The sequence below is a fragment of the Engystomops pustulosus genome, chromosome 4 (assembly GCF_040894005.1).
Source record: "Engystomops pustulosus chromosome 4, aEngPut4.maternal, whole genome shotgun sequence".
Lineage (NCBI taxonomy): Eukaryota > Metazoa > Chordata > Amphibia > Anura > Leptodactylidae > Engystomops > Engystomops pustulosus.
Window position 1 is genome coordinate 220,207,657 of NC_092414.1, and position 60,948 is coordinate 220,268,604.

A 60,948-nucleotide genomic window follows, 5' to 3' on the forward strand; every position below is an offset into this window, starting at 1 on the left:
GTGAAACCTGAGTCCATTTAGGGTATGTCGCCATGCCACTCTCTAGCCTGCCACTGCTGCCGCTGCCTCTGCATGCAGTCCCCTATAGTGTCAGGGTCAATTATTGGATGTTTTAGATGCTATCTAGCCTCATTCGGTCACTCTGTCATGGCCATGCTGTTGCCCATAATTTTGGCATAATGGTGCGATTAAGCAGCCTCAGAGGCATCCATGCATGCTGCCCCTGCTGTTTCCTGTCCATTTCCGTGGTGTTTCTATCCTTTTCTGAGGTTCCCAGGTGTTTGGCAAAGCTTCCCTGTGCAGAGCCTTGGTCCCCTTGAAAAATGCTCGAGTCTCCCATTGACTTCAATGGGGTTCGTTATTCGAGACGAGCACTCGAGCATCGGGAAAAGTTTGTCTCGAATAACGAGTACCCGAGCATTTTAGTGCTTGCTCATCTCTAGTTATAATCCCAACCAGACCAATATTCTACCAGCTCCCAAAGGTAAACAAAAATCCCACCAATCCCTCTGGTAGACCAATGATTTCCAGTATATAATCTTTAACTTGCAATTGTTCTCACTATGTAGACATATTACTAGGCAAGTATGTACTGAACTTGAACTCCTACCTTTATGACTTTATCAGTGCGTTACAACTAAGATAACATGGGAACCATCTTACATCTTGGGTTACACTGGATGTTACCTCACTGAACTCCAACATATTCCATACTAAAAGAATTGAAGCCACAAAATGCTTCCTTGTCAAAGACCCCTTGGTTCCACCACAGCAGGTCTGCTTTATAATTGAAGCTATAAATTTCATTTTGAAACATTACTATTTTATGTTTCAAAACACCATATATAGACAGACAAAAAGAACAGCAATGGGGACAAGATTTGCCCCATGTTTTGCTGATTTATATGTGGGAAATTTGAAAAAAGAATTTGTATGCAATCAACCAAAGTAGAAAGAACACATCATTCTCTATGAAAGATTTGTAGACGGCCTGCTGATTATTCGTGACTACACTAATTTCCTACTTATAGGTTTTGTCACCTTTCTGAATTTAAATGACTGGGGCCTGAAACTTCTGGACACATAATTTCCTTATGAACTGTAGTTTTTGGATCCACACAAGTTTTTGAATAACACAATCTCTACAAAAACGCTCTTCAAAACAGTAGATGGCAATAGCTATAGCCAATACAATCGTGCCCATCCACGGATGTGGAAAGCCAACATTCCCTTTAGGAGAATAAGGAATTAAGAAGAATAATGAACAATTGTTCCAACACCATAGATTTTTTCCAGCCAAAGCTGCACTCTGAAGGACAGGTTCCAAGAGGTCCATGAAGAATTATTGAAGCAGCCATGATAAGATATAAAGCTATGATACAAAAAGAATAACATCAAGTAGAGACAATCAAAAAGATGGAAAGAACCATTCTATCCTTATTTCCACCTTCAATACTAACCATAAACTCTTGGACACCAACATTGGCCAATCTTATAATGAGTGACTCAATTATTATGAAGCACTTTCCCAAATGTCTAAAAATCATATATAGGAGGTCACCCGCTGTGAAAGATAGGTTGTCTCCCAGCAAATAATGGCAACAAAATTCACAACCTAATTCCAGAACTTATAGGAATTCAAAGGAATTGGGAACCGCTGAAGTGTCTTCTCCTGGATCTGGGAGAAGGAGGTCCAAGCAGAAGGGAAGCAAAAAAGAGGACAAGCGTGCCCGATTCAAGCGTATCTTCGGTACTGTGGGATTTAAATAAATATATATATATTAGGCTCACCTTATTGTGAACATCGGATGGCTTTTTTTATTATTGTAGAAGATGGTCTTTGTATGCTGCAAGCTGTCAGCTCCCCAACCAGGGCAGAGTCAGATCCCGCTGCTTCTGCTCTGGGATATATAGGGTACACAGCACGAAGAGATTGGTTGCGACGCGTTTCGATCTCGTACTGAGATCTTCATCAGGCATATAAAACATATATAATCTTACATTGAAAAAAACACAATTATATATGTAAAAAAAGGAAATGACATCAAATGATTGACAGATGTAAACGGATCTATGAAGACTGATTGACAGGAAGATTCTACCAATCAATTTTCTCTATTTCCTTTGTTTCTTTTTTGTGAGAATATAAAACTTTTTTAGAGATTAAAAACTTCATATTAAATATATAAAACATTTATGTAATTTGTAATCTAAAAGGATTCAACTTAATTTATATGGGGTGCTATTTTATTCCCATCATTGTTGTTATTTGTGTCCTTGTTGTACTTTTCAAGGGTCGACTCTCTTATATGACATTTTTTCTCTTTTTTGATTTTTCTAACATCTCCTCCTTCCCAAAATCACTTACCGGAAAGCCAGATCCTTGAAGAATATCCTAGCTCCAAACAAGATAAAAAAGACCCAAACTATAAGAAAACAATCGGTATTGAATCCACCAGGAAAAACATCAGGGTCATTTAAATGCTTCAAAAAGAAATGTTTCTGCTGTAACATAATAGAACTTAAAAAATATTCCTTCAAATCTTTTAGCACCGGTGAAACATTCAACTGCAAACATCGCATTTCATGCGATTCCTCACTTTTGATATATCTGATAACATGCAGTTGTGGTCTGCAATACGTGGGACGCACAATACAGTCCCTGCGCATGTGGGTCAATGACCCCTGTTAAATGCGCCGCAACTTGGAAATCGTCGGGAAACCCAATGAAAATGAGGTCCGCAGACCCTTAGTAATTGAGCCCCTGTATCTATTCCGTGTACTTACAGTTTTATATATATACAGTTATAACAGTGTCAGCTTACTAGAGGTTAATTTAGTTGTGTGGGGAATTGCTCTGGTAGTTGACAGGTAGCAGTGCAGGAAGCAGTGACACACGCAGGTTTAAAAGTCCAACTTAAGTGTTTATTCACACTTGCAAAACAGAACACAAATTCAGCCTTGGCTTAGGCACATGCAAAAACATTATAAAAGTAATTCCTGCCCGGCTAGGCGCTGTCTAACACATTTTGAGGACCCTAGCTATCCGGGTACCAGGCTGCCTGGCACACGCTCTTGGCCAGCAGCAAGACAGGAGACCCTCAGTTACCTTTTGCTGTGAGAATGCAATCTCGCTTTCAGCTCTCCAGGTAGGGCCTCCCCTACTGCTTCTGGCCTGCAGACTAAATCAGACCCTAACGAGGCCTGTGACCTGCACCTGTGGGCTATACAAAAGCCCAGGATCGAAGCCCGGGTGGAGTAGGAGTCCCACTACCAGCCTACCCCTACTCCATAATAAGCAGGCCCAGTACGGACATTACAAATGTGTCTGTGTTAGCTAGGCCAACACAGACAAAACAGACTATTCCTGCTTATCATGTCTGCATTAACCCTTGGGTTACTGCAGACAAACCCAGGGCTTTTACCACCAGCATTTCATCTGCCTGTAGGACAGATAGCGGTTTTCCCACACAACACCTCTCACTTTCTCACATACCCTCCCCCTCAGTTCAGACCCACCGGGGCGAACTCCTGACATTAAGCAATGCGTTCGGGACAAGGCATCCGCATTGCCCTGTAGCTTCCCGGCTCTGTGCTCCACCATGAAACTGAAATTTTGGAGGGACAAGAACCACCTAGTGACCCTGGCATTCTTCTCCTTAGTTCTACTCATCCACGTGAGAGGAGAGTGGTCAGTTATGAGACGGAACTGTCGTCCCAGCAAGTAGTACCGTAGGGACTCTAATGCCCACTTTATCGCCAGACATTCCTTCTCTACGATACTGTAATTTTTCTCTGCTGGCGTGAGCTTCCTGCTCAGGTAGGTAATGGGATGTTCTTCTCCATTCACCTCCTGAGACAGGACAGCTCCCAGTCCTACATCTGACGCATCCGTCTGCACAATAAACTCTCTCTTGAAGTTTGGCGCAATGAGGACGGGAGATCCACACAACGCAGACTTCAAGGCCTGAAAAGCACCTTCTGCTTGTTCATTCCACCGCACCATGACAGGCCTTTTACCCTTCAGCAGGTCTGTCAGGGGAGCGGACATGGTGGCAAAGTTTGGTATAAACCGTCTGTAGTACCCTACAATGCCCAGGAATGCCCTGACTTGCTTTGTGCTCACTGGTTGAGGCCAACCCTGTATAGCGTCAATCTTGTTGACCTGAGGTTTAATTATACCTCGACCGATCACATACCCCAAATAGTGTGTCTCCTCCATTCCCAGCGCACACTTCTTGGGGTTTGCAGTCAGGCCCGCTGCCCTTAGAGAGTTCACTACGGCCTGTACCTTGGCCAAGTGACTCGCCCAGTCTTGGCTGTAGATGATAATGTCATCTAGATAGGCGGAGGCGTATCTCCTATGTGGCTTTAACACTATGTCCATTAACCGTTGAAAGGTAGCGGGGGCCCCATGAAGCCCAAACGGTAATACAACATAGTGAAAAAGGCCCTCAGGGGTGATAAAGGCTGTCTTTTCTTTAGCCCTATCTGTCAGGGGTACCTGCCAATATCCTTTAGTTAGATCCAGGGTGGTGAAGTACCGAGCACCCCCTAGTCTCTCAATAAGCTCGTCCACCCGGGGCATGGGATAGGCATCAAACTTAGACACCTCATTCAATTTTCTAAAATCGTTGCAAAATCGCAACGTCCCATCCGGTTTGGGAATTAGAACAATTGGACTGGCCCACTCACTTTTGGACTCCTCAATAACCCCTAGCTTCAGCATCTTCTGAACTTCTTCTGATATGGCTTGTCTACGAGCTTCGGGGACTCGGTACGGCCTTAATCTTACCTTTACCCCTGGCTCAGTGACAATGTCATGTTTAATTACAGATGTGTAGCCTGGCAACTCTGAGAACACATCTGTATTTCTTGCTACAAACTCTCGAGCCTCTCGCTGTTGCTCTTTGGTAAGGGTATCGGCTATTCGCAGTTCTGCCTCCGGCACAGGCTTATCTGCGGCTGGTGAGGGTATCGTAGGAGGTGGACTCGCCAGAACCATCTCTGTGTGCAGACTCTCTCTGTCTTTCCAGGCCTTCAACAGATTTACATGATAAGTCTGCTCGGGTTTTCTCCGTCCGGGCTGACGTATCCTGTAGTTCACCTCTCCTATTTTCTCTATAACCTCATACGGTCCTTGCCATTTAGCGAGAAACTTACTTTCTACAGTGGGGACTAGCACCAACACACGATCACCGGGACTAAAACTCCTTACTTTTGCTGACCTGTTATAAACCCGGCTTTGAGTTCTTTGTGCCTCCTCCATATGCTCTTTGACAACAGGCATGAAGGCTGCCACCCTGTCCTGCATATCTGCGATATGGTCTATTACACTTTTGTGGGGGGTGTGCTCTTGTTCCCATGTCTCCTTGGCTATGTCCAGGAGACCCCTGGGATGTCTGCCATACACTAACTCAAACGGTGAGAACCCAGTAGAGGCTTGTGGGACCTCTCGGATGGCGAACATTAAATATGGCAACAGTACATCCCAGTCCTTCCCATCCTTGTTTACCACCTTTTTTAGCATACTCTTTAAAGTTTTGTTGAACCGTTCTACCAATCCATCCGTCTGAGGATGGTACACAGAGGTGCGTAACTGTTTAATATTAAAGAGCCGACATAGCTCCTTGGTGACTTTTGACATAAAAGGAGTCCCCTGATCTGTGAGGATCTCCTTGGGAAGTCCCACCCGGCAGAACATGGCAAACAACTCTTTAGCAATTAGTTTCGCAGAGGTGTGCCGCAGGGGGATGGCCTCAGGATATCGGGTAGCATAGTCCATGACTACCAGGATATGCTGATGCCCTCGAGCAGATTTAACTAAAGGACCGACCAAATCCATGGCGACCCTTTCAAAGGGTACCTCAATAATGGGCAGAGGTACCAACGGACTTCGAAAGTGTACCATGGGAGCATGCAATTGACAATCAGGGCAAGTTTCACAATACCTTTTTACCCTATCATACACTCCTGGCCAGTAAAAACGCTGAAAGATGCGCTCCAGAGTTTTTGTGGTACCTAGGTGCCCTCCCATCACATGCTTATGTGCAAGGTCTAACACCATCTGACGATATGGCTGAGGAAACATTAACTGCTCCCGGGTTTCACCGTGGACCTTATCAATGCGGTACAATAACTCCTGATTTACCACCACACGAGGGAACAATTTATCAGCACCTGGGTGCTGAGGTACGCTATTAGTTTCTACCACATTTTCTCTGGCGCGGACCAGAGTGGGGTCCTGGAGTTGGGCAGTACCAAAGTTGTCACGGGTTACCTCCAAATCAGACAACTGCGGTCCTGTCACTACCTCCTCAGTTTCGCCTGCCATAACATCTAGGGGAAACATTACACTTGTATCTTCTGTGGCGGTCACCCCTACGGCAGGAACTCCAGAGTCTGGGTCATCAGGCTCGGCTTCAGAGATCTGACCAGACAACACAGGAGAACAACCCCCCAACTCTTGGTTTCCCCGCCATAGAGTCCAGAACATGGGGAAGTCCCGTCCCAAGATAAGGTCATGGGGCAAGTTCTTGACAACTGCGGCCTCATGTAGTGTCTCTCCACAAGAGTTCTGGAAGTTAATAACTGTGGTGGGGTAGTCCTTTTCGTCCCCATGGATACACAGGACTCCAATTGTGCGCCCTGTGACCGCCTTGGGGTCTGTGAGGGACCCATTAATCAAGGTCACCCGACTGCCTGAGTCCAGCAGGGCCAACGCTGGATGCCCTGCCACTGTCACCCGGCACAGGTGGCGCTAATCAGCAGAGTTGGCGCTAGTAGCTGTGTAGACAGGGGCAGCATAGAGAGAAACCCTTCTGGCGGAACTGCAGTCCATGGGCTCTGAGGAATTGGGGCAATGGGCTGCAATATGACCTGGCTCATGGCAGGTCCAACAGGTGGGAGCCTCCCCCCTCCTCCTCCCCTGGGGTACTTCCCAGACATTGGGCGTTGTCCTGCGCCAAGTATTTGTGGGTGACACGACCTTCCGTGCCTTAGGGCCCGCCTGGGTATAAGGGGCTTTCTTTGTTAGGGCCTGGGTGGCACAAAACCTCTCCACCAACCCCACCAGTGCCTCGGCATCAGACGGGTCCCCGTGTCCCACCCATTGTTGGATCTCACCCGGCAAGGCCCTCAGGAAACGGTCCAAAACAACCTTCTCGACCATCTGGGCTGGGGTTGATGTCTCCGGCTGAAGCCACTTGCGGACCAAGTGAACAAGTTGGTGCATCTGCCCCCTCGGTGGTAGCGCCTCCTGGTATCTCCAGCTATTCACTCTTTGAGCGCGTAGATGCTGATCCACTCCTAGTCGGGCCAAGATCTCTGCCTTTACCTTGGTGTAGTCCTGGGCATCCTCCGCTCTCAGGTCGTAGTATGCCTGCTGGGGATCAGCGACAAGGAAGGGGGCCAACACCTCTGCCCAGTGTTGCTGTGGCAACCTCTCTCGGGTGGCCACCCTCTCAAAGCCTGTCAGATAGGCCTCCACATCATCCTCGGCGGTCATCTTGGTCATAGCTTTGCGGACCTCTTTCCTGGCGTCCTTCACCGTCATTGCTGGGACAGTCCTTTGCTGAGCAGCGGTCAGGGCTGTTATCTGCTGGAGCAGCAATCTGTTTGTCTCTTGCTGCTGCACGTTGGACTGGACAAGCTGCTTGATTAACTCCTCCATGGCCGTGGCATGCAGCTTCAGTGCTGTCCAGGACATGCACTAGTGTATACTTCACTGCACTATGCCCGCTCCAATCCACCATAGGTGGGGAATTGCTCTGGTAGTTGACAGGTAGCAGTGCAGGAAGCAGTGACACACGCAGGTTTAAAAGTCCAACTTAAGTGTTTATTCACACTTGCAAAACAGAACACAAATTCAGCCTTGGCTTAGGCACATGCAAAAACATTATAAAAGTAATTCCTGCCCGACTAGGCGCTGTCTAATACATTTTGAGGACCCTAGCTATCCGGGTACCAGGCTGCCTGGCACACGCTCTTGGCCAGCAGCAAGACAGGAGACCCTCAGTTACCTTTTGCTGTGAGAATGCAATCTCGCTTTCAGCTCTCCAGGTAGGGCCTCCCCTACTGCTTCTGGCCTGCAGACTAAATCAGACCCTAACGAGGCCTGTGACCTGCACCTGTGGGCTATACAAAAGCCCAGGATCGAAGCCCGGGTGGAGTAGGAGTCCCACTACCAGCCTACCCCTACTCCATAATAAGCAGGCCCAGTACGGACATTACAAATGTGTCTGTGTTAGCTAGGCCAACACAGACAAAACAAACTATTCCTGCTTATCATGTCTGCATTAACCCTTGGGTTACTGCAGACAAACCCAGGGCTTTTACCACCAGCATTTCATCTGCCTGTAGGACAGATAGCGGTTTTCCCACACAACACCTCTCACTTTCTCACAGTTGCCAGATGGCACAATTAAAGGTCCACTTTTGCAGAGGTCTGCAGTAACATGTCTGCTCGGTCCAGCGGTAAGCCACACCCCCACCTCCATTTCTGAAGACCATTAGAGGGCCTGCAGACTCTCTAAACTGGTTCACTTACTTTACTTTTTAATTTATGAGGTTGATGTCCTAGAACCATTCCCTTTCTTCTGAATGCTCCCTTTCCACCCCCTCCCCCAACACTTCTTCCTATCCAGCTGCTGATTGCGCAAAAGTCATATTAAAAATATATAACCTCACTAATCAGCCCAGTAGCCACTGCCCTCTATGGTAATGGGGAAAGGCAACGCCGGGCCATCTAGTAATGGGTGACACCGAGGAAGCCACAGTCAGATATTATTAGGCTGGGTAAACCCATCGGTAAACCCATCGGCTAATGCTGCCTTACTGGAATGTGAATGGAGAAGATGAAAAAGGGACATTTATTACTCTTGCCATAAATATAGAAAATGCTCATTTGACAGAAGAAAAAACATAACAGTAATGGCACCATCATAGGCCTCCACTTACGGGCACCACAATACCCAATTTTTACTACTGAACTTTGCAACCAGCACCTTACATGTTTGTCTTTATGTCCTCCCATCCCACATACTTTTAGAGGGAACCTGTCAGCCACATCTAGCCCCGCTAAACAAAGGCCCTACTTCATTTTCTGTAGTGAGTTGCTCTGCATGATGAGATTGAAATGAGTCAGTGGCTCCTGTAAATTTTAAAATGGCCCCGCCCCCCCTCCACTATAGGAAATGTGTTAGAGCCTTTGGTTTGGAGGGTTACATTTTTTTTTCATTATCTGGGAATTGTGTGATCTTAGGAACTGGTTAAGAGTTATCTTTAGATTCCTCTCTGGGCTGGACCTCAGGAGACCTAGGAGACACAAACACGGCCTCCCCATAGAGGTGATCACACAGGATATATATATATATATATGTACGGGGAGTCCTACTCAAGCTGTTCTGTCAGTAACTGATGTCACCGCATCCTACAGAAACGATGTAACCTGCTGAAGCCTCTCTCATACAGGTAATGATTTTCCTCTTCTACTCTAAGGACTGAATTAGAAATATCTGGTCTAAGTTCATTTTCAATATTTGAGACATAAATTGTACAGAAAGTAAATCTACCATGAACATCTATACAGATAAACCAGGTCAGACTTCTATCGACAGGAAGTAATCATAGACACTTTCTAAAGCAGGAAAACAAGCAAAGATCTCGAAAACAGTGAGGAAGGATATTGGAAAACTGTATAATTTTTCCTTATACAAACCATATCAATTATTTTCTGAAAGTGGACAACCCCTTTAATCATTGATCCAGGAACCTTGACTGCTGTAATATTCCTATACTTGTTATCCGTGCTCTCTTTTCTTCTAAAATTCATACTGCTGCTGGGATTACTGGAAGGCGGGGGAGACTGAGAGGTGCTTCTGCTTCAGTGTAGCAGCTTATGAAGTAAGAGCATAGGGGGCTTCCGTAACTCACCCATAGCCCTGCCATCTCATTAGCATAACTTTAAAATGTTGATTTTAAAAGGATGGAGGCCATCGATAACAAACATAGGAAGATTATAACAGTCTCGGTGCCTGGATCTAAGAGTAAGTATCATGTGTGACTTTAATGATAGATTCCTATCTGATGTAGGTTTTTTCATATGGCATCATCAGAATCCATGACCGCAATAAGCTGCTGTAGCCACCGCTCTGACATGGCGCTATCATATTCAAGATAACGACAACTGTCAATTAAATCAACGGACAAAGTCAAGTTAAGGTTGAAGTGACAAAAAGGTTTTCTTGATTTTTTTCTTGCAGATTTTGAGCCAAGTCCAGGGATGGATGGAGCAGGAGGAAGACTAAGTCCTTCCATTATATATCAGATTTCTCTGAATCCATTAAAAAATCAACAAAACTTTGGCCTCTGACTTTCTGGTGATCATTAACTATACCTATATGTAAATAATAAAATATCAGACGTGTATATAAGGTCATTAATCAAACAAAATGTTATAATCATTCCATGTCATCTAAGAAATCATCCGTTGTATAATTGTATACAGAAGTGCACGATGTCCACCCAAAATGTACTACGTGAGAATGTAGAAGGAGCCAAGTCTGTGTTGTATGGTTTTTGGTGATTGAGAACACAAATTTTTTCACATTTATTTGTTTTTTCTTTTATCCTGTATAAATGCAGGTTGATAATCAGACGGTTATCATGGAATTCATTCTCCTGGGTTTTCAGGGAAGCTCCCAAGTAAGAATTTTACTCTTCGTTCTGCTTTGTGTTGTGTTCTGGATCACAATATGTGGGAACCTCCTGATCATCGTCCTGGTGTCCATTAGCAGGAACCTTCACACTCCCATGTACTTCTTCATCTCACAACTGTCCATCAGCGACATCTTACTGACCTCAGATATTGCCCCAAACCTGCTGCACCTCCTACTGAACAATGGAGGGGCCATTACTTTTATCGGGTGTATGGCCCAGTTTTATTTTTTCTGTTTTTCAGAATTATTTGAGTGTCTTCTCCTCACAGTGATGTCCTATGACAGATATGTGGCCATCTGTAACCCCCTCCGGTACACCTCCATCATGACCAGTGCATTGTGTGTGAGATTGGCCTCCAGCTCCTGGTGGCTCAGTTTTTGCGCTTCATACCTTGATACATTAGCAGCATCAAGGCTGAAGTTCTGTGGGTCGAATATCATTGACCATGTGTTTTGTGATCTTGTTCCATTACAAGAACTCTCCTGTTCTGATACTTTTCCAATGAAACTACAAATTTATTTACTGAGTATTCCATTTGTAATCATCCCCAGCATCATAATTACTATTTTCTATGTAAAGATTGTCCGGGCCATCTTAAGAATCCCAGCTAATATCAGTAGACAGAAAGCCTTCTCCACCTGTGGATCCCACCTCACTGTGGTCTTCATATTCTACTGGACAATGTTCAGTGTCTATGCTCTTCCAAAAATAGGCAAAACATCAGATGTTAATAAGATCACATCTCTGCTCTATACTGTGTTCACTCCATTGGTCAATCCCATTATATACAGTTTTAGAAACAAAGATATTAACAAAGCCGTACTGGACACAATCCATAGATATCTCTGTTCTCTTTGCCTTTAAATTATATTCTTTTGCTCAAAGATTAAAAGAGTGGGTCCGGCATGGAGAAGGACGCGGCACAAAGCAGCAATACCACCAGACTTTTTTTTTTACCAGATCCTTTCCCGAGCCGTCACTTACCTTTGGGCTGTTGTGGGGAAACCCAGGAACAATGTAGGACCGGCTATATTATTGGAAATCTTTTGGCCCGCCCGCTCCCACCTTCCCCTGACTCTTCAGCGGGGTCTTCTTCTGCAATTAGCTTCAACAACATGTTTCAAAGCTTGCAGGTTATGTAATCTGGCTCACCAGCAGTCAGCCCAGGCTCATATGCCTCATCACACCTTGGCCACATTACAGGATGCCAAATCCACTACGATGTGGACACCATGCTCTTCTTTAAAGCCCGTATCAGAGGACATGTTAAAAGAACTTTTAGATTATTTGCGTTCTTCCCTATAGCACGATGTACAATCAGATCTGCAAAGTTTTAGGGGTGAATTTGAAGCTCAGCACACGTGGAGGTGACAGAGGTCACAGAAGCTCAAAAGGTTGTCATTTCTTCTCCTGGAAAATTACAGCAGCAGATTAAAAAATGGGGGCCCTAAGCAGAAAGGAAGAATTCCTTCAATACTAAGCCTGGCCATCGCCACATGTGGTAAAAGCAAGGGAAACGTTACAGCACGCATGACCCCACATTCATCAGGGACGTCATCCTACTGTATTCTGGGCCTTATACAATGTAGATGAGCAGCACAATTATTGATGAGGGTTAGGTATTGGTGCGTTACTAGTCTCTTTATGTGCCCAGTAAATACAATCTTTACCCCCTGTACAATCTATTATGAGATTGACTCTTTAGACCTATTCTGTTTTTTCTGTTTTGTTTGTTGTTATTATGTTTTCTCTGTTTTTTCAGGACCTGCAATTCCTTTAATAGGTCGCCCTATAGACACAATGTTCATCTTCTAACTATGGTCTTACAGGTCACCTCAATTGATGTAAAAGGACTGAATAGCCCTACAAGATATTATGTGTGGAAAGTCCAACAAGCAGATCTAAACATTGGTTACCATTAGATACCATCAAGCATTGGCTACAGATAGAAAATGAAGCCTTCATGGATTGTCCCATAACATCTCATATTTTGGCTTTAGTCCTGTAATGCCTCTTAAAACTACCCTCTAAATACCGTTTCCATTGGCCTTCATTTATGGCAATGATTCTCAATCCAAAACCCTTTGTTCACACTAAATCTTTGGGATTTACGCTGTGAATGGCTGCCGCAATTCATAACAGACCTGGACATTGCAGAAAGGTGCTAGTTAAGAATAAACATTCTCTGGCATCGGTAGCAAAGATTATCTTAAAGCATTTTTAGAACTGCAAAATTCATTTAGGATAAATAAACATAAATTCTACAAATACTTGAGGATCAGGCACTTTGTCTCTTCTATTCCCAAGACCACTAAAATAACTAAACCTGTGTTTGAACTACAATTCTTCAAGGTAAGAGTAGGAAAGGGATGTCCAAGATGTACAGTATAGAACAATCAAGAAAAGTTAAATAAGGACAGCAACTTGTGCCTGAAACACTAAGAGGAGGATCTAGACTTATCCATTGATTCCCATCAAAATGTGCATTACACTGAGGAACAAGGTAAAAGTTGCTCTATAGATGTTATGAAAGGCCAAGCAGATTATCTCTAATTTACCCTTTTGTCTCCAACAAATGCTAGAGGTGACAGGAGGTTATGGAGACAATAAAGCATATATTCTGGGAAAGCCAAAAGTTGAGAAGATTCTAGATACAACTAGAAAAAGCTTTACAAACTATCTTACCTGTCCAGTATTATCTATCCCCTGCACTAGCATGAGCCTGGGCCTTGGTTTGAGACAAGGGAAAGAACCATTATATTTTGTATATCACCATCACCTCAATTACACTCTTCCACTCACTTTACTGAACTCACTCATAGGAGACATATAAGAAGAGTTGGGCCAGAAAATGTGCTTGTCTCCCACTACTTTCCAGAATCCATGCTGAATATACCCCCACCCCTGATACAGCACCCTTCATTTCCCTACCAGACACCATAACTCTAGTTATTATTATTAATGACAATACTTTTTTTCATCAGGGCCCCCAAAAGGCCCAAAAAAGAAAAAAATTAGAAGTTGACATAGAAGAGGAAAATAAAAAAATTGAAAGTAAAAAAAACTAATATCACTCAAAAGTAATAGTAATCCAAAAGCCAAAGAGATAATAAAACTGAGTTAAAAATATTTAACTTTTCCGCTTATGTCTTACAAAAGCACAACATTTCCCTGCTAAACAAAGGATTATCTTTGATTATGCCATCAAGTAGAGACACTCAAAAAGATGGAAAGAACCATTCTATCTTTATTTTTACCTTCAATACTAACCATAAACTCTTGGACACCATCTTGAGAGAACATTGGCCAATCTTCATGAGTGACTCGTTTCTTATGAACCACTTTCCCAAATGTCTAAAAATCATATATAGGAGGTCACGCAATGTGAAAAGTAGGTTGTCTCTAGAGATGAGCGAGCACTAAAATGCTCGGGTACTCGTTATTCGAGACGAACTTTTCCCGATGCTCGAGTGCTCGTTTCGAGTAACGAGCCCCATTGAAGTCAATGGGAGACTCGAGCATTTTTCAAGGGGACCAAGGCTCTGCACAGGGAAGCTTGGCCAAACACCTGGGAACCTCAGAAAAGGATGGAAACACCACGGAAATGGACAGGAAACAGCAGGGGCAGCATGCATGGATGCCTCTGAGGCTGCTTAATCGCACCATTATGCCAAAATTATGGGCAACAGCATGGCCATGACAGAGTGACCGAATGAGGCTAGATAGCATCTAAAACATCCAATAATTGACCCTGACACTATAGGGGACGGCATGCAGAGGCAGAGGCAGCGGCAGCGGCAGCAGCGGCAGGCTAGAGAGTGTCATGGCAACATACCCTAAATGGACTCAGGCTTCAAACCAATGGGTGGCAGAGAGGAACCAAAGGAGGTGAGCAAGAAGCGCTCAAATAATATCGGTACATGATAAAAGTTTGCCAGTATATTTTGTGGATTACACAGCAGGGTGGCGACAAAGTTAACATGGAAGCCATGAAAACAATCCAAAATTCTGCCTGACACAGCTCGTTTGATAAGGGGACCATGTATGGAGGCAGTGAACTAGTAGTAGATTAAAGGTGCTGCAGTTAAAACTATGTTAGTTGGATCTTGGCATGGAGCTGGCGCTCCGCTGCCAGGCGAGCTTTCGCCAATCCAAGCCCCTGTCTCTAGGCTACTCCCCAAACAGCACTTCTAAGAACCTTTTGTATAAGATCAAGTGTAGTAGCCTTCTTATAAGTTTGGGATATGGCGGGTGAGGGGAATGTAAACATCTGCGCAAGAAGCGCTGAAATAATATCCGTAAATGAAAAAAGTTTTCCAGTATATTTTGTGGCTTACACAGCACGGTGGCGACAAAGTTAACAAGTTTGATGTGGAATGCCCTGTAATAGCTCTTGGGCGGTGTGCCTTTTATCACCTAGGCTCAGCAGTTTGAGCACCGCCTGCTGTCGCTTAGCGACGGCACTGCTGCTGTGCCTAGAGCTACCGACTGATGGCGCCATGCCCACGGATGGTAATTCGGAGGAGGAGGAGGTGGAGGAGGGGTGGGAGGAGGAGGAGGCATAGTAGGCCTGAAACACCTGGACCGAGGTAGGTCCCGCAATCCTCGGCGTCGGCAGTATATGACCAGCCGCAGGGTCAGACTCGGTCCCAGCCTCCACCAAGTTAACCCAATGTGCCGTCAGCGATATATAGTGGCCCTGCCCGGCAGCACTCGTCCACGTGTCCGTGGTCAGGTGGACCTTGTCAGAAACGGCGTTGGTCAGGGCACGGATGATGTTGTCTGACACGTGCTGGTGCAGGGCTGGGACGGCACATCGGGAAAAGTAGTGGCGGCTGGGGACCGAATACCGAGAAGCGGCCGCCGCCATGAGGCTGCGAAAGGCCTCGGTCTCTACTAGCCTATAGGGCAGCATCTCTAGGCTTAGCAATCTGGAGATGTGCACATTAAGGGCTTGGGCGTGCGGGTGGGTTGCACTATATTTGCGTTTCCGCTCCAGCGTCTGGGGTATGGAGAGCTGAACGCTGGTGGATGCTGTGGAGGATCGTGGAGGCGACGATGGGGTTTTTGTGGCAGGGTCCTGGGCAGGGGGCTGACTATCAGCTGACACAGGGGAAGGAGCAGTGGTGTGCACGGCCGGAGGTGAACGCGCTTGTTGCCACTGAGTGGGGTGTTTAGCATTCATATGCCTGCGCATACTGGTGGTAGTTAAGCTATTAGTGGTGGAACCCCTGCTGATCCTGGTTTGGCAAATGTGGCACACCACAGTCCGTCGGTCATCCGGTGTTTCCTTAAAGAACCTCCAGACTTCTGAAAATCTAGCCCTCGCCGCAGGAGCCCTCGCCACGGGAGCTTCACTAGTTGACACATTTGGCGCTGATGCACCAGCTCTGGCCCTGCCTCTCCGTCTGGCCCCACCACTGCCTCTTCCAACCTGTTCTGGTCGAGGACTCTCCTCCGTCTCAGAAGCACTGTGTTCACCCGGCCTCTCAACCCAGCTTGGGTCTGTCACCTCATCATCCTCCGATCCCTCAGTCTGCTCCCCCCTCGGACTTCCTGCCCTGACAACAACTTCACCACTGTCTGACAACCGTGTCTCCTCATCGTCGGACACCTCTTTACACACTTCTTCCACTACGTCAAGAAGGTCATCATCACCCACAGACTGCGACTGGTGGAAAACCTGGGCATCGGAAAATTGCTCAGCAGCAACCGGACAAGTGGTTTGTGACTGTGGGAAGGGTCCAGAAAACAGTTCCTCAGAGTATGCTGGTTCAAATGCCAAATTTTCCTGGGAGGGGGCAGACTGGGGGGGAGGAGGCTGAGGTGCAGGAGCTGGAGGAGTGCCGATTTCGGTGACATGGGTGGACTGCGTGGAAGACTGACTGGTGGACAAATTGCTCGAAGCATTGTCGGCAATCCACGACATCACCTGTTCGCACTGTTCTGGCCTCAACAGTGCTCTACCACGAGTCCCAGTAACTTCAGACATGAACCTAGGGAGTGTAGCTCTGCGGCGTTCCCCTGCTCCCTCATCAGCAGGTGGTGTCTCACCCCGCCCAAGACCACGGCCTCTGACCCCTGCAGTAGTTGGACGCCCACGTCTCCGCCCTCGTCCTCTACCCCTAGCCCTCGGGTTAAACATTTTGAAAATGAAAGTTATAACTTTAATTTTTTTTTAACTTTTTTTTGTGTTTTTTTGTGTTTTTTAGTTTTTAAAACTAAACGATGCTATCCTATTGCTATGGCTATTTTCTAGCCAAGTATGAAAGCACACTGCTATGCCAGATGAGATGACACTGAGTTATTAAAAAAATAAACGTAAAATAAAAAAGGAAATGGCAGACTGTGCCTAATTGAAATCCAACCCCGGGCCCTAATAAATTTTCCCACTTCGGTCTTTGCGATGGATATGTGCGTCACTAAGCGCAAAACACAGTGGTCGCAAGTCTCACTCCAAATTGCTCACAATTTGCTAGTAGATGCACTGCAGCAACTTCAGCCACCAGCAGATCAACCAGAAATCAAATATATATAACGCTACTGTAGGCGTAAGTAAGCCGTTTGGATTCTCCTATGGCTATTTTCTAGCCAAGTATTAAAGCACACTACTATGCCAGATGAGATGACGCTGAGTTATTAAAAAAATAAACGTAAAATAAAAAGTAAATGGCAGACTGTGCCTAATTGAAATCAAACCCCTAATAAATTTTCCCACTTTGGTGTTTGAGGTGGATATGTGCGTCACTAAGCGCAAAACACAGCGGTCGCAAGTCTCACTACAAATTCCTCACAATATGGTACTAGCTGCACTACTAGTGCCAGCAAGCCCAGCCACAAGCAAATAAAAAAAAAAAGTATAACGTTATTGTAGCCCTAAGAAGGGCTGTTGGGTTGTTGTAGAATCACTCCTGCCTAACAGTAAGCTAATAGAACACCCTAACGCTTTCCCTGACCAGCAGCAGCTCTCTCCCTAGCGGCATCCAGACAGAGAATGATCCGAGCAGCGCGGGCAGCGGCTAGTCTATCCCAGGGTCACCTGATCTGGCCAGCCAACCACTGCTATCGACGTGTAAGGGTACCACGTCATGCTGGGTGGAGTGCAGAGTCTCCTGGCTTGTGATTGGCTCTGTTTCTGGCCGCCAAAAAGCAAAACGGCGGGAGCTGCTATTTTCTCGAGCGGGCGAAATACTCGTCCGAGCAACGAGCAGTTACTAGTACGCTAATGCTCGATCGAGCATCAAGCTCGGACGAGTATGTTCGCTCATCTCTAGTTGTCTCCCAGCAAATATAAATTCACAACTTAATTCCAAAACTTATAGGAATTCAAAGGAGTTGGGAACTGCTGAAGTGTCTTCTCCTGGATCTGGGAGAAGGAGGTCCAAGCAGAAGGGAAGCAAAAAAGAGGACAAGCGCGCCCGAATCAAGCGTATCTTCGGTACTGTGGGATTTAAATAAATATATATATATATATTAGGCTCACCTTATTGTGAACATCGGATGGCTTTTTTTATTATTGTAGAAGATGGTCTTTGTATGCTGCAAGCTGTCAGCTCCCCAACCAGGGCAGAGTCAGATCCCGCTGCTTCTGCTCTGGGATATATAGGGTACACAGCACGAACGGATTTACGAAGGCTGATTAACAGGAAGATTCAATTGACTAGTCCTTATTTGTTTCTCTATTTCCTTCGTTTCTTTTTTGTGAGAGTATAAAACTTTTTTTAGAGTTTAAAAAATTCATATTAAATATATAAAACATTTATTTAATTTGTAATCCAAAAGGATTCTACTTAATTTATATGGGGTGCTATTATAATGATTTTAGAAAAAAAAGTCTGTATCGTATCGGGACGTGCTGGTCCATACGCGATTGGCCGACACTACAGGATGCCGATAAATGTATGTAAAAACACATTTTTTTAGGTAAAGAAGTTTGTTCTAAGTGGATTCTATAATCTCATTTAAACCATCTGGATATAAACTTCTTAGACGATAAATCCGGAATGATTCCCTTTTGTTAAGAGTTTCATTTGATCATCCTCTTATAGATTTTTTAGAGCTGTTTCATTGGTTTTGGTGCGTTTTTATCTAAATTCTTGGGCCACTAGAGAGTGTAATATCTCTAAGTGGTGACCCCTATGATTGATTTGGTTGAAGGTGGACTCCTTCACTTTTTGATGGACAAAAAAGACCGGGACCTCTATAGTGGTAGTATTCTGATTGTTTAGTAAGAAAAAAGTTACCTGGACAAATTTCTCACAAAGTTGTTGAAATCTAAAAACAATTCGAAATTGTCTGTCGTTTACTCTGGGCAAAAGTAAAGCCCCTTAGAGAGCAGTGAGATTTTGTCTTCAGTTTAATTTCTTTTGGACAAATTGAACCTTTTTACTGTGGATTTTCTTTTGTTTTGTGTTTTATCCCCATCGTTATTTGTGTCCTTGTTGTACTTTTCAAGGGTCGACTCTCTTATATGACATTTTTTCTCTTTTTCGATTTTTCTAACACCTCCTCCTTCCCAAAGGAAAGCCAGATCCTTGAAAAATATCCTAGCTCAGAGCAAGATAAAAAAGACCCAAACTATAAGTAAAGAAACGGTATTGAATCCACCAGGAAAAAAATCAGGTCATTTAAATGCTTCAAAAAGAAATGTTTATGCTGCAACATAACAGAACATAAAAAATATTCCTTCAAATCTTTTAACACCGGCGATTCCTTGTTTGTGATATGTTAGATAACATGCAGTTGTGGTCTGCAATACGTGGAACGCACAATACAGTCTCATAGAATAATTAAACTACTAATAACAGATTAACATACTCACCATAATTCAAACAAAAAAGATCCATACATTAGGTCCAAAACGGGACGAATCAGGTAGCGTCTAGTCGCTTAGAGACCGCAGCTGATGATAGGGATCGGAACGCACGCAAAATCACCCTTCGTACTGTAGCTTTACAGTATGTTATAGTGAGAAGATTGTGTGCTCAGAAAGTGCAGGGGTGAGGGGGAGGATGAGAGGTGCTGCTGCAGTGTAACAGTTTGTGAAGCCAGAACACAGAGAGCTTCTGCAAAGTGCCCAGAGCCCTTCAGTCTCATTAACATAATGTTAATAGTTGATTTTACAGGAAGTGTCTTGGATAACAATTCTAAGAAGATTTCCACAGTCAGGGTATCTGGATCTGGTGCCTCTGGTCAATTGATTTTGATTTAAACCTATCCAGTGAAGGTTTTTACATAATTTTAGCAAAGATAAAAAAAATGTTATCTGTTTTGTAAATGTTTTCAGCGAGTGTCTTTTTCTTGTCCTTTGGTTAAGGGAGAAGTGTAATATGTTACCGATTCTTATATCACCCCTGAAGCTCTCCGTACCTGTACACATTACTCATCTGGGATTTATCCAATAGTTGCTTCTGTTGCACATTATTTTATCAGTGTTTGATTATTGGACACATGTGTTATGCAAAATACAACATCTTCCAGCTGAATTTTTCATTTTTTCCTTTTCCATATTAGGCTGGTCCGGTACTTTGGATGACTTGTCGTATACTGGAAAACTGGGGAACTCTATAGGGGTCATGTTGGAGTTTATTTGATTTTAATTTTATAAATCTGTTACTTTTTCGATATCATTTTTTGAAGTTACAAATTAGTTGCAAATGTTTAACCAACCCTCTCTAATCTTTATCCTACACCAGTTTTTGGGCAAGAAAATTGTGACTTAAAAAAGGTTTAAACAAAACATATCCAAAGGGTTATACAGAAAGGTACATCATATACAGTATACAGTATACAGTGAACTATATCCAATAGAGCACAGAGTGTACTATGTGTATAACAGAAATTCAGGGGTTTCTGTCCAATACAAGTATATTTAGTATATAGGTTTTTAACCCCTTACCAACATGTGAATTAGTATTACGTCACATGCCAACTGCGGGTGTATGGAGAGTCTCACAGGCTGAGCCCTCTCCATTCCAGGTGGGTGTTTGCTGCACATTGCAGCAAACACCCAACCGTAACACCAGTAATCTGTGCTGGTGAAATATATATATATATTTTTTATATATTTTTTTCAAAAGCCCATACTGTGCTAAAAATGGTAGCATTGGAAACATCATTAAAAGTTGCAAAAAATGACACCACCCTCAGCTCCTTACAACAAAGTATGAAAAATTTATTAGCTGCAGAAGATGGCAAAATGAAGAATTTATTTTGTACGGGAGGTTTTAATTTTTGAAAACATATATGAAAACATTATAAAACCATTATTAATTTGGAATCACCCTGAAATTGCATCCGACCCAAAGAATAAATTAGACATTTCATTTGGGCTGCACAGCAAAAGGTGTAAAATTTTATAACAGAAGAATTTGGCGTAAATGTGTTTTTTCACCATTTTCACTGCACTTTCCCCTTTTCCAGTAAATGGTATGGAATATTCAATACCATCACTATAAAGTGCAATTTGTTACGCAGAAAAGAAGCCTCATACGGCTCTGTACATGGAAAAATAAAAAAGTTGTAGACATTTGAAGGTGAGGAGTAAAAAATGGAAACACAAAAAGTAAAAAATGGCCGTGGCGGGAAGGGTTTAAAGGTGTAAGTGTCTGTTGTTTCTCTTGTGAAGGCAAATAGTGATGCCATGTATTGTACAAAATATTCCAGGCAACATTTAAGGTCCAGAAGCCATAGATCATCACGATATATGATGGTAAGTCTTCAATATGTGCACAATTATATGCACAGAAGTTACAAATCAGTGGCACGTGCTGTTAAAGGAAACCGACTATGAGGATCCTACTATGAGAAGTAAATGTGATGGTAGATGGCTCCTGCCACTGCCCTAATCTGTAATTTAATAATCCTGGAACCTAACTTGTTAAAAACTTAATTTTAGTAATATGTAAATTAACTGCTGAGGCTCCTGGGCCGTGAAGTAATCTTAGCTCCCAGAGCCCGACCAAGCTAAAATAAAGTTTTTAACAAGTTAGGTTAGGTTCCAGGATAATTAAATTACAGATTATGGTAGAGGCAGGGGGAATCTTCCGTCAGATCTAGCTATGATGGCAGATTCCTTCTGAGAGGTTTCATTTAAGTAGTGACTGTTAGTATGTTTTACCTCCTCTTGGTACTCCATTGTCCCGGAGTTATTTGCCACTCAGCGTGGTCCACGCCCCAGTAGCCTCTTCACGCTCCAGTAGCCTCTTCAATCCTCCTACCCAGATATTTTCAGCGTGCTGCTACTTGTAGCATGCGCAGTAGCCCCGGCTCTGGTGCCAAGATTGCGCAGCTGCTGGCCTGTGTTCTGCGCATGCACAGAATTCCGGCTTCGCAGACGAGTGTGCGCAGGTCCTTGTAGATGCGTGCTGAATATGTCTGGGTAGGAGAATCAAAGAGGCTACTGGGGCGTGGAGTTCTGTGTAGGCTCAGCTCAGGCTACTCCATGCCTCTTTAGAAAATTTGCTTACTACCCTGATTAAAGATTAGAAAAGATTGAGGGGAGTAAAGCATTAGCCCTAAAAAGAGCTATCCTTACATAAGTTAGATGCACCTACCACCGGATATACCTTAATAGGTAGATCCGTAGTGGAAGGTTTCCTTTAAGCCATGAGGACTTGGAGGACACCTGGTCACCAGCTTCAGTGCCAGCATTCACCTTATGCTTCCCGCAATAAAAACTTCCTGCTTATCTGATGGAGAAGGCAACGGTCCATGCAGGTATAGCAGAGCTTCAGGTGCTAAGGACATGACCTTGGTTAACCAAAAGCCTAATTAGCACATGGATTAAAATAGAAATTTCTCAGAAATGGTGTGATGGGCCAAAAAAATAAAGATATTGTGGAAATCAATGAGAATTTCTCGACAACACTCTGCCCACGGGTTATACAACCAGTGGAGGGTGGAAGACGACCTTTATAAAGTTATTGCTTTTTGAATATGAGGGCAAAAGAAAAATGCGCTTGGACATTTCTGTTTTACTATGAGATTTGTGGTCACTTTTATAAAAATAAAAAACAATAAGTGCCGGTGTCTCTCCTTTACTAATCACACATTTAAAGCCATTTCTATACTTCATATAGAAAATAAAATAAATAATGTATTTTCTGTTTTTTAGGTTTCATTTAGTGAATTCTCGAGAGAAGCCGTGATCTGAGGAGCCTGGAGGACTCTACTGGGAGCATCATATTCCCCCAACATCTTCACCTTCCATGTTGGCGCAGTAGTTGTGTGTCGTAACAGTGTATAAATGTGAGGTCTGATCATTGTAATTTACAGGATGATCGCTGCCGCTTCTGTCCGTCAGGAATATCTGCTATTTTTGAGAAAAGAAAGAGGCCTAAAGATCTAGAGGAGAGAACTGAGAGGAGAGAATCCAACATCAGGATACAAAGCTGCTGTAGAGGATAGACCATAAAAATAGGACAAAAACTGTATAAAGAATACACAATAGGCAACAAATCCCTGATAGACCCTCCCCCCCCCCGCTCCAGGGGCGATTGTGTAATTTCATGAAGATCTGGCTCCATAATGTCTGTTACAGATATTTTCAAAGGGACAAAATTGCTTATATCCAGAAGCAGATGAAACTTTGCTTCTAGTTTATCAGGACCCAGAATCCGTCATGGGGTCTTGTTTAGAGATGAGCGAGCACTAAAATGCTCGGGTACTCGTTATTCGAGACAAACTTTTCCCGATGATCGAGTGCTCGTTTCGAGTAACGAGCCCCATTGAAGTCAATGGGAGACTCGAGCATTTTTCAAGGGGACCAAGGCTCTGCACAGGGAAGCTTGGCCAAACACCTGGGAACCTCAGAAAAGGATGGAAACACCACGGAAATGGACAGGAAACAGCAGGGGCAGCATGCATGGATGCCTCTGAGGCTGCTTAATCGCACCATTATGCCAAAATTATGGGCAACAGCATGGCCATGACAGAGTGACCGAATGAGGCTAGATAGCATCTAAAACATCCAATAATTGACCCTGACACTATAGGGGACGGCATGCAGAGGCAGCGGCAGCAGCGGCAGGCTAGAGAGTGTCATGGCAACATACCCTAAATGGACTCAGGCTTCAAACCAATGGGTGGCAGAGAGGAACCAAAGGAGGTGAGCAAGAAGCGCTCAAATAATATCGGTACATGATAAAAGTTTGCCAGTATATTTTGTGGATTACACAGCAGGGTGGCGACAAAGTTAACATGGAAGCCATGAAAACAATCCAAAATTCTGCCTGACACAGCTCGTTTGATAAGGGGACCATGTATGGAGGCAGTGAACTAGTAGTAGATTAAAGGTGCTGCAGTTAAAACTATGTTAGTTGGATCTTGGCATGGAGCTGGCGCTCCGCTGCCAGGCGAGCTTTCGCCAATCCAAGCCCCTGTCTCTAGGCTACTCCCCAAACAGCACTTCTAAGAACCTTTTGTATAAGATCAAGTGTAGTAGCGTTCTTATAAGTTTGGGATATGGCGGGTGAGGGGAATGTAAACATCTGCGCAAGAAGCGCTGAAATAATATCCGTAAATGAAAAAAGTTTTCCAGTATATTTTGTGGCTTACACAGCACGGTGGCGACAAAGTTAACAAGTTTGATGTGGAATGCCCTGTAATAGCTCTTGGGCGGTGTGCCTTTTATCACCTAGGCTCAGCAGTTTGAGCACCGCCTGCTGTCGCTTAGCGACGGCACTGCTGCTGTGCCTAGAGCTACCGACTGATGGCGTCATGCCCACGGATGGTAATTCGGAGGAGGAGGAGGTGGAGGAGGGGTGGGAGGAGGAGGAGGCATAGTAGGCCTGAAACACCTGGACCGAGGTAGGCCCCGCAATCCTCTGCGTCGGCAGTATATGACCAGCCCCAGGGTCAGACTCGATCCCAGCCTGCACCAAGTTAAGTGTAGTAGCGTTCTTATAAGTTTGGAATATGGCGGGTGAGGGGAATGTAAACAGATGCGCAAGAAGCGCTGAAAGAATATCCGTAAATGGTAAAAGTTTGCCAGTATATTTTGAGGATTACACAGCAGGGTGGCGACAAAGTTAACAAGTTTGTTGTGGAAGCCATGAAAAAAACCCAAAATTCTGCCTGACACAGCACGTTTGATAAGGCGGCCATGTATGGAGGCAGTGAACTAGTAGTAGATTAAAGGTGCTGCAGTTAAAACTATGTTAGTTGGTTCTTGGCATGGAGCTGGCGCTCCGCTGCCAGGCGAGCTTTCGCCAATCCAAGCCCCTGTCTCTAGGCTACTCCCCAAACAGCACTTCTAAGAACCTTTTGTATAAGATCAAGTGTAGTAGCGTTCTTATAAGTTTAGGATATGGCGGGTGAGGGGAATGTAAACAGATGCGCAAGAAGCGCTGAAATAATTACCGTAAATGGTAAAAGTTTGCCAGTATATTTTGAGGATTACACAGCAGGGTGGCGACAAAGTTAACAAGTTTGTTGTGGAAGCCATGAAAACAACCCAAAATTCTGCCTGACACAGCACGTTTGATAAGGCGGCCATGTATGGAGGCAGTGAACTAGTAGTAGATTAAAGGTGCTGCAGTTAAAACTATGTTAGTTGGTTCTTGGCATGGAGCTGGCGCTCCGCTGCCAGGCGAGCTTTCGCCAATCCAAGCCCCTGCCTCTAGGCTACTCCCCAAACAGCATTTCTAAGAACCTTTTGTATAAGATCAAGTGTAGTAGCGTTCTTATAAGTTTAGGATATGGCGGGTGAGGGGAATGTAAACAGATGCGCAAGAAGCGCTGAAATAATATCCGTAAATGGTAAAAGTTTGCCAGTGTATTTTGTGGATAACACAGCAGGGTGGCGACAAAGTTAACAACTTTGATGTGGAATCCATGAAAACAACCCAAATTTCGGCCTGACACACCTCGTTTGATAAAGGGACGATGTATGGAGGCAGCTATATGGACGACTTTTGGAGGTAGCAATGGAGGCAACGTGTGGAGGCTGCTATGGAGACAATTCAATTTGGATAGTGCCTGTATGTGGCAGTCCAAAAAAGTTTTCAAACCAGAGGAGCAGGTAGGTGGCCCTCCATAAAAATGGAATAGATTGAGTGCCTGTATGTGGCAGTCCAAAAAAGTTTTCAAACCAGAGGAGCAGGTAGGTGGCCCTCCATAAAAATGGAATAGATTGAGTGCCTGTATGTGGCAGTCCAAAAAAGTTTTCAAACCAGAGGAGCAGGTAGGTGGCCCTCCAGAACAATGGAATAGATTGAGTGCGTGTATGTGGCAGTCCAAAAAAGTTTTCAAACCAGAGGAGCAGGTAGGTGGCCCTCCAGAAAAATTGAATAGATTGAGTGCCTGTATGTGGCACTCCCAAAAATTGTTTAAAACAGAGGACCGGGTCGGTGGCCCTCCAGAAAAATTAAATGCATAAAGTACTATAGCTAGAGCCAGTGGGCCCTGTCAAAAAATAGCCAGTTTCCTGTGCTTTACTGTACAAAGAGGAGGAGAAGGAGGAAAATGAGGAGGAGGAGGAGTGGATAAATTATTCAGGTTGAGCTTCCTTCACCTGGTGGAGATTGGAAATTAGGAGAAATCCAGGCTTTATTCATCTTGATAAGCGTCAGCCTGTCAGCGCTGTCAGTCGACAGGCGTGTACGCTTATCGGTGATGATGCCACCAGCTGCACTGAAAACCCGCTCGGACAAGACGCTAGCGACAGGGCAGGCAAGAACCTCCAAGGCGTACAGCGCCAGTTCATGCCACATGTCCAGCTTTGAAACCCAGTAGTTGTAGGGAGCTGTGTGATCATTTAGGACGATGGTATGGTCAGCTACGTACTCCCTCACCATCTTTCTGTAAAGATCAGCCCTACTCTGCCGAGACTGGGGACAGGTGACAGTGTCTTGCTGGGGTGACATAAAGCTGGCAAAAGCCTTGTAAAGCGTACCCTTGCCAGTGCTGGACAAGCTGCCTGCTCGCCTACTCTCCCTCGCTACTTGTCCCGCAGAACTGCGCACTCTGCCGCTAGTGCTGTCAGAAGGGAAATACTGTTTCAGCTTGTGCACCAGGGCCTGCTGGTATTCATGCATTCTCACACTCCTTTCCTCTCCAGGGATGAGAGTGGAAAGATTTTGCTTGTACCGTGGGTCCAGGAGAGTGAACACCAAGTAATCGGTGCTGGAATAAATTCTTTGAACGCGAGGGTCACGGGATAGGCAGCCTAGCATGAAATCTGCCATATGCGCCAGAGTACCAACGCGTAAGAATTCACTCCCCTCACTGGCCTGACTGTCCATTTCCTCCTCCTCCAACTCCTCCAACTCCTCTTCTTCTGCCCATACACGCTCAACAGTGAAGGACTCAACAATGGTCCCCTCTTGTGTCTCGCCAACATTCTCCTCCTCTTCGTCCTCATCCTCCTCCACCTCCACCTCCTCCGATATGCGCTGAGAAACAGACCTAAGGGTGCTTTGGCTATCAACAAGGGAATCTTCTTCCCCCGTCTCTTGTGAGGAGCGCAAAGCTTCCGACTTCATGCTGACCAGAGAGTTTTTCAACAGGCCAAGCAGCGGGATGGTGAGGCTGATGATGGCGGCATCGCCACTGACCATCTGTGTTGACTCCTCAAAGTTACTCAGCACCTGACAGATATCAGACATCCACGTCCACTCCTCATTGTAGACTTGAGGAAGCTGACTGACCTGACTACCAGTTCTGGTGGAAGTTGACATCTGGCAGTCTACAATCGCTCGGCGCTGCTGGTAAACTCTGGATAACATGGTCAGTGTTGAATTCCACCTCGTGGGCACGTCGCACAACAGTCGGTGAGCGGGCAGTTGGAGGCGGCGCTGCACTGCCCTGAGAGTGGCAGCATCTGTGCTGGACTTCCTGAAATGCGCACAGATGCGGCGCACCTTCGTGAGCAAATCAGACAGATTGGGGTATGTCTTGAGGAAACGCTGAACTATCAGATTTAACACATGGGCCAGGCATGGCACATGTGTCAGTCTGCCGAGTTGCAGAGCCGCCACCAGGTTACGGCCGTTGTCACACACAACCATGCCTGGCTTCAGGTTCAGCGGTGCCAGCCACAGATCAGTCTGCGCCGTGATGCCCTGTAATAGTTCTTAGGCGGTGTGCCTTTTATCGCCTAGGCTCAGCAGTTTGAGCACCGCCTGCTGTCGCTTAGCGACGGCACTGCTGCTGTGCCTAGAGCTACCGACTGATGGCGCCATGCCCACGGATGGTCGTTCGGAGGAGGAGGTGGAGGAGGGGTGGGAGGAGGAGGAGGCATAGTAGGCCTGAAACACCTGGACCGAGGTAGGCCCCGCAATCCTCGGCGTCGGCAGTATATGACCAGCCGCAGGGTCAGACTCGGTCCCAGCCTCCACCAAGTTAACCCAATGTGCCGTCAGCGATATACAGTGGCCCTGCCCGGCAGCACTCGTCCACGTGTCCGTGGTCAGGTGGACCTTGTCAGAAACGGCGTTGGTCAGGGCACGGATTATGTTGTCTGACACGTGCTGGTGCAGGGCTGGGACGGCACATCAGGAAAAGTAGTGGCGGCTGGGGACCGAATGCCGAGGGGCGGCCGCCGCCATGAGGCTGCGAAAGGCCTCGATCTCTACTAGCCTATAGGGCAGCATCTCCAGGCTTAGCAATCTGGAGATGTGCACCTTAAGGGCTTGGGCGTGCGGGTGGGTTGCACTATATTTGCGTTTCCGCTCCAGCATCTGGGGTATGGAGAGCTGAACGCTGGTGGATGCTGTGGAGGATCGTGGAGGCGACGATGGGGTTTTTGTGGCAGGGTCCTGGGCAGGGGGCTGACTATCAGCTGACACAGGGGAAGGAGCAGTGGTGTGCACGGCCGGAGGTGAACGCGCTTGTTGCCACTGAGTGGGGTGTTTAGCATTCATATGCCTGCGCATACTGGTTGTAGTTAAGCTATTAGTGGTGGAACCCCTGCTGATCCTGGTTTGGCAAATGTGGCACACCACAGTCCGTCGGTCATCCGGTGTTTCCTTAAAGAACCTCCAGACTTCTGAAAATCTAGCCCTCGCCGCAGGAGCCCTCGCCACGGGAGCTTCACTAGTTGACACATTTGGCGCTGATGCACCAGCTCTGGCCCTGCCTCTCCGTCTGGCCCCACCACTGCCTCTTCCAACCTGTTCTGGTCGAGGACTCTCCTCCGTCTCAGAAGCACTGTGTTCACCCGGCCTCTCAACCCAGCTTGGGTCTGTCACCTCATCATCCTCCGATCCCTCAGTCTGCTCCCCCCTCGGACTTCCTGCCCTGACAGCAACTTCCCCACTGTCTGACAACCGTGTCTCTTCATCGTCGGACACCTCTTTACACACTTCTTCCAGTACGTCAACAAGGTCATCATCACCCACAGACTGCGACTGGTGGAAAACCTGGGCATCGGAAAATTGCTCAGCAGCAACCGGACAAGTGGTTTGTGACTGTGGGAAGGGTCCAGAAAACAGTTCCTCAGAGTATGCCGGTTCAAATGGCAAATTTTGCTGGGAGGGGGCAGACTGGGGGGGAGGAGGCTGAGGTGCAGGAGCTGGAGGAGTGCCGATTTCGGTGACATGGGAGGACTGCGTGGAAGACTGACTGGTGGACAAATTGCTCGAAGCATTGTCGGCAATCCACGACATCACCTGTTCGCACTGTTCTGGCCTCAACAGTGCTCTACCACGAGTCCCAGTAACTTCAGACATGAACCTAGGGAGTGTAGCTCTGCGGCGTTCCCCTGCTCCCTCATAAGCAGGTGGTGTCTCATCCCGCCCAGGACCACGGCCTCTGACCCCTGCAGTAGTTGGACGCCCACGTCCCCGCCCTCGTCCTCTACCCCTAGCCCTCGGGTTAAACATTTTGAAAATGAGAGTTATAACTTTAATTTTTTTTTTAACTTTTTTTTGTGTTTTTTTTTTTTTTGTGTGTTTTTTAGTTTTTAAAACCAAACGATGCTATCCTATTGCTATGGCTATTTTCTAGCCAAGTATGAAAGCACACTGCTATGCCAGATAAGATGACACTGAGTTATTAAAAAAATAAACGTAAAATAAAAAAGGAAATGGCAGACTGTGCCTAATTGAAATCCAACCCCGGGCCCTAATAAATTTTCCCACTTCAGTCTTTGCGATGGATATGTGCGTCACTAAGCGCAAAACATAGTGGTCGCAAGTCTCACTCCAAATTGCTCACAATTTGCTAGTAGATGCACTGCAACAACTACAGCCACCAGCAGATCAACCAGAAATCAAATATATATAACGCTACTGTAGGCGTAAGTAAGCCGTTTGGATTCTCCTATGGCTATTTTCTAGCCAAGTATTAAAGCACACTACTATGCCAGATGAGATGACGCTGAGTTATGAAAAAAATAAACGTAAAATAAAAAAGGAAATGGCAGACTGTGCCTAATTGAAATACAACCCCGGGCCCTAATAAATTTTCCCACTTCGGTCTTTGCGATGGATATGTGCGTCACTAAGCGCAAAACACAGTGGTCGCAAGTCTCACTCCAAATTGCTCACAATTTGCTAGTAGATGCACTGCAGCAACTACAGCCACCAGCAGATCAACCAGAAATCAAATATATATAACGCTACTGTAGGCGTAAGTAAGCCGTTTGGATTCTCCTATGGCTATTTTCTAGCCAAGTATTAAAGCACACTACTATGCCAGATGAGATGACGCTGAGTTATTAAAAAAATAAACGAAAAATAAAAAGTAAATGGCAGACTTTGCCTAATTGAAATCAAACCCCTAATAAATTTTCCCACTTTGGTGTTTGAGGTGGATATGTGTGTCACTAAGAGCTAAACACAACGGTAGCAAGTCCCCCTGCTAATTCCTCACAATATGGTACTAGCTGCACTACTAGTGCCAGCAAGCCCAGCCACAAGCAAATAAAAAAAAAAAGTATAACGTTATTGTAGCCCTAAGAAGGGCTGTTGGGTTCTTGTAGAATCACTCCTGCCTAACAGTAAGCTAATAGAACACCCTAACGCTTTCCCTGACCAGCAGCAGCTCTCTCCCTAGCGGCATCCAGACAGAGAATGATCCGAGCAGCGCGGGCAGCGGCTAGTCTATCCCAGGGTCACCTGATCTGGCCAGCCAACCACTGCTATCGACGTGTAATGGTACCACGTCATGCTGGGTGGAGTGCAGAGTCTCCTGGCTTGTGATTGGCTCTGTTTCTGGCCGCCAAAAAGCAAAACGGCGGGAGCTGCCATTTTCTCGAGCGGGCGAAATACTCGTCCGAGCAACGAGCAGTTACGAGTACGCTAATGCTCGATCGAGCATCAAGCTCGGACGAGTATGTTCGCTCATCTCTAATTAAGAACAAAATATGTGGTGAAATTTTAAGAACACAGGCACCTAAAACATGTGCAAAGTGCTTAAACGTGTATTTGTGAGGGGTTTGCGCCAGTTTTGTGTCGCAGCTGAACTGTGTCGGTCAATACATAAAACTCTGCACCTTAAAGGACGTTCTGGTGCCGATTCAGACTGTGCGACACATTTATGTTCTTCTTCAGTGAAGAACACATTGCAGATGTTTCCGTACATCTGATAACTTATCAGAAGACATGAGTGCAGAATGGTGTTCTTCAAAATAGTATGTGAAGAACAATATGTGTGAAGAACACATTGCAGATGTATAACATGAGTCATTCTCCTTTTTGAAGTTCCACGAATATTCCATTGAGTGAAAAATAGAAGAAACAGGACTGACTTCTTTATTTCTCAATAACATGACACATTTTATTGCAGAGCCTTGGTCCCCTTGAAAAATGCTCGAGTCTCCCATTGACTTCAATGGGGCTCGTTATTCAATACGAGCACTCGAGCATCGGGAAAAGTTTGACTCAATTAACGAGCACTCGAGCATTTTAGTGCTCACTCATCTCTAGTCAGGAACCTTGAACAAATGTGCAAGGCAAGGGATATGCATTAATCTGACTAGGTCTAAGGCTGCTATAAGGTTCTGCCCGATGAGCCAAAGCCCTTCCTGCCTCAGGCTCATCCGCCACTACACTAAACCAGTGGGCAGGTAAGGAGATGTAATGTCCCTGCCCATGATTGATTACTTGTCTACTTGTCAGTTAAAAGGTTCACCTTAAGATTAATGGTATTGCACACCTAATTTTGTTTACAACCTGTGGGTACAGGAAGGGGAAGGCCTGCTGAGAAAAGTATTGGCAGTTGGGAATTACATACGATCACTGTGAGAAGATCTTTAAAGCGGTCCATCTCCAACAGCCTTGATGTTGGCATTTCAAAGGTCAGAAATTTTGAAATGCTCTTATTCAGAACCAGAACCTGTTGGAAGGGTGAGGGATAAAAATCTAAATGAATGGTTTGGCCAGGCGTGGTGACAGTGTTGCTGGTGGCCGTGGCGGCTTCATATCTTCCCTTTGTGAGGAGACGGGGGGGGGGGCATGTTTCTCAGGAGGCTGTGGTAGAAACTTGGACACCAGAAACAGCAGAGGGAGCCTCAGGTGTCTTCAGGCTTTCCTGGTTTATCATCCACTGCAACTCATGTTTACTTTAACCTCTTGATGCTCAGCGTCCGATATATCGGATGCTGAGCTAGTGACTTAGAGCTCAGCCTTTGATATATCGGACGTTGAGATAATGCTGGTCCAGCTCAAGATCTGGGCTGAACCGGCATGGGGAAACATGGGGTGCCGGCTATAACTAAAAGCCGGCACCCCAGTGTAACCCCCGCGGACGGCGCGACCCCGGCATTCAACATGCCTTTGTGGGATCTTTCCCCCACGATCACCTCCCCCCCCCCCCGTTGTTATGGAAGTTCTGGGGTCCGGTCAGGACCCCAGAGCAGCCTGCTGGCAGTGCCTGAAAGATGGCATCTATGACGTGATCTTAAAGGCACAGTGTCAGCCATGTCCACCATGGGACATGAACAAACAATCATCTAATTGCTTGTTCATGTCCCATTGTGGAAGTAGTAAAAAAGTTAAAAAAAATGTTTTTCAATAAAAAATAAAGTAAAAAATCAATAAAAATTTATATAACATATAAAGAGACTAAACTATAACACTTAAAAAGTCTAAATCATGACCCCACATATAAAGTATTACTTGCGTCAGTAACAACCTGTAGAATAATAGTAAATAATTATTGAACCCGCAAGATGAACGCCGTTAAAAAAACTGTTAAAACCCCCCAAAAATGATGATTTGTACCTATTGAATCCCACAAAAAATGCAATAAAAAATTATCAAAAAACAAGTCTTGTATCTTCGTAATCGTATCGACCCATAGAATAAAGATAACATGATTATTAGGCTATACTGTTAACACCAAAAAAAATAAAAAATCCCGTACAGAATTGATGCTTTTCTACTCCTGACTTCAAAAAAAGTTACTAAATTTTCAACCATGGGGATACCAACCCCAAAATGGTAACACTGGAAAAAGCATCTCATACCGCAAAAAAAATGCCATGGCCCCAATAATGAAAAAGCTAATATTTTATAGCCTACAAAAGGAGCCAATGAGGAAACTAAAATCCTGGCAGCTGCAGGGCGCTCCTTCCCCTTCTATGCCTCGCTGTGCGCCCATGAAACAAGTAACGTCACATGGGTCTCTGTACTCGGGAGAAATTGCATTACAAATTGTAAGATGGGTTTTTGCTTTTTATCTTTTGGAAATGTGTAAATTTTAGGGATAAATAAACGTATACATTTTGATGTACCTACTATGAAGATCTCAAGGGGTTAACAATCTTCCTAAATGCTGTTTCTTTTAGTTTGAGGCGGGTAGACATGAAAATGTGTTGTTTATAACGGGGGTTTGATGTAAAATTTCATTTAAAACAGTATTAATCCCCAAAATAGTCAATTCTGAAAATACGCAAAATCGATATTCGATTTGTAAGACGCGTGACATCAAAATAAATTATCCAGACATTTCAAAAATTATGAAAATGTAAAGTAGTCATATTGGAAATGTTATTTAGCAACTTATTTAGGTGATAAATCTATCTGCCTGAAAATGCAATGATTTCGAATTTTCGAAAATAGCAAATTTTTCAAAAAATTCATCTTTTTTTTTTTTTATAAATAAACGCAAAACTTATCATCTAAAATTTACCACTAAAATGAAAACAACACGTGGGGAAAAAAACTGTCTCAGAATTACTTTGATAAGTAACAGTGTTCAAAAGTTGTAACCATATTAAGCGAGGCAAGTCAGAATCCAAAAAATGGGGCTGAGCCTTAAGGAGTTAAAGATGCCTGTTCACAACATGCTCAGATTGTTGACACTGTAACCGTGCTATATGGACATGCAGCACCGCGAGCAAATGGCAAGTGTTATGTAAAAAAATGGTACACTGTGAACATGCTCTTGGTTGACCTTTGCTGTGTTGCGCGTTGAGGTGGGCAGTAGCAGGAAACATCAAGGTTATGGGATGTCCACAGCATCTTTTCATCCTTTTTTATCTTCTACCCGCTACATGGAGCTTCCTTATTATACTTTGCCCAAACTATCAGTGCCTTGGGTCTAGGACATCATCATCATCCTTTGCATCTTCCATCTCCGAGCCCATGACACTTTCCTCTTTTTCAGTCAGCACATTACAGAAAGCTACAGCAGTTGGGTTTCAATTGAAATATAATTGGTATAGACACCCTCAACTTACAACACAAGTTTTTGCAACTTTATGTCTGCAACTGAGACACAGTCGGGTGGATGGCCATGGATTCCCAACTAGGAGAGGTATCATAGAGCATTAATAACTGCCCCATGACTTGTGGCTAAGATAGGTTTACTGTTTTTAAGAGGAATGAGGAAGAGGGCCCTGCACTTTCAAGAGAGCTGAAGTGTAACAAATGGAGGTTTGGGCACTGTCTACCATGAATTGACCAATGCTTCAACTTTTTGTGACCTATTGTGGTCTACAAGTATAAGCTGCACACCCTGGCACATGCTTGCACAAAAGGAAGTTGTAGCACCACCTGAAGCACCACGGCAATGTCCTGCCCCTTGATTTCAGCTTTCCTCCTTTTAAAACACCAGCAGTTCTTCACACTGCGCTTTAGGATCTTATGAGTATAAAATTGCAGTTAAGACCGACAATGCATTGTAGGAATATTCAGATGTATTAAGTTATCTTACTAAAAAAATTCTACAGACTGCCCTGAAAAGGGCAATTATTTACATCTGTCCTTCACAACCTTCTTACCTGCACTCACAAGGGCAATTATTAAATTATTACACCTAAACTCTTTTTTTTTCTGTCCCTATCTCCACCTGCAGCCTTTCCCTCTCTGTCTCCTCTCTGAAATAGCATGCGGACATGTGACCCTGCCTTTTAAACAATCACAGCATGCCCATACTGGTGATGGCTGAAAGCTGGTTAATTTGGCTGCTCAAAACTCAATCAACCAGCGAGTCTGAGTTTTACCAAATGCTGAACCCAAAGCCAGACCATGTAGTGAAGTTCAGCTTCAGGTTCCGGGATCCATACTCGCAAAGTTTGACACGGACCCAGTCTTTGCAATTCTGGTCTGCTCATCACTATTGATTACCAGTAGTGTGCTGTCAAAAAGAAATTCTCTCTTCTTGAAAGTAGCATGGCCATTTTTGAAAGTTTCAAGGAAATTTCCAGATTTTTTATATAATAATGACCTAGAAATAAGATATTCAAGATCACTTATATTCAAAACCGGATGTTTACTCAAGACTTGGAAATTGAAATTCCTAATGTTCTTATGCTGAGCACCAGGCAGATCAAAGATATTGCAGTGGTGAGAGGGACATTGCCACCTTATATGGCACTAGTTTGTTCTTGGTTTTCTCTTACCAATATTTTTTGCTTGTAAATAAGAACATTACTAATCTATTGAGGCTTTTATATCCTTCCTGCAATAATAGATAAAGTTACAGTACACTGTATTGTTAGCTTCCTTTTTACAGATCTTAGATTCAAATCAGGGACATATAATAAAATATTATGAGGCTTCACAGGAGCAGCATAAGATTAGCAGAATGGGGGAGCATTAGAGGAGTCTTCAGTCCAAAAACAAGGGACTATAGACTCACGTAAGATGTTGGAATTTTAAAGAAAAGTGTTAAGGCTTCAAAAGCTGGGTAAAGAAAAACCCCATTTGTGCTTTTTTCTTTTTTTTGCCGTTATTGAAAACTACAGTTTATACCATAAAATACAAACCCTCGTAGAGCTACAGCAACATAATTTGTAACTTGTAAAAATTTGTAAAACTTGTTTAATCTTAACATGGAATGGTGATAATTTGTTTGTTGCTTCTTTGTATATTACCTTCAGGTCTAACTAAGTTTATTATGTTTGTACTTAAGAAGCGTCTCTTGAAAAGCTTTTTTAATGTCCTTATTCCTCAGACTGTATATAATGGGGTTAATCAGTGGGGTAAATACAGTAAACAGGAGGGACAGGATTTTACTGATGGTTGATGATTGTCCCTTTGTTGGAACAACATAAACACTGAATATGGACCAGTAGAATATGGAGACCACGATGAGGTGGGAGCTACAGGTGGAGAAGGCTTTCTGTCTACTGATATTGGAGGGGATCCTTAAGATGGTGATAGTGATATAAACATAACATTTTATAATTATTACAGTTGGAATAATGATCGCAGGAAGACTTTGTATGTACATAATGATCTGGATGAAGAAGGTGTCAGAACAAGCTATTTCCTGTAAGGGCATAAGATCACAGAAGAAATGGTTAATAGTATTTAGGCCGCAGAATTTTATTGTCGATGTTGTAATATTGTCAATAAATGAAAAGAAAATACTGAATAACCAACACAAAGCAGTCATTTTCATACAATATGTACTTGTCATGATAGAAGTATAACGGAGAGGGTTACAGATGGCCACATATCTGTCATAGGACATCACCGTGAGGAGGAAACACTCAAATACTTCCGAGACACAGAAGAAATAAAACTGCGTCAAACACCCGACATAAGTAATGGTCCCCCCATTATTCAGTAAGATGGGGAGTAACTTGGGGACAATATTTGTGGTCAGTAAGATGTCACTGATGGACAGTTGTGAGATGAAGAAGTACATGGGAGTGTGGAGGCTCCGGCTGGTGGCCACCAGAGCGATGATCAGGAGGTTCCCACATATTGTTCCACCAAATACAAGAAGAAAAAGAAGGAATAGAACATTTCTTAGAACTTGACTTCCTTGAAATCCTGATAAGAAAAACTCTTTCACCACAGTCTGATTTGTCTGCAACTGAAATAAGAAAATAAAGAAGTCGGTGAATAATGAGGAGCTCAATATTTTTGACGAGAGCGTAACAGAAGAGTGAAATGACCTCCCATACATTGGAGGAAATGATAAGACTAGAAGTATTCAGGTAACGCTGGATGTTCTCTACCATAATGAACCTTAAAATACTTCTCTGATTTTTCATATTAGTAATACATTAAAAATAAAAAGACTTATTATTTAGGGTTAGTTAAAAAAAATCTGTAAAAAAACTGATTAGTTTCCCGATCTTTTTACAATCCTGGCACATTGCACTACAGCGCAGATAAGACAGACATCCACATTTGGCGGAGGTGGAGGGTCGTGAGTATTTGTCTACAGAAAAATTTACAACTTAACATAAACCACACTGAAGTCTATGACAGTCCATATCTCTCTTGTGAAATATATGCTAAGTACTGCTCCCTCAGTAATTCTCTCCTTACTCTGCCCTCTGTAACCTCATACAGTGGGAGGGAGGAAGTGCTGCTGCACAGTGTAACAACCTGTGAAGCTTCAGCATGGAGGGTAATGCCCCCAGAGCACTTGTGGCCTGTTAGCATAGTTTTAAAAGTTGATTCTAGAAGGAAGGAGGTCATAGATAACAAATAAAAGAAGATACTACAGTCATGGTGCCCGGATCTATGAGTAATGTCCCTGGTTTATCAGGATGGAATCGGATGAGAGATTTTTTTTAACACTATTCATTCCTTTTAAGAAAACCTTCGGTCAGTGGAAAACCTCTAGAAAATAAATTGCTACAATTGCTTTAACACTCAACAGATGAAAAATTTTTACATACCCTTTAATTAGGCCAAGTATTGCTACCAGTAATTATCAATTCACTGGTACAATTCCCCCAAACTACACACCCAATGTACCCACAGCACTCCAGCAACAAAGAAGTATGTGACTTATAATAAATCTCTGGGGGTAACGTTTTTGGCTTTACTAGGGCTAGAATGTTACAAAATAAGAAAAAAACAGTCATGAAAAATTATTTTGAAATTTCAATAGAGATGAGCGAGTATACTCGTCCGAGCTTGATGCTCGTTCGAGTATTAGCTTACTCGAAACGGCTCGTTGCTCGGACGAGTATCTCGCCAGGTCGAGATCGAGCATTTTCTTAACGAAACACAGTGAAGAACAGTGAAGAACACAATGAAAACAGTGAACACAGGATCATTTAAGTGAAGAACACAGTGAAGAACAAATTGCAGATGTTCCGTACATCTGCTTACTTATGGGAAGACACGCGTACCGAACGGTGTTCTTCATAATAGTATGTGAAGAACAATATCTGTGAAGAACACATTGCAGATGTATGGAAACATCTGTAAACTTATTGTTCTTCATATACTATTGTGAAGCACACCGTTTTGCACACGTGTCTTCCCATAAGTTACGGAACATCTGCAATGTGTTCTTCACTGTTTTCTTTCAATGTGTTCTTTCAGTGAAAACATCTGCAAACATCTGCAATGTGTTCTTCTTTAGTGTTTTTTCAATGTGTTCTTTCAGTGAAAAATTCTCGAGTCTCTCATTGACTTCAATGGGGTTTGTTATTCGATACGAGCACTCGAGCATCGGAAAAAGATGGACCCGAGTAACAAGCACTCGAGCATTTTAGTGCTCGCTCATCTCTATTCAATACTTTTGGGCTCTTTGTAGAAAACTTCTCTTTCCTTCTGGAAGAGGCCATGAGGAGGGCACTTCAATGTATATATATATATATATATATATATATATATATATATATATATATATATATATGATAACTAAATATTACATCATATATTTTCAGTGTAAAAGTAAAAAGCTTAATGAGATGAGACCAAAAACAGAACAAATGATGTCCTTAATACCCATGAAATATATATATATATTTGAAAAGAATAAAAAAATAAGATTTTGGGTACCCTAATCGAGGGTGATAACCCTATAAATGAATGACTATGTGATGCCTGGGCACTATGGTTAATGCTAAGATAAAGAGGATAATTGAATTACGAGGAACGTTTATAACAAACTTGAGTTCACAGATTGGTGCTGATGCTGTATATGAGTCTGTTAGATCACAGATTGGTGCTAATGCTGTATATGAGTCTGTTAGATCACAGATTGGTGCTAATGCTGTATATGAGTCTGTTAGATCACAGATTGGTGCTGATGATGTATATGAGACGGTTAGATCATAGATTGGTGCTGATGCTGTATATGAGTCTGTTAGATCACAGATTGGTGCTGATGCTGTATATGAGTCGGTTAGATCACAGATTGGTGCTGATGCTGTATATGAGTCTGTTAGATCACAGATTGGTGCTTATGCTGTATATGAGTCTGTTAGATCACAGATAGGTGCTGATGCTTTATATGAGTCTGTTAGGTCTCTATCACATATTACCAAAAAGATATTACAATTACTTCCTTTGTAAAAATGACATATGATGCATTTACCAAAAGGTGAAAACTAAAGGGAAGGGTGACTACAAAATGTGACATCAGGGGGCGTCCATCTCCTCATCTAATAGGAGAAATAACCACAATATCCGGTATTACCAGCTCAAACACAATGAACAGAACTTTTATATTATTAAGAATTAGTTTAAATTTCTTGTGACACAAAGTGTCTCCCTTCATGATGTGAGCAATAAGACAGCAGATTCCAGAAACCCAGAGGAACTTCCTATAAGCCAGACCACAGATTACAGTGACGCCTATGAAGATGTCTGTGCTGGGACTTACATCAGATATTTCCATGTTTTTCTAAACAATGAATCTGTATTCATCGAATTTCTCCTCCTGATTACTCAATGTGAATGTGAGATGATGAGGGGTCTCCAGACATGGAAACATTTCATAGTACAAGAGCTCCTCTATATATACAGCAGATGACTAGAGGTGAGCTGTGGAGATTTGTCTCTCCTGTGCCTCCCTCCACTGAGACCATGAAGGAAAATAGATCTGCAGGAAATTTTCTGATTGTACACAAGATCACAAGTCTTATTCCTTAAGAAAAATAAAGTCCAAATTTGTATAAATAAACTAAAACTAACTTTTTCCATGCCAAGTTCCTCAGAGATACACCTCAGTAGCAAAGAATGTTGTCAGGCTCGGGGGTAGTGGATCCCCTGAACCACCGCGGACAATGACACAAGTGAACACCTGGGGAGGAAGTCTAAGTGGCACCTGGCCTTTACCAAAGCCTATCGCAAGGCGGGTTGGACTTGCTGCGGCGTGGTGCCACCAGGTCATTCCACAGGCGTGACTTGTCCGAGGTGGTAGGCAAGATCGAGGTACAGAAACGGCAAGCAATCTCGTAGAAAGGGACAGGCAGGAGGTTAGGATGGGCAGCACAGGTACATAGGCCCTGCCTGGTGTAGAATAAATTCTGCACAGTCGGCTGCCCCCATACATCAATAGGCGGAAGCCACTACATTAACCCATTGGGCAGGTAATGAGACGTAATGTCCCTGCCCATGATTGATTACTCGTCTACATGTCAATTATGAGGTTCACCTTAAGATAAATGGTATTGAACACCTTATTTTGTTTGCAACCTGCTGAAAAAAGTAGAGGCGGCTTGGAATTACATAAGTCACTTTGAGAAGATCTTTAAATCTGTCCAATTGCTCAAACTATCAGCACCCTTTGTCTAGGACATCATCATCACCCTTTGCATCTTCTATCTCCAGCACCATACCACTATCCTCTTTTTCAGTCGGCACATTGCAGAAAGCCAAAGCAGGTTGGTTTCATGATCAATTTAAATACATTGTGATGGTTTGCTGTAGACACCCTCAAATTCCAACACAAGTTCTTGGGAATTGCAACCCGGTGCGGAGGAGTTCCCAAAAGTAAATTGTCCGACGACAATCCGATGCGCTGCGATTCAATAAGATCATGCGCACGACTTCCTGAATGTGTTGCTTCCTTGATCAGGTACACCGGAGTTCACTATCTTCTTCCCAGTGTATGTAAGTGTATGGCTCGTGACACAATTTTTAAGTTAAATCCCGCGGTTTGTCCGAATGCGTCAGAACGTCCGACGGCCTGCGCTCCGATTTGTGTTGCAAGAAATATTAAAACTAGTATCATAGTATTTAAGGCTGGAAGGAGACGCAAGTCCATCAAGTCCAACCTTTAAGAATTAAATAAATGTTTTATCCCCATAACCCGTGATTTTTTTTTTCTCTCCAGAAAGTCATCCAGGCCTCTCTTGAACATGTACATAGAGTCCGCCATAACAACCTCCTGCGGCAGAGAGTTCAACAGTCTCACTGCTCTTACAGCAAAGAACCTTTGTCTATGGTGATGGTAAAATTGCCTCTCCTCTAGGCGTAGAGGATGCCCCCTTGTCCTGGTCACAGGCCGAGGTATAAAAAGATCTTTGGAGAGATCTTTGTACTGTCCGTTCAGGTATTTGTACATTGTAATGAGGTCTCCCCTCAGTCGTCTTTTTTCTAAACTGAATAATCCCAAATTTTGTAATCTGTCAGTGTATTCTAGTTCCCCCATTCCCCTAATAATCCTGGTTGCTCTCCTCTGCACCCGTTCCAGCTCTACTATATCCTTTTTATACACTGGTGCCCAAAACTGTACACAATATTCCATGTGTGGTCTGACCAGGGATTTGTATAAGGGCAAAACTATGTCTTTATCATGAGAATCTATTCCTCTCTTGATACATCCCATTATTTTATTTGCTTTAGCAGCAGCCGCCTGGCTCTGGTCACTAAAATTAAGCTTACCATCCACCAATACCCCCAAGTCCTTTTCAGCTTCAGTTTTACTAAGTAATTGACCGTTTAGAACATAATTATACTTTTTGTTTCCATGGCCCAAGTGCATAACTTTACATTTATCTACATTAAACCTCATCAACCATTTCTCTGCCCATCCCTCAAGCTTCCACAAATCCCTCTGTAATGCTAAACTATCGACCTCAGTATTTATTACTTTACACAGCTTAGCATCATCTGCAAATATTGAAACTTGACTGTGTAAACCCACTACAAGGTCATTAATAAAAATATTAAAAAGAAGTGGCCCCAATACTGACCCATGTGGCACTCCACTGGTAACATCAACCCAATCTGAGAATGTGCCATTAATGACCACCCTCTGTTTTCTATCACTAAGCCAATTACTTACCCAAATACACAGATTTTCTCCTATTCCCAGCAGTCTCATTTTATATACCAACCTTTTATGTGGCACGGTGTCAAATGCCTTTGAGAAGTCCAGATATACAACATCCACAGCGTCCCCCAGATCCAGTCTTGAACTTACCTCCTCGTAGAAACCAATCAGATTAGTCTGACAGGACCGATCTCTCATAAACCCATGCTGACGCTGGGTTATAAGGTTGTGCACAGTGAGATACTCCAGGATAGCATCTCTAATAAACCCCTCAAATATTTTCCCCACCACAGCAGTTAGACTCACGGATCTGTAGTTTCCAGGATCGCTATTTGATCCTTTTTTGTATATTGGTACCACATTTGCTATGCGCCATTCCTGTGGAACATAACCAGTCCTCAGTGAATCTTCAAATATTAAAAATAACGGTCTGTCTATCACGGTACATAATTCATGCAGAACCCGGGGGTGTATGCCATCTGGCCCAGGTGATTTATCTATCTTAGTGGTTGCGAGGCGGCACCGTACCTCTTCCTGGGTTAAACTGTTGACATTATAAAAAGAATTTACATTATTCCTCATTGTGTCTTCCACAAGGGGATTTTCCTGGGTAAAGACAGTTGAGAAGGCGACATTCAGTAGATTGGCCCTTTCCTCATCTCCTTCCACCATGACCCCCATGTTATTTCTAAGGGGACCCACACTCTCTGTTTTTAGTTTCTTATCATTTATATACTTGAAAAATAATTTGGGATTATTTTTGCTCTCCCTGGCAATATTTCTCTCAGTCTCTATTTTTGCGGCCTTTATCTGCTTTTTACAGGATTTATTTTTCTCTTTATAATCCTGTAATGCCTCATCGCTACCTTCACGTTTAAGCACCTTAAACGCTTTATCTTTCTCGCTTATTGCTTTCCTTACAAGACTAGTTAGCCACATAGGCTTTTTCTTGTTCCTTTTATGCTCTTTCCCATAAGGTATGTGTTTCTCACAGGACTTTTTCAGAATATATGAGAAAAAGTCCCATTTTTGGGGGGGGCTTTTGTCTTTGAGAACATTATCCCAGTCTATGCCTTTAAGGTCTTCCCTTAGTTGCTGAAAATTTGCCCTCCTGAAGTTTAGAGTGTTGGTTGCCCCTTCACTAACGCTCTTAGTAAAGCGTAATACAAAATCAATGATATTATGATCACTATTCCCCAGGTTCCCCCCAACTTGTAGTTTTGATACCCTATCAGGTCTGTTGGTAAGGATAAGGTCCAGCAGTGCCCCCCCTCTTGTTGGCTCCAGGACTAGTTGCGACAGGTAATTGTCTTTTGTTGTTGACAAGAACCTGCTGCCTTTGAAGGACCTGCAGGTTTCTGCCCCCCAGTCAATATATGGGTAATTGAAGTCCCCCATGATAAGTACTTCACCTTGCTTTGAAGCCGCATCCATTTCACTTATCAGCATTTCCTCTGCTGCCTCCATTATATTTGGAGCCTTATAACAAACCCCTAGTAATATTTTATTATTCTTTTTCCCTCCCCTTATCTCCACCCATAGGGACTCCACATTTGCATTTGTGTTACTGATGTCATCTCGCAGGACAGGCTTGAGGCAAGAATTCACATATAAACAAACCCCTCCACCTTTTTTATTTATACGATCCTTTCTAAAAAGACTATAACCATCTATAGTAACAGCCCAGTCATAGCTACTGTCCAGCCAGGTCTCGCTGATGCCCACTATATCATATTTCCGCTCCAACATCAAGAGTTCCAGTTCCTCCATTTTGTTTGTGAGACTTCTGGCATTTGTGTACATACACTTTATATGGTTTTCCCTGTCCGTATTCCTTTTGTCCTTATTCCCCAATCTCATTACAGCCCCCCTTCCTCCCTCATGGACTATGACTCTTCCCAGCTCTCTATGCACACAGTCTATTTGCCCTGCACAAGTGTAGTTGCCCTCGCCCCAGGTCTCTAGTTTAAACACTCCTCCAACCTTCTAGCCATTTTTTCCCCTAAAACAGCGGCCCCCTCCCCATTGAGGTGCAGCCCATCCCTACTGTAGAGCCTGTAGCCGACAGAAATGTCAGTCCAGTTCTCCATGAACCCAAAACCCTCCTTGATAGGAACACTTTGACTTTTGTGGCCCCAATTCCCCAAACTAATCTATGTATATTCAAAAAGAAAAAGAGGGGAATTGTATGTGGTAGGCTATATAAACCAATACAAGGTAGTGGAGTATCAAAAAATATAAATGTTGCTTTATTTGTAATCCCACATTAAACAAACATTTAAAAACATTTAAAACCGCACAACTGACATGTGCAATGTTCCAGGCATGAACTATTTGTGTGTGTCTCTATAGTTCATGCGGTGCCCTAACTATCCCTTTGTGTGTCTATTGGAAGTGGTGACCTATATATGCTGTGTAAGATCGTTGGAGTATGGATGTTATGTCCTATGTATTAGGTCTTAGGGGGTGTTATGCTCCCTAATGCAAATGCATCAGCATGTATAGGCAATATACGTATAACTCAAGTGAATTTAAGGTCAGATATCACCATGTCCAGTAGAAAGGGATAGGGGCTCAGCTCCCCACGCGTTCCGCCACTGTTTGGCTTCCTCAGGGGTCCCTCCTTCCTACACCAACTTTTGAGCCACTTATTTACCTCCTTGATCTCCCGCTGCCTTTCTGGTGTGGCACGTGGTACAGGCAGTATTTTGGAGAAAATTACCTTTGAGGTCCTTGCCCTGAGCTTATGGCCTAAATCTCTGAAATCATTTTTAAGGACCTTCCACCTACCTCTTACTTTGTCATTAGTGCCAATGTGGACCATGACCGCTGGTTCCTCACCGACCCCTCCTAATAATCCGTCAACCCGATCTGCAACATGCCGAACCCGAGCACCCGGCAAACAACACACTGTTCGGTATGCACGCTCTTTGTGACAGATTGCCCTGTGTGTTCCCCTAATAATGGAATCTCCCACTACCAGCACCTGTCTGACCTTGCCTGTGCTCCCATTACCCTTCTTACTGGAGCAGAGAGTCCCCTGGTTGCTAGCGGCCACGTCTTTCTGCAGCATTGCTACCCCAGAGCTGATATCCCCCTCATCCGCCAGCCTGGCAAACTTATTGGGGTGCACCAGATCGGGACTAGACTCCCTACAACTTTTCCCTCTACCCCGCCTTCTACATGTTACCCAACTAGCTGCCCCCTCACTCTGCACCTCCATACTTCCCTCCCCACACCCATCTTCCCCAGAGAGTTTGTGCTCCAGGAGCAGCAAACTTCGTTCCATATTATCAATTGCCCGCAGCCTTGAAACTTGCTCATTTAGATCCAGAATCTGGGCTTCCAGATGAGCAATTTTCACACACCCCACACATCAGTATTCCCCCTCGAACGGCTGTTCAAGGAAAGCATACATGGCACAGGATGTACACTGTGTAGCAATGCCACTTATGGAGTCCATTATTCTAATGGGGATTACAATAGAAATATGCACAGAAAGAAGAATTTACAGTCAAAGTAACACAAAATACAGCAGTTACCTACTAAAGCCCCTCAGACTTAAGTCCCTTAAACCTAAGTCACACTTAAGACACTGCCCACACTTGGAATCAATGCACACTCGCCGCCAAGCTCACACACTCGCTTTTCTGATGCTTCTTTTAAAGGTTATCTGCCACAAAAATCTGCAGAGCTCACTGCACAAGATCTGGCTGCAAACCACCAAACAAACTGACCACAGAAGTATATAAAGGCTGCTAATTAGATAGCCACAAACCACTATTAATTAGGCAGCACCTGTGACTATACTGTCTAGATAAGCAAGGTGACTGCCTCCCTATACCCCCACACAATATACAGATTATGCAAGTAAAATACCTTCAGATCTACTTGGTTGCAATAAAAATCACACAATGAATATCAGAAAATAAAAATGTAGATGCACTTATCTATTTGTTGCTGGATCCAAAAAGTACTCCTTCCCTTAAACCTAAGTCACACTTAAGACACTGCACACACACTTCGGATCAATGCACACTCGCCACCAAGCTCCCACACTCGCTTTTCTGATGCTTCTTTTAAAGGTTACCTGCACAAAAATCTGCAGAGCTCACTGCAACAAGATCTGGCTGCAAAAGCCAAAGCTATTACGACTAAATCCAATCGCGTGTGACATAATCACCTGCTATGTACCTGTTCCAGCAGGCACGATCCCTGAAAAAGTTGGAAAACCAAACGGAAATGCGGCCGTGGGACCCATAGTAAATAAGCCCCCATGTCTGCAAGTGAGACACAGTCGGGTGGATGGCCATGGATTCCCAACTAGGAGCGGTATCATAGAGCATTAATAACTGCCCCATGACTTGTGGCTAAGATATGTTTACTGTTTTTAAGAGGAATGAGGTAGAGGGCTCTGCACTTTCAAGAGAGCTGAAGTGTAACAAATGGAAGTTTGGGCACTGTCTACCATGAATTGACCAATGCTTCAACTTTTTGTGACCTTTTGTGGTCTACAAGTATATGCTGCACACCCTGGCACCTGCTTGCACAAAAGGAAGTTGTTGCACCACCTGCAGCACCACGGCAATGTCCTGTCACTGGAATTCTGCTTTCCTTCACACTGTACTTTAGGATCTTATAAGTATATAAATGCAGTTAAAGACTGATAATGCATTGTAGATATATTCAGATGTATTAAGTTATCTTACTAAAACATGTTCTACAGTCTGCCCTGAAAAGGGCAATTATTTACATCTGTCCTTCACAGCCTTCTTACCTGCACTCAAAAGGGCAATTATTCATTATTGCACCTAACGCTTTTCTTTTCTGTCCCTATCTCTCCCTGCAGCCTTTCTCCTCTCTGAAATAGCACGCGGACATGTGACCCTCCCTTTTAAACCCCAGGGTCTCATGTCTCCAATGGTAAATCCCAGCATGCCCAAACTGATATTGACTGAAAGCCGGTTAATTTGGCTGCTCAGGACTAAATCAACCAGCGAGTCTGAGTTTTACCAAATGCTGAACCCGAAGTCAGACTGTGATGCTGAAGTTCAGCTTCGGGTTCCGGGATCCAAACTTGCAAAGTTTGACACTGACCCAGACTTTGCAATTCTGGTCTTCTCATCACTATTACCAGTAGTGTGCTGTCTAAAACAAACCCTCTCTTTCTTTTCCAGGTATTGTTTGTTTTCTAGATTTTTTATATTTATGATCTAAAAATAAGATATTCAAGATCACTAATATTCAAAACCGGATGTTTACTCAAGACTTGAAATCTGAAATTCAAATATTTTTTATGCTGAGCACCAGGCAGATAAAAGATATTGCAGTGGTGAGATGGAAATTGCCACCTTATATGGCCCTAGTTGAAAGACAGTGCTTGTTCTTGGTTTTCTCCTACCAATATTTTTTGCTTGTAAAAAGCATTGGTAATCGATTGAGGCTTTTATGCAAAGTATATCCTTCTTGCAATAATAGTTAAACTTACAGCACAATATTGTTGCCTTCCTTTTTATAGTTCTTAGATTCAAAACAAGGACATAGTATAAAATATTACGAGGCTTCACAGGAGCAGAATAAGATTAGCAGAATGGGGGAGCAATTCCTTCTGTTTTTAGAGAAGTCTCCAGTCCATAAACTAGGGACTATAGACTCACGTAAGATGTTTGAATTTTAAAGGAAAGTGTTAAAGTTTCAAAAGCCAGTTGCAAACTTTTTGTGCAGGAAAACCCCATTTGTGTTTTTTTCTTTTTTTTTTTAACAGTTATTGAAAACTACAGTTTATACCATAAAATACAAACCCTCGTAGAGCTACAGCAACAGAATCTGTAACTTGTAAAAACTTGTAAAACTTGTTTAATTTCAAAATCAAATGGTGATAATGGGTTTGTTGCTTCTAACTATATTACCTTCAGGTCTAACTAAGTTTACTATGTTTGTACTTAAGAAGCATCTCTTGAAAAGCTTTTTTAATGTCCTTATTCCTCAGACTGTATATAATGGGGTTAATCAGTGGGGTAAACACAGTAAACAGGAGGGACAGGATTTTACTGATGGTTGATGATTGTCCTTTTGTTGGAACAACATAAACACTGAATATGGACCAGTAGAATATGGAGACCACGATGAGGTGGGAGCTACAGGTGGAGAAGGCTTTCTGTCTACTGATATTGGAGGGGATCCTTAAGATGGTGATAGTGATATAAACATAACATTTTATAATTATTATAGTTGGAATAATGATCGCAGGAAGACTTTGTATGTATGTAATGATCTGGATGAAGAAGGTGTCAGAACAAGCTATTTCCTGTAAGGGCATAAGATCACAGAAGAAATGGTTAATAGTATTTAGGCCGCAAAATTTTATTGTCGATGTTGTAATATTGTCAAAAAATGAAAAGAAAATACTGAATAACCAACACATCGCAGTCATTTTCATACAATATGTACTTGTCATTATAGAAGTATAACGGAGAGGGTTACAGATGGCCACATATCTGTCATAGGACATCACCGTGAGGAGGAAACACTCAAATGCTTCCGAGACACAGAAGAAATAAAACTGCGTCATACACCCGACATAAGTAATGGTCCCCCCATTATTCAGTAAGATGGGGAGTAACTTGGGGACAATATTTGTGGTTAATAAGATGTCACTGATGGACAGTTGTGAGATGAAGAAGTACATGGGAGTGTGGAGGCTCCGGCTGGTGGACACCAGAGCGATGATCAGGAGGTTCCCACATATTGTTCCACCAAATACAAGAAGGAAAAGAAGGAATAGAACATTTCTTAGAACTTGACTTCCTTGAAATCCTGATAGGAAAAACTCTTTCACCACAGTCTGATTTGTCTGCAACTGAAATAAGAAAGTAAAGAAGTCGGTGAATAATGAGGAGCTCAATAATTATGGCGCGGACGTTACTGAAGAGTGAAATGACCTCCCATACATTGGAGGAAATGATAAGACTTGAAGTATTCAGGTAACGCTGGATGTTCTCTACCATAATGAACCTTAAAATACTTCTCTGATTTTTCATATTAGTAATACATTAAAAATAAAAAGACTTATTATTTAGGGTTAGTTAAAAAAAATCTATAAAAAAACTGATTAGTTAATATTTTCCCGACCTTAGATATGCATAAAAATTTCAGCCTAAATATGGTCCAGATGTTTTAAAAGTCTTTTTACAAACCTGGCAGATTGCACTACAGCGCAGATAAGACAGACATCCACATTTGGCGGAGGTGGAGGGTCGTGAGTATTTGTCTACAGAAAAATGTAGAACTTAACATAAACCATACTGAAGTCTATGACAGTCCATATCTCTCTTGTGAAATATATGCTAAGTACTGCTCCCTCAGAAATTCTCTCCTTACTCTGCCTGCTGTAATCTCATACAGTGGGAGGGAGGAAGTGCTGCTGCACAGTGTAACAAACTGTGAAGCTTCAGCATGGAGGGTAATGCCCCCAGAGCACTTGTGGCCTGTTAGCATAGTTTTACAAGTTGATTTTAAAAGGAAGGAGGTCATAGATAACAAATAAAAGAAGATACTACAGTCATGGTGCCCGGATCTATGAGTAATGTCCCTGGTTTATCAGGATGGAATCGGATGGGAGATTTTCTTTAACACTATTCATTCCTTTTAAGAAAACCTTTGGTCAGTTGAAAACCTCTAAAAAATAAATTGCTACAATTTAGAGATGAGCGAGCATACTCGTCCGAGCTTGATGCTCGTTCAAGTATAGGAGTACTTGAAACAACTCGTTGCTCGGACGAGTATCTCGCCGGCTCGAGATTGAGCATTTACTTAATGAAACACAGTGAAGAACAGTGAAGAACACAATGAAAGCAGTGAACACAGTGAACACAGGATCATTTAAGTGAAGAACAGATTGAAAGAACACAGTGAAGAACACAGTAAAGAACACATTACAGATGTTCCGTACATCTTCTAACTTTTCCGAAGACACGTGTGCCGAACGGTGTTCTTCACAATATTATGTGAAGAACAATATGTGTGAAGAACACATTGCAGATGTATGGAAATATCTGCAATGTGTTCTTCACACATATTGTTCTTCACATACTATTGTGAAGAAAACCATTCGGCACGCGTGTCTTCTGATAAGTTAACAGATGTGCAGAAACATCTGCAATGTGTTCTTTCCTGTGTTCTTCACTGTGTTCTTTCAGTGAAAAATGCTCGGGTCTCCCATTGACTTCAATGGGGTTCGTTATTCGATACGAGCACTCGAGCATCGGGAAAAGTTTGACCCGAGTAACGAGGACTCGAGCATTTTAGTGGTTGCTCATCTCTATTAAAATTGCTTTACAGATGAAATGTATACTTACCCTTTAATTAGGCCAAATAGTGCTACCAGTAATTATCAATTATTCAGTGGTACAACTCCCCCAAACTACACACCCAATGTACCCACACCACTCCAGCAACAAAGAAGTATGTGACTTATAATAAATCTCTGGGGGTAACGTTTTTGGCTTTACTAGGGCTAGAAGGTTACAAAATAATAAAAAAACAGTCATGAAAAATTATTTTGAAATTTCAATACGTTTGAGCTCTTTGTAAAACACTTCTCTTCCCTTCTGGAAGGGGCCATGAGGAGGAAACTTCAATGTATATATATATACCGTATATGATAACTAAATATTACATCATATATTTTCAGTGTAAAAGTAAAAAGCTTAAAAGATGAGATCAAAAACAGAACAAATGATGTCCTTAATACCCATGAAATATATATATATATATTTATATTTAAAAAGAATAAAAAAAATAAGATTTTGGGTACCCGAATCGCGGGTGATAACCCTATAAATGAATGACTATGTGATGCCTGGGCACTATGGTTAATGCTGAGATAAAGAGGATAATTGAATTACGAGGAACGTTTATAACAAACTTGAGTTCAAAGATTGGTGCTGATGCGGTATATGAGTCTGTTAGATCACAGATTGGTGCTGATGCTGTATATGAGTCGGTTAGATCACAGATTGGTGCGGATGCTGTATATGAGTTGGTTAGATCACAGATTGGTGCTGATGCTGTATATGAGTCGGTTAGATCACAGATTGGTGCTAATGCTGTATATGAGTCTGTTAGATCACAGATTGGTGCTGATGCTGTATATGAGTCTGTTAGATCACAGATTGGTGCTGATGCTGTATATGAGTTGGTTAGATCACAGATTGGTGCTGATGCTGTATATGAGTCTGTTAGATCACAGATTGGTGCTGATGCTGTAAATGAGTCGGTTAGATCACAGATTGGTGCTGATGCTGTATATGAGTCGGTTAGATCACAGATTGGTGCTGATGCTGTATATGAGTCTGTTAGATCACAGATTGGTGCTGATGCTGTATATGAGTCAGTTAGATCACAGATTGGTGCTGATGCTGTATATGAGTCTGTTAGATCACAGATTGGTGCGGATGCTGTATATGAGTTGGTTAGATCACAGATTGGTGCTGATGCTGTATATGAGTCGGTTAGATCACAGATTGGTGCTGATGCTGTATATGAGTCGGTTAGATCACAGATTGGTGCTGATGCTGTATATGAGTCTGTTAGATCACAGATTGGTGCTGATGCTTTATATGAGTCTGTTAGGTCTCTATCACATATTACCAAAAAAATATTACAATTATTTCCTTTGTAAAAATGACATATGATGCATTTACCAAAAGTTGAAAACTAAAGGGAAGGGTGACTACAAAATGTGACATCAGGAGGCGCCCATCTCCTCATCTAATAGGAGAAATAATCACAATATCCGGTATTACCAGCTCAAACACAATGAACAGAACTTTTATATTATTAAGAATTAGTTTAAATTTCTTGTGACACAAAGTGTCTCCCTTCATGATGTGAGCAATGAGACAGCAGATTCCAGAAACCCAGAGAGGAACTTCCTATAAGCCAGACCACCCACCACAGTGACGCCTATGAAGATGTCTGTGCTGGGACTTACATCAGATATTTCCATGTTTTTGTAAACAATGAATCTGTATTCATCGAATTTCTTCTCCTGATGACTCTATGTGAATGTGAGATGATGAGGGGTCTCCAGATGTGGAAACATTTCATAGAACAAGAGCACCTCTATATATACAGCGGATGACTAGAGGTGAGCTGTGGAGATTTGTCTCTCCTGTGCCTCCCTCCACTGAGACCATGACGGAAATAGATCTGCAGGAAATTTTCTGATTGTACACAAGATCACAAGTCTTATTCCTTAAGAAAAATAAAGTCCAAATTTGTATAAATAAACTAAAACTAACCTTTTCCATGCCTAGTAACTTAGAGACGCACCTCAGTAGCAAAGGATGTTGTCATGCTCGGAGGTAGTGGATCCTCAGAACCACCGCGGACGATGACACTAGCCAACACCTGGGACTGGAGTTTGAGTAGCACCAGGCTTTCACCAGAGCCCGCTGCAAAGCGGTTTGGACTTACTGTGGTGTGGTACCACCAGGTCATTCCACAGGCATGACTTGTCCGAGGTGGCAGCCAAGATCGAGTTACAGGAACGGCAGGCAATCTCATAGTCAGGGACAGGCAGGAGGTCAGGATGGGCAGCACAGGTACACAGGCCCTGCCTGGTGTAGAATAAAAGCTGCACAGCCGGCTGCCCCCATACATCAATAGGCGGAAGCCACTACATTAACCCAGTGGGCAGGTAATGAGACGTAATGTCCCTGCCCATGATTGATTACTCGTCTACACGTCAGTTATGAGGTTCACCTTAAGATAAATGGTATTGAACACCTTATTTTGTTTACAACCTGCTGAAAAAAGTAGAGGCGGCTTGGAATGACATAAGTCACTTTGAGAAGATCTTTAAATCTGTCCAATTGCCCAAACTATCAGCACCCTTTGTCTAGGACATCATGATCACCCTTTGCATCTTCTATCTCCGGCGCTATTCCACTGTCCTCTTTTTCAGTCGGCACATTGCAGAAAGCCAAAGCAGTTGTGCTTCATTATCAATTAAAATATATTATGATGGTTTGCTGTAGACACCCTCAAATTCCAACACAAGTTCTTGGGAATTGAAACTCTATGGGGCACGTTTACTTACCCGGTCTGGAGGAGTTCCTGAAAGTGCATTGTCCGACGACAATCCACTGTGCTGCGATTCAATAAGATCATGCGCACGACTTCCTGAATGTGTCATTTCCTTAATCAGGTACACCGGAGTTCACCATCTTCTTAACGGTATATGTAGGTGTATGGCTCGCGACACAATTTTTAAGTTAAATCCCGTGTTTTGTCCGAATGCTTCAGAATGTCCAACGGCCTGCCCCCCAATTTGTGTTTTATGAAAGCTGGAGTGATTGTGTGTGACACAATCGCCTGCTACATACCTGTCCCAGCAGGGGCAATCCCCGAAAAGTTTGGAAAACCCAACAGAAATGCGGCCGTGGGACCCTTAGTAAATAAGCCCCCATGTCTGCAACTGAGACACAGTTGGGTGAATGGCCATGGATTCCCAGCTAGGAGAGGTATCATAGAGCATTAATAACTGCCCCATGACTTGTGGCTAAGATGGGTTTATTGTTTTTAAGAGGAATGAGGTAGAGGGCTCTGCGCTGTCAAGAGAGCTGAAGTGTAACAAATGGAAGTTTGGGAACTGTTTGTTTGGCACAAATCGGAAATATTCTGGAAACCAGACGAAAATGCGCGATTCGGACCCTTAGTAAATGAGCCCCAGTGTTTGTTCTTTGTTTTCTCGTACCAATAATTTTTGCTTTAAAAAACATTGGTAATCTGCTGAGGTTTTTTTGCAAATTATATCCTTCCTGTAATAATCATTTAAGTTACAGCACAATATTGTTGCCTTCCTTTTTATAGTTACTAGATTCAAAACAAGGACACATTATAAAATATTACGAGGCTTCACAGGAGCAGAATAAGATTAGCAGAATGGGGGAGCAATTTCTTCTGTTTTTAGAGAAGTTTCCAGTCCAGAAACTAGGGACTATAGACTCACGTAAGATGTTGGAATTTTAAAAGAAAGTGTTAAGGTTTCAAAAGCTGGGTGCAAACTTTTTGTGCAGGAAAACCCCATTTGTGTTTTTTTCTTTTTTTTTTAATCTATTATTGAAAACTGCATTTTATACCATTTAAATACAAACCCTCGTAGAGCTACAGCAACAGTATTTGTAACTTGAAAAAACTTGTAAAACTTGTTTAATCTCAAGATGGAATGGTGATAATTGGTTTGTTGCTTCTAACTATATTACCTTCAGGTCTACCTAAGTTTACTATGTTTGTACTTAAGAAGCGTCTCTTGAAAAGCTTTTTTAATGTCCTTATTCCTCAGACTGTATATAATGGGGTTAATCAGTGGGGTAAACACAGTAAACAGGAGGGACAGGATTTTACTGATGGTTGATGATTGTCCTTTTGTTGGAACAACATAAACACTGAATATGGTCCAGTAGAATATGGAGACCACGATGAGGTGGGAGCTACAGGTGGAGAAGGCTTTCTGTCTACTGATATTGGAGGGGATCCTTAAGATGGTGATAGTGATATAAACATAACATTTTATAATTATTATAGTCGGAATAATGACCACAGGAAGACTTTGTATGTACGTAATTATCTGGATGAAGAAGGTGTCAGAACAAGTTATTTCCTGTAAGGGCATAAGATCACAGAAGAAATGGTTAATAGTATTTAGGCCGCAAAATTTTATTGTTGATGTTGTAATATTGTCAATAAATGAAAAGAAAATACTGAATAACCAACACATCGCAGTTATTTTCATACAATATGTACTTGTCATGATAGAAGTATAACGGAGAGGGTTACAGATGGCCACATATCTGTCATAGGACATCACCGTGAGGAGGAAACACTCAAATACTTCCGAGACACAGAAGAAATAAAACTCCGTCATACACCCGACATAAGTAATGGTCCCCCCATTATTCAGTAAGATGGGGAGTAACTTGGGGACAATATTTGTGGTTAATAAGATGTCACTGATGGACAGTTGTGAGATGAAGAAGTACATGGGAGTGTGGAGGCTCCGGCTGGTGGACACCAGGACGATGATCAGGAGGTTCCCACATAGTGTCCCACCAAATACAAGAAGGAAAAGAAGGAATAGAACATTTCTTAGAAGTTGACTTCCTTGAAATCCTGATAAGAAAAACTCTTTCACCACAGTCTGATTTGTCTGCAACTGAAAAAATAAAGAAAAGAAGTCGGTGAATGATGAGGAGCTGAATAATTATGGCGAGGACGTTACTGAAGAGTGAAAAGTCTTCACATACATCGGAGGAAATGATGAAACTAGAAGTATTCAGGTAACGCTGGATGTTCTCTACCATAATTAACCTTAAAATACTTCTCTGATTTTTCATATTAGTAATATGTTAAAAATAAAAAGACTTATTATTTAGGGTTAGTTAAAAAAAAATCTGATCTTAGAAATGCATAAAAATTTCAGCCCAAATATGGTCCAGGTGTTTTAAAAGATGCAAGTCTTTTTACAAACCTAGCACATTGCACTACAGCACAGATAAGACAGACATCCACGTTCGGCAGGGTGGAGGACCGTGAGTATTTGTCTACAGAAAAAAGTACAACTTAACATAAACCACACTGAAGTCTATGACAGTCCATATCTCTCTTGTGAAACATATGCTAAGTACTGCTCCCTCAGAAATTCTCTAATTTTAGAAGGAAGGAGGCCATGGATAACAAATATAAGAAGATACCACAGCCCCAGTGCCGGATCTATGAATGATGTTCCTGGTTTATCAGGATGTATTTTGATGGGAGATTTTCTTTAACATTATTCATTTTAAGAAAACCGTGGGTCAGTGGAAAATCTCTAAATATAAATGGCTATAATTGCTTTACAACACTCCAGAGAGGAGATTTATACTTACCCTTTAATTAGCCCAAGTATTGCTACCAGCAATTATCAATTATTAAGTGGTACAACTCCCCCAAACTACACACCCAATGTACCCACAGCACTCCAGCCTTAAAGAAGTTTGTGACTTATTATAAGTCTCTGGGGGTAACATTTTTGGCTTTACAAGGGCTAGAAAAATTATTTTAAAATTTTAATAAAGATGAGCGAGTATACTCGTCCGAGCTTGATGCAAGTTCGAGTATTAGCATACTCGAAATGGCTCATTGCTCGGAAGAGAATCTCGCTGGCTCGAGATCGAGCATTTACTTAACGAAACACAGTGAAGAACAGTGAAGAACACAATGAAAACACAATAGTATGTGAAGAACATTATATGTGAAGAACACATTGCAGATGTATGGAAACATCTACAATGTGTTCTTCACACATACTATTGTGAAGAACACCTGTCTTCCTATAAGTTAGCAGATGTACGGAACATCTGCAGTGTGTTCTTCACTGTGTTCTTTCAATGTGTTCTTTCAGTGAAAACATCTGCAAACATCTGCAATGTGTTCTTCTTCAGTGTTCTTCTTTCAATGTGTTCTTTCAGTGAAAAATGCTCGAGTCTCCCTTTGACTTCAATGGGGTTCGTTATTTGATACGATCACTCGAGCACCGGGAAAAGTTTGACCCGAGTAACGAGAACTCGAGCATTTTAGTGCTCGCTCATCTCTAAATTTCAATACTTTTGGGCTCTTTGTAAAAAACTTCTTTTCCCTTCTGGAAGGGGCCATGAGGAGGGCACTTCAATTTATATATATATATATATATATATATATATATATATATATATATATATATATATATATATATATGATAACTAAATATTACATCATATATTTTCAGTCTAAAAGTAATGAGCTTAAAAGATGAGACCAAAAACAGAACAAATGATGTTCTTAATACCCATATATATGAAAAATTTAAAAAGAATAAAAATATAAGATTTTGGATACCCGAATCGCTGGTGATAACCCTATAGATGAATGATGCCTGGGCACTATGGTTAATGCTGAGATAAAGAGGATAATTGAATTATGAGGAACATTTATAACAAACTTGAGGTCAGAGATTGGTGCTGATGCTGTATATGAGTCGGTTAGATCACAGATTGGTGCTGATGCTGTATATGAGTCGGTTAGATCACAGATTGGTGCTGATGCTGTATATGAGTCTGTTAGATCACAGATTGGTGCTGATGCTGTATATGAGTCGGTTAGATCACAGATTGGTGCTAATGCTGTATATGAGTCTGTTAGATCACAGATTGGTGCTGATGCTGTATATGAGTCGGTTAGGTCTCTAGCACATATTACCAAAAAAAAAATATTACAATTATTTCCTTTGTAAAAATGATATACAATGCATTTACCAAAAGTTGAAAACTAAAGTGAAAGGTGACTACAAGATACAACTAGGTGACATCGGGAGGCGCCCATCTCCTCATCTAATAGGAGAAATAATCACAATATCCGGTATTACCAGCTGAAACACAATGAATAGAACTTTTATATTATTAAGAATTAGTTTAAATTTCTTGTGACACAAAGTGTCTCCCTTCATGATGTGAGCAAAGAGACAGCAGATTCCAGAAACCCAAAAAAGGAACTTCCTATAAGAGACACCAAAACTCACAGTGACGCCTATGAAGATGTCTGTGCTGGGACTTACATCAGATATTTCCATGTTTTTCTAAACAATTAATCTGTATTCATCGAATTTCTCCTTCTGATGACTCCACGTGTGTGTGAGATGATGAGGGGTCTCCAGATGTGGAAACATTTCATAGTACAAGAGCACCTCTATATATACAACGGATGACTAGAGGTGAGCTGTGGAGATTTGTCTCTCCTGTGCCTCCCTCCACTGAGACCATGAAGGAAAATAGATCTGCAGGAAATTTTCTGATTGTACACAAGATCACAAGTCTTATTCCTTAAGAAAAATAAAGTCCATATTTGTATAAATAAACTAAAACAAACTTGTTCCATGCCAAGTTCCTCAGAGACATACCACCGCGGACGATGACACAAGCCAACACCTGGGGCGGAAGTGGCACCAGGCTGTCACCAGAGCCCGCCGCAAGGTGGGTTGGATTTGCTGTGGCGTGGTACCACCAGGTCGTTCCACAGGCGTGACTTGTCCGAGGTGGCAGCCAAGATCGAGTTCCAGGAACGGCAGGCAATCTCGTAGTCAGGGACAGGCAGGAGATTAGGATGGGCAGCACAGGTACACAGGCCCTGCCTGGTGTAGAATAAACGATGCACAGCCGGCTGCCCCCATACATCAAGAGGTGGAAGCCACTACATTAACCTAGAGGGCAGGTAAGGAGATGTAATATACCTGCCCATGATTGATTACTTGTCTACATGTCAGTTATGAGGTTCACCTTAAGATTAATGGTTTTGAACACCTTCTTTTGTTTACAACCTGCTGAAAAAAGTAAAGTGGCTGGGAATTACATAAGTCACTTTGAGAAGATCTTTAAATCTGTCCAATTGTTCAAACTATCAGCAACCTTTGTCTAGGACATCATGATCACCCTTTGCATCTTCCATCTCCGAGCCCATACCACTGTCCTCATTTTCAGTCGGCACATTGCAGAAAGCCAAAGCAGATGGGTTTCGTGATCATTTTAAATATATTGTGATGGTTTGCTGTAGACACCCTCAACTTCCAGCACAAGTTCTTGGGAATTGCAACTCTATGGGGCACTTTTATTTACCTTGTGCGGAGGAGTTCCCAAAAGTGCATTGTCCGATGACAATCCACTGTGCTGCGATTTAATAAGATCATGCGCACGACTTCCTGAATGTGTTGCTTCCTTGATCAGGTCCACGGGAGTTCACTATCTTCTTCCCGGTGTATGTAGGTGCGTGGCTCGTGACACAATTTTAAGTTAAATCCCGCAGTTTGTCCGAATGCGTCAGAATTTCCGACGGCCTGCCCCCTGATTTGTGTTTCCGAAGCGATTATGACTAAATCCGATCTCATGTGACACAATTGCCTGCTACATACCTGTTCCAGCAGGTGTCATCCCTGAAAAAGTTGGAGAACCCAACGGAAATGCGGCCGTGGGACCTTTAGTAATTAAGCCCCCAAGTCTGCAACTGAGACACAATCGGGTGGATGGCCATGGATTCCCAACTAGGAAAGGTATCATAGAGCATTAATAACTGCCCCATGACTTGTAGGTTTACTGTTTTTTTTGTGTTTTTTATTGTTTTCCAATAAGTTTCACAAATACAAAAATAAACATTTGGACAAGCTTGTATGCTGGGATACATTGAGTCATATGAATCAAGTTAAGACATGCATGTCGAAAAGCTTTGAAAGGTATAGCTTGTCTAAGCGAAATGTAAGATTTAACCGTGATAACATAGTTAACAGTGAACATTAACTGCGTACACATTGGGGGAAATGTAAATAATACATTTATGAGTATGAATTCTGTTTGCTTATCCATTTGAAGACCAATACATTATATTTATTACTAGAGTGTAGGGTTCAAATTGTTTCTTGTTATATTGTGCTGTCAGTTTTCAACCTATCTGTCAGTTTAACTTTATCTAACTACCCAGGTTTTGCATTTCTCCTTTTGTCAGACTGTGGTGTCGAGGTTAGGTGTCTCTTCTTGCTTTTAGTGTGAGGGTGTATCTATTGTAAGGTCCCTGTTGGTGGGTTGGAGTTTCTGAAGTTCCTCCATGGGAGCCATGGTTTATCCCATTTGTCATGAGATCTCAATTCCCAACTGGCTAATTCCTCTAGTCTATGAATGCTATCTAAGCGCTCAAGCCGTTCTCCAATGGAAGGAGGGTCTGTTTGTAGCCATTGGGGTGGTATAGATAGTATAGCAGCTTGAATTAGATTGGTTGCGAGATCTCTAACATTTGGGTTCCAAGAGTTATTGGGAAACCATAGTAACATGGATTCCGGAGTTAGTTTGATCTGTTTCCCTGTTATTGTTGAGATGGTTTGTCCTTCCTCTTGCCTGGATCGGTGTAATTTGGGGCATCTCCAAAAGATATGTGCAACACCCTCGCCGATGCAATGGCGAGGGAGTGTTTGCGAATACGTCCCACCTGCATGTAACCACATCACACTACATGGTCCTGATAGGACATAGGGGATATTGCAGTGGTGAATCCTGCCTGGCAAGGCAGAAGTTAATCTGTGTATGATGTAAAATCTCTCATCCAATGTCATGTGTTACATCCTGTCCTCTGTAAGCTGAGATGTGATTGGAGGAGCAGCCACCACCTGACCAGGCTGGAAGTAATAAAACCCCTGGCCAGGAATGTTCTAGAGAGATTCTAGTGGAGAGAATTCTAGTATGTCTATCTAGGGAGTGAGTGAGGAATCTCTGTCTAGCCCATACCAGAGCAGGAAGAGCCTAGCCCCTGCCTCTGAAGAGTGGAGCAAGAAGACTAGGGTTAGTATAGTGAGGAAAGGGGTATCATCTTACCTTTAAAGGTGATACCTGAAGCCCTACAGGACAAGCTGAAGCTTCCTACCAGGACACAGCTGCCTCCCAGCCTGCCCTCTACATCCAGGCTGGTGAACTATCTCCTGAGGCTCCCTCCAAAAGCATCTCAGCACTCCATCTATCTGTTAAAGGCACGTTGCTGCGGTTCCTGCCGGTTCAAATAAAGAACTGTAAGTTGTTTTCTTCAACTTCTGTCTCCGTCTGGTCCCTGCTAATACGGCTGCCTTCATCGCAGGCACCCTGTCCATCACACAGAGACTCACACTCGGGACATTAAGGGGTTGCCCCAGGGAGATCCGCAATAACAGCCTCTCCCTCATCATTTCTTCCCAACACCACCCTGCTGGAGACCTGCCAGGCTGTAGGACAGCCCTCTGGTTCCCCCGTACCAAGCACCGTGACAATAGCG

General features: G+C 43.0%; 3 protein-coding genes across 3 annotated transcripts; all 3 read right to left on the bottom strand.

The window, feature by feature from the left end:
• Positions 1 to 35,991: 35,991 nt before the first annotated feature.
• Positions 35,992 to 37,081, bottom strand: LOC140128666 (olfactory receptor-like protein DTMT). Its single transcript, XM_072150365.1, has 2 exons — positions 37,025 to 37,081; positions 35,992 to 36,933 (listed from the first exon to the last, which is right to left on the bottom strand). The coding sequence occupies exons 1-2, from the start codon at positions 37,079 to 37,081 to the stop codon at positions 35,992 to 35,994; spliced, it is 999 nt and encodes a 332-aa protein (XP_072006466.1).
• A 10,926-nt stretch (positions 37,082 to 48,007) lies between these two features.
• LOC140128667 (olfactory receptor-like protein DTMT) lies at positions 48,008 to 49,097 on the bottom strand. Its single transcript, XM_072150366.1, has 2 exons — positions 49,041 to 49,097; positions 48,008 to 48,949 (listed from the first exon to the last, which is right to left on the bottom strand). The coding sequence occupies exons 1-2, from the start codon at positions 49,095 to 49,097 to the stop codon at positions 48,008 to 48,010; spliced, it is 999 nt and encodes a 332-aa protein (XP_072006467.1).
• A 5,270-nt stretch (positions 49,098 to 54,367) lies between these two features.
• On the bottom strand, positions 54,368 to 55,457 carry LOC140128668 (olfactory receptor-like protein DTMT). Its single transcript, XM_072150367.1, has 2 exons — positions 55,401 to 55,457; positions 54,368 to 55,309 (listed from the first exon to the last, which is right to left on the bottom strand). The coding sequence occupies exons 1-2, from the start codon at positions 55,455 to 55,457 to the stop codon at positions 54,368 to 54,370; spliced, it is 999 nt and encodes a 332-aa protein (XP_072006468.1).
• Positions 55,458 to 60,948: the final 5,491 nt, after the last annotated feature.

Excerpts from the sequence above, each read along its gene's own strand:
- LOC140128666 (XM_072150365.1), bottom strand. The coding sequence starts at position 37,081 with ATGGTAGAGAACATCCAGCGTTACCTGAATACTTCTAGTCTTATCATT. Across the intron at positions 36,934-37,024 it reads GTCTTATCATTTCCTCCAAT|TTGCAGACAAATCAGACTGT; the intron begins GTATGGGAGGTC and ends TTCTTATTTCAG.
- LOC140128667 (XM_072150366.1), bottom strand. The coding sequence starts at position 49,097 with ATGGTAGAGAACATCCAGCGTTACCTGAATACTTCAAGTCTTATCATT. Across the intron at positions 48,950-49,040 it reads GTCTTATCATTTCCTCCAAT|TTGCAGACAAATCAGACTGT; the intron begins GTATGGGAGGTC and ends TTCTTATTTCAG.
- LOC140128668 (XM_072150367.1), bottom strand. The coding sequence starts at position 55,457 with ATGGTAGAGAACATCCAGCGTTACCTGAATACTTCTAGTTTCATCATT. Across the intron at positions 55,310-55,400 it reads GTTTCATCATTTCCTCCGAT|TTGCAGACAAATCAGACTGT; the intron begins GTATGTGAAGAC and ends TTATTTTTTCAG.